Source organism: Triticum urartu, chromosome 7, assembly GCF_003073215.2.
Source record: "Triticum urartu cultivar G1812 chromosome 7, Tu2.1, whole genome shotgun sequence".
Taxonomy (NCBI): Eukaryota; Viridiplantae; Streptophyta; class Magnoliopsida; order Poales; family Poaceae; genus Triticum; species Triticum urartu.
In genome coordinates this window covers 5,484,645-5,556,733 of record NC_053028.1, presented here as the reverse complement: position 1 = coordinate 5,556,733, position 72,089 = coordinate 5,484,645, and the positions used below count along the sequence as shown (strand labels likewise).

General features: G+C 45.7%; 3 protein-coding genes across 3 annotated transcripts; 2 read left to right on the top strand and 1 right to left on the bottom strand.

Annotated features, from left to right (window-relative positions):
• The first annotated feature begins 17,907 nt into the window (after window positions 1-17,907).
• On the top strand, window positions 17,908-19,976 carry LOC125525604 (leucine-rich repeat receptor-like serine/threonine-protein kinase At1g17230). Its single transcript, XM_048690618.1, has 3 exons — window positions 17,908-18,331; window positions 18,703-19,423; window positions 19,513-19,976. Exons 2-3 carry the CDS (start codon window positions 18,760-18,762, stop codon window positions 19,875-19,877), a joined length of 1,029 nt encoding a protein of 342 aa, XP_048546575.1. The 5' UTR covers window positions 17,908-18,331; window positions 18,703-18,759; the 3' UTR covers window positions 19,878-19,976.
• A 1,289-nt stretch (window positions 19,977-21,265) lies between these two features.
• Window positions 21,266-24,704, bottom strand: LOC125525603 (receptor-like protein kinase HAIKU2). Its single transcript, XM_048690617.1, has 3 exons — window positions 22,623-24,704; window positions 22,191-22,542; window positions 21,266-21,478 (listed from the first exon to the last, which is right to left on the bottom strand). The coding sequence occupies exons 1-3, from the start codon at window positions 23,293-23,295 to the stop codon at window positions 21,280-21,282; spliced, it is 1,224 nt and encodes a 407-aa protein (XP_048546574.1). The 5' UTR covers window positions 23,296-24,704; the 3' UTR covers window positions 21,266-21,279.
• A 6,963-nt stretch (window positions 24,705-31,667) lies between these two features.
• Window positions 31,668-34,739, top strand: LOC125522551 (receptor-like protein EIX2). Its single transcript, XM_048687598.1, has one exon. The coding sequence runs from the start codon at window positions 31,668-31,670 to the stop codon at window positions 34,584-34,586; it is 2,919 nt and encodes a 972-aa protein (XP_048543555.1). The 3' UTR covers window positions 34,587-34,739.
• Window positions 34,740-72,089: the final 37,350 nt, after the last annotated feature.

Below are 72,089 nucleotides of genomic sequence, written 5' to 3'. Positions count from 1 at the left end.
TGCTAATGTTAGGGCGGTCAGTGTAGCTATTGTGGTGGAGCGAAAGGAGGTAGGTAAGGAGCATCCGGTTCAACGTCTGGTCTATTACATCAGCGAGGTGCTCATTGAGTCCAAGCAAAGGTATCCGCATTGGCAGAAGCTGGTGTATGGAGTTTTTGTGGTAAGCCGAAAGCTTAAACAATATTTCCAAGGGCACTCAATTACGGTGGTCAGTTCTGCTCCTTTGGGAGATATCATCCAGAACCGGGAAGCAACTGGCCGGATTGCAAAGTGGGCCATAGAGCTGGGGCCGTACGGTTTGAAGTATGTGCCTCGGACAGCGGTTAAGTCTCAAGCACTTGTTGATTTCATCAATGATTGGACGGAAATGCAAGCACCTAAAGAAAAGCCGGATCATACATATTGGACCATCCATTTTGATGGGTCCGGGCAGTTGGAAGGCTCGGGGGCTGGAGTCGTGTTAACTTCCCCACGAGGTGATAAGTTTTGTTATGTTCTCCGTTTAATGTTCCCTTGTACTAACAATGCAGCTGAGTATGAAGCCTTGCTCCATGGTCTCCGGATGGCTAAGGAGATGAATCTAAGTCGAGTTAAGTGCTTCGGTGACTCGGACCTTGTGGCCCAGCAAGTGTCTGGCACTTGGGACTCCAAAGACCCACTCATGGCAGCATATCATCGTGAGGTGGATACTGTCGCAGGCTATTTCAAAGGCTATCAGGTGGATCACGTGGACCGATGGAAAAATGAAGCGGCAGATGCTTTAAGCCGGCTGGGCTCTCAGCGCAAACCGGTCCCACCCAATGTTTTTTTGGATGTGCTGCACAACCCGTCGGTCAAGATCCCTGGTGAAGAGGATTTGGCTATTCCTGATCCGGAGGCTCGATTGGTGGCGGCTCTTCATGTTATTCCGGATTGGGTGCTTCCTTACCTGGCATACAAGAACCGGGGTGAGTTGCCAGAGGATGAAATTCTAGCAAGGTAGATAATCCGGTGATCCAAATCCATGGCTATCATCAACGGCGAGTTGCATCATTGCAGTATATCAGGGGCTTTTCAACGCTGTGTGTCTCCTAAAGAAGGCCGTGAAATCTTGCGTGAGATCCATGAAGGAGATTGTGGTCACCACGCCGGTTCAAAGTTTCTGGTGGCTAAAGCGTTTCGCCAAGGTTTTTATTGGTTAACTGCTCATGCTTGAAGGAAATATGCCCTAGAGGCAATAATAAGTTATTATTTATTTCCTTATATCATGATAAATGTTTATTATTCATGCTAGAATTATATTAACCGGAAACATAATACATGTGTGAATACATAGACAAACAGAGTGTCACTAGTATGCCTCTACTTGACTAGCTCGTTAATCAAAGATGGTTATGTTTCCTAACCATGAACAAAGAGTTGTTATTTGATTAACGAGGTCACATCATTGGTTGAATGATCTGATTGACATGACCCATTCCATTAGCTTAGCACCCGATCGTTTAGTATGTTGCTATTGCTTTCTTCATGACTTATACATGTTCCTATGACTATGAGATTATGCAACTCCCGTTTGCCGGAGGAACACTTTGGGTGCTACCAAATGTCACAACGTAACTGGGTGATTATAAAGGAGCATTACAGGTGTCTCCAAAGGTACATGTTGGGTTGGCGTATTTCAAGATTAGGATTTGTCACTCCGATTGTCGGAGAGGTATCTCTGGGCCCTCTCAGTAATGCACATCACATAAGCCTTGCAAGCATTACAACTAATATGTTAGTTGTGAGATGATGAATTACGGAACGAGTAAAGAGACTTGCCGGTAACGAGATTGAACTAGGTATTGGATACCGACGATCGAATCTCGGGCAAGTAACATACCGATGACAAAAGGAACAACGTATGTTGTTATGCGGTCTGACCGATAAAGATCTTCGTAGAATATGTAGGAGCCAATATGGGCATCCAGGTCCCGCTATTGGTTATTGACCGGAGACGTGTCTCGATCATGTCTACATTGTTCTCGAACCGTAGGGTCCGCACGCTTAAAGTTACGATGACAGTTATTATGAGTTTATTCATTTTGATGTACCGAAGTTACTTCGGAGTCCCGGATATGATCACGGACATGACGAGGAGTCTCGGAATGGTCGAGACATAAAGATTGATATATTGGATGACTATATTTGGACACCGGAAGGGTTCCGGAGAAGTTTCGGATAAAACCGGAGTGCCGTAGGGGTTACCGGAACCCCCCGGGGGGTTAATGGGCCTTATGGGCCTAATGTGGAGAAGAGGAAGGGGCTGCCAGGGCAGGCCGCGCGCCCCCTCTCCCCCTAGTCCGAATTGGACAAGGAGGAAGGGGCGGCGCCCCCTTTCCTATTCTCCCTCCATCTCTCCTAGTTGGACAAGGAACGGGGAGGGGAGTCCTACTCCCGGTAGGAGTAGGACTCCTCCTGCGCCCTCCTCTAGGCCGGCGCACCACCCCCCCTTGGATACTTTATATACGGAGGCAGGGGCACCCTAGAACACACAAGTTGATCCTCGTGATCGTTCCTTAGCCGTGTGCGGTGCCCCCTGCCACCATATTCCACCTCGGTCATATCGTTGTAGTGCTTAGGCGAAGCCCTGCGTCGGTGGAACATCATCATCGTCACCACGCCGTTGTGCTGACGGAACTCATTCCCGAAGCTTTGCTGGATCGGAGCCCGGGGAGCATCATCGAGCTGTACGTCTGCTAAGAACTCGGAGGTGCCGGAGTAACGGTGCTTGGATCGGTCGGATCGGGAAGAAGACGTACGACTACTTCCTCTATGTTGTGTCAACGCTTCCGTTGCGATCTACAAGGGTACGTAGATCATACTCTCCCCTCTCGTTGCTATGCATCACCATGATCTTGCGTGTGCGTAGGAATTTTTTTGAAATTACTGCGTTACCCAACAGTGGCATCCGAGCCTAGGTTTTATGGTTTGATGTTATATGCACGAGTAGAACACAAGTGAGTTGTGGGCGATATAAGTCATACTGCCTACCAGCATGTCATACTTTGGTTCGGCGGTATTGTTGGACGAGACAACCCGGACCAACATTACGCGTACGCTTACGCGAGACCGGTTCTCCCGACGTGCTTTGCACATAGGTGGCTTGCGGGCGACAGTCTCTCCAACTTTAGTTGAAACAAGTGTGGCTACGCCCGGTCCTTGCGAAGGTTAAAACGGCATCAACTTGACAAACTATCGTTGTGGTTTTGATGCGTAGGTGAGATTGGTTCTTGCTTAAGCCCGTAGCAGCTACGTAAAACTTGCAACAACAAAGTAGAGGACGTCTAACTTGTTTTTGTAGGGCATGTTGTGATGTGATATGGTCAAGACATGATGCTAAATTTTATTGTATGAGATGATCATGTTTTGTAACCGAGTTATCGGCAACTGGCAGGAGCCATATGGTTGTCGCTTTATTGTATGCAATGCAATCGCGATGTAATGCTTTACTTTATCACTAAACGGTAGCGATAGTCGTGGAAGCATAAGATTGGCGAGACGACAACGATGCTACGATGGAGATCAAGGTGTCGCGCCGGTGACGATGGTGATCATGACGGTGCTTCGGAGATGGAGATCACAGGCACAAGATGATGATGGCCATATCATATCACTTATATTGATTGCATGTGATGTTTATCTTTTATGCATCTTATCTTGCTTTGATTGACGGTAGCATTATAAGATGATCTCTCACTAAATTATCAAGAAGTGTTCTCCCTGAGTATGCACCGTTGCCAAAGTTCATCGTGCCCAGACACCACGTGATGATCGGGTGTGATAAGCTCTATGTCCATCTACAACGGGTGCAAGCCAGTTTTGCACACGCAGAATACTCGGGTTATACATGACGAGCCTAGCATATGAAGATATGGCCTCAGAACACGGAGGCCGAAAGGTCGAGCGTGAATCATATAGTAGATATGATCAACATAATGATGTTCACCATTGAAGACTAATCCATTTCACGTGATGATCGGTTATGGTTTAGTTGATTTGGATCACGTGATCACTTAGAAGATTAGAGGGATGTCTATCTAAGTGGGAGTTCTTAAGTAATATGATTAATTGAACTTAAATTTATCATGAACTTAGTCCCTGATAGTATCTTGCTTGTTTATGTTGATTGTAGATAGATGGCTCGTGCTGCTGTTCCGTTGAATTTTAATGCGTTCCTTGAGAAAGCAAAGTTGAAAGATGATGGTAGCAATTACACGGACTGGGTCCGTAACTTGAGGATTATCCTCATTGCTGCATAGAAGAATTACGTCCTGGAAGCACCGCTGGGTGCCAGGCCTGCTGCTGGAGCAACACCAGATGTTATGAACATCTGGCAGAGCAAAGCTGATGACTACTCGATAGTTCAGTGTGCCATGCTTTACGGCTTAGAATCGGGACTTCAACGACGTTTTGAACGTCATGGAGCATATGAGATGTTTCAGGAGTTGAAGTTAATATTTCAAGCAAATGCCCGGATTGAGAGATATGAAGTCTCCAATAAGTTATATAGCTGCAAGATGGAGGAGAACAGTTCTGTCAGTGAGCATATACTCAAAATGTCTGGGTATAATAATCACTTGATTCAATTGGGAGTTAATCTTCCGGATGATTGCGTCATTGACAGAATTCTCCAATCACTGCCACCAAGCTACAAGAGCTTCTTGATGAACTATAATATGCAAGGGATGAACAAGACTATTCCCGAGCTCTTCGCAATGCTGAAAGTTGCGGAGGTAGAAATCAAAAAGGAGCATCAAGTGTTGATGGTTAACAAAACCACTAGTTTCAAGAAAAAGGGCAAAGGGAAGAAGAAGGGAAACTTCAAGAAGAACGGCAAGCAAGTTGCTGCTCAAGAGAAGAAACCCAAGTCTGGACCTAAGCCTGAAACTGAGTGCTTCTACTGCAAGCAGACTGGTCACTGGAAGCGGAACTGCCCCAAGTATTTGGCAGATAAGAAGGATGGCAAGGTGAACAAAGGTATATGTGATATACATGTTATTGATGTGTACCTTACTAATGCTCGCAGTAGCACCTGGGTATTTGATACTGGTTCTGTTGCTAATATTTGCAACTCGAAACAGGGGCTACGGATTAAGCGAAGATTGGCTAAGGACGAGGTGACGATGCGCGTGGGAAACGGTTCCAAAGTCGATGTGATCGCGGTCGGCACACTACCTCTACATCTACCTTCGGGATTAATATTAGACCTAAATAATTGTTATTTGGTGCCAGCGTTGAGCATGAACATTATATCTGGATCTTGTTTAATGCAAGACGGTTATTCATTTAAATCAGAGAATAATGGTTGTTCTATTTATATGAGTAATATCTTTTATGGTCATGCACCCTTGAAGAGTGGTCTATTTTTATTGAATCTCGATAGTAGTAATACACATATTCATAATGTTGAAGCCAAAAGATGCAGAGTTGATAATGATAGTGCAACTTATTTGTGGCACTGCCGTTTAGGTCATATCGGTGTAAAGCGCATGAAGAAACTCCATACTGATGGGCTTTTGGAACCACTTGATTATGAATCACTTGGTACTTGCGAACCGTGCCTCATGGGCAAGATGACTAAAACACCATTCTCCGGTACTATGGAGAGAGCAACAGATTTGTTAGAAATCATACATACAGATGTATGTGGTCCGATGAATATTGAGGCTCGTGGCAGATATCGTTATTTTCTCACCTTCACAGATGATTTAAGCAGATATGGGTATATCTACTTAATGAAACATAAGTCTGAAACATTTGAAAAGTTCAAAGAATTTCAGAGTGAAGTTGAAAATCATCGTAACAAGAAAATAAAGTTTCTATGATCTGATCGTGGAGGAGAATATTTGAGTTACGAGTTTGGTGTACATTTGAAAAATTGTGGAATAGTTTCGCAACTCACGCCACCCGGAACACCACAGCGTAATGGTGTGTCCGAACGTCGTAATCGTACTTTATTAGATATGGTGCGATCTATGATGTCTCTTACAGATTTACCGCTATCGTTTTGGGGTTATGCTTTAGAGACGGCCGCATTCACGTTAAATAGGGCACCATCAAAATCCGTTGAGACGACGCCTTATGAACTATGGTTTGGCAAGAAACCAAAGTTGTCGTTTCTTAAAGTTTGGGGCTGTGATGCTTATGTGAAAAAGCTTCACCTGATAAGCTCGAACCCAAATCGGAGAAATGTGTCTTCATAGGATACCCAAAGGAGACTGTTGGGTACACCTTCTATCACAGATCCGAAGGCAAGACATTCGTTGCTAAGAATGGATCCTTTCTAGAGAAGGAGTTTCTCTCGAAAGAAGTGAGTGGGAGGAAAGTAGAACTTGACGACGTAACTGTACCTGCTCCCTTATTGGAAAGTAGTACATCACAGAAAACTGTTTCAGTGACACCTACACCAATTAGTGAGGAAGCTAATGATGATGATCATGAAACTTTAGATCAAGATACTACTGAACCTCGTAGATCAACCAGAGTGAGATCCGCACCAGAGTGGTACGGTAATCCTGTTCTGGAAGTCATGCTACTAGATCATGATGAACCTACGAACTATGAAGAAGCGATGGTGAGCCCAGATTCCGCAAAATGGCTTGAAGCCATGAAATCTGAGATGGGATCCATGTATGAGAACAAAGTATGGACTTTGGTTGACTTGCCCGCTGATCGGCAAGCAATTGAGAATAAATGGATCTTCAAGAAGAAGACTGACGCTGACGGTAATATTACTGTCTACAAAGCTCGACTTGTCGCAAAAGGTTTTTGGCAAGTTCAAGGGATTGAATACGATGAGACCTTCTCACCCGTAGCGATGCTTAAGTCTGTCCGAATCATGTTAGCAATTGCCGCATTTTATGATTATGAAATTTGGCAGATGGATGTCAAAACTGCATTCCTGAATGGATTTCTGGAAGAAGAGTTGTATATGATGCAGCCAGAAGGTTTTGTCGATCCAAAGGGAGCTAACAAAGTGTGCAAGCTCCAGCGATCCATTTATGGACTAGTGCAAGCCTCTCGGAGTTGGAATAAACGCTTTGATAGTGTGATCAAAGCATTTGGTTTTATACAGACTTTTGGAGAAGCCTGTATTTACAAGAAAGTGAGTGGGAGCTCTGTAGCATTTCTGATATTATATGTGGATGACATATTACTGATTGGAAATGATATAGAATTTCTGGATAGCATAAAGGGATACTTGAATAAGAGTTTTTCAATGAAAGACCTCGGTGAAGCTGCTTACATATTAGGCATAAAGATTTATAGAGATAGATCAAGACGCCTAATTGGACTTTCACAAAGCACATACCTTGACAAGATTTTGAAAAAGTTCAAAATGGATCAAGCAAAGAAAGGGTTCTTGCCTGTGTTACAAGGTGTGAAGTTGAGTAAGACTCAATTGTTGGGTTTCGTAGTAATTTCAAAAAATTTCCTACGCACACGCAAGATCATGTGATGCATAGCAACGAGAGGGGAGAGTGTTGTCTACGTACCCACGCAGACCAACTGCGGAAGCGATGACACAACGTAGAGGAAGTAGTCGTACGTCTTCACGATCCAACCGATCAAGCACCGAAACTACGGCACCTCCGAGTTCGAGCACACGTTCAGCTCGATGACGATCCCCGGACTCCGATCCAGCAAAGTGTCGGGGAAGAGTTCCGTCAGCACGACGGCGTGGTGACGATCTTGATGCACTACAGCAGCAGGGCTTCGCCTAAACTCCGCTACAGTATTATCGAGGACTATGGTGGCAGGGGGCACCGCACACGGCTAAGGAATAGATCACGTGGATCAACTTGTGTGTTTCTGGGGTGCCTCTGCCTCAGTATATAAAGGACTAGAGGGGGGAGGCTGGCCGGCCATAGGAGGCATGCCAGGAGAGTCCTACTCCCTCTGGGAGTAGGATTCCCCCCAATCCTAGTTGGAATAGGATTCGCGGAGGGTGAAAAGAGAGAGAGGGGGCTGGCCACCTCTCCTAGTCCTAATAGGACTAGGGGAAGGGGGGAGGCGCGCGGCCACCTTGGGCTGCCCCTTTCTCCTTTCCACTAAGGCCCATCAAGGCCCATATGGTTCCCGGGGGGTTCCGGTAACCTCCCGGTACTCCGGTAAAATCCCGATTTCACCCGGAACACTTCCGATATCCAAACATAGGCTTCCAATATATCAATCTTTATGTCTCGACCATTTCGAGACTCCTCGTCATGTCCGTGATCACATCCGGGACTCCGAACAACCTTCGGTACATCAAAATGCATAAACTCATAATATAACTGTCATCGTAACCTTAAGCGTGCGGACCCTACGGGTTCGAGAACAATGTAGACATGACCGAGACACGTCTCCGGTCAATAACCAATAGCGGGACCTGGATGCCCATATTGGCTCCTACATATTCTACGAAGATCTTTATCGGTCAGACCGCATAACAACATACGTTGTTCCCTTTGTCATCGGTATGTTACTTGCCCGAGATTCGATCGTCGGTATTCCAATACCTAGTTCAATCTCGTTACTGGCAAGTCTCTTTACTCGTTCTGTAATACATCATCCCGCAACTAACTCATTTAGTTGTAATGCTTGCAAGGCTTAAGTGATGTGCATTACCGAGAGGGCCCAGAGATACCTCTCCGACAATCGGAGTGACAAATCCTAATCTTGAAATACGCCAACCCAACATCTACCTTTGGAGACACCTGTAATGCTCCTTTATAATCACCCAGTTACATTGTAATGTTTGGTAGCACCCAAAGTGTTCCTCCGGCAAACGGGAGTTGCATAATCTCATAGTCATAGGAACATGTATAAGTCATGAAGAAAGCAATAGCAACATACTAAACGATCGGGTGCTAAGCTAATGGAATGGGTCATGTCAATCAGATCATTCAACTAATGATGTGACCTTGTTAATCAAATAACAACTCTTTGTTCATGGTTAGGAAACATAACCATCTTTGATTAACGAGCTAGTCAAGTAGAGGCATACTAGTGACACTCTGTTTGTCGATGTATTCACACATGTATTATGTTTCCGGTTAATACAATTCTAGCATGAATAATAAACATTTATCATGATATAAGGAAATACATAATAACTTTATTATTGCCTCTAGGGCATATTTCCTTCATCAATTTCCGACCACTGCAGAAGATAGAGAGAAAATGAAAGATGTTCCCTATGCTTCAGCCATAGGCTCTATCATGTATGCAATGCTGTGTACCAGACCTGATGTGTGCCTTGCTATAAGTTTAGCAGGGAGGTACCAAAGTAATTCAGGAGTGGATCACTGGACGGCGGTCAAGAACATCCTGAAATACCTGAAAAGGACTAAGGATATGTTTCTCGTATATGGAGGTGACAAAGAGCTCATCGTAAACGGTTACGTTGATGCAAGCTTTGACACTGATCCGGACGATTCTAAATCGCAAACCGGATACGTGTTTACATTAAACGGTGGAGCTGTCAGTTGGTACAGTTCTAAACAAAGCGTCGTAGCGGGATCTACATGTGAAGCGGAGTACATAGCTGCTTCGGAAGCAGCAAATGAAGGAGTCTGGATGAAGGAGTTCATATCCGATCTAGTTGTCATACCTGGTGCATCGGGTCCAATGAAAATCTTTTGTGACAATACTGGTGCAATTGCCTTGGCAAAGGAATCCAGATTTCACAAGAGAACCAAGCACATCAAGAGACGCTTCAATTCCATCCGGGATCTAGTCCTGGTGGGAGACATAGAGATTTGCAAGATACATACGGATCTGAATGTGGCAGACCCGTTGACTAAGCCTCTTCCACGAGCAAAACATGATCAACACCAAAACTCCATGGGTGTTAGAATCATTACTGTGTAATCTAGATTATTGACTCTAGTGCAAGTGGGAGACTGAAGGAAATATGCCCTAGAGGCAATAATAAAGTTATTATTTATTTCCTTATATCATGATAAATGTTTATTATTCATGCTAGAATTATATTAACCGGAAACATAATACATGTGTGAATACATAGACAAACAGAGTGTCACTAGTATGCCTCTACTTGACTAGCTCGTTAATCAAAGATGGTTATGTTTCCTAACCATGAACAAAGAGTTGTTATTTGATTAACGAGGTCACATCATTAGTTGAATGATCTGATTGACATGACCCATTCCATTAGCTTAGCACCCGATCGTTTAGTATGTTGCTATTGCTTTCTTCATGACTTATACATGTTCCTATGACTATGAGATTATGCAACTCCCGTTTGCCGGAGGAACACTTTGGGTGCTACCAAATGTCACAACGTAACTGGGTGATTATAAAGGATCATTACAGGTGTCTCCAAAGGTACATGTTGGGTTGGCGTATTTCAAGATTAGGATTTGTCACTCCGATTGTCAGAGAGGTATCTCTGGGCCCTCTCGGTAATGCACATCACATAAGCCTTGCAAGCATTACAACTAATATGTTAGTTGTGAGATGATGAATTACGGAACGAGTAAAGAGACTTGCCGGTAACGAGATTGAACTAGGTATTGGATACCGACGATCGAATCTCGGGCAAGTAACATACCGATGACAAAAGGAACAACGTATGTTGTTATGCGGTCTGACCGATAAAGATCTTCGTAGAATATGTAGGAGCCAATATGGGCATCCAGGTCCCGCTATTGGTTACTGACCAGAGACGTGTCTCGATCATGTCTACATTGTTCTCGAACCGTAGGGTCCGCACGCTTAAAGTTACGATGACAGTTATTATGAGTTTATGCATTTGATGTACAGAAGTTAGTTCGGAGTCCCGGATATGATCACAGACATGACAAGGAGTCCCGGAATGGTCGAGACATAAAGATTGATATATTGGATGACTATATTCGGACACCAGAAGGGTTCCGGAGAAGTTTCGGATAAAACCGGAGTGCCGTAGGGGTTACCGGAACTCGCCGGGGGGTTAATTGGCCTTATGGGCCTAATGTGGAGAAGAGGAAGGGGCTGCCAGGGCAGGCCGCGCGCCCCCTCTCCCCCTAGTCCGAATTGGACAAGGAGGGAGGGGCTGCGCCCCCCCTTTCCTATTCTCCCTCCATCTCTCCTAGTTGGACAAGGAATGGGGAGGGGAGTCCTACTCCCGGTAGGAGTAGGACTCCTCCTGCGCCCTCCTCTAGGCCGGCGCACCCCCCCCCTTGGATCCTTTATATACGGAGGCAGGGGGCACCCTAGAACACACAAGTTGATCCTCGTAATCGTTCCTTAGCCGTGTGCGGTGCCCCCTGCCACCATATTCCACCTCGGTCATATCGTTGTAGTGCTTAGGCGAAGCCCTGCGTCGGTGGAACATCATCATCGTCACCACGCCGTTGTGTTGACGGAACTCATCCCCGAAGCTTTGCTGGATCGGAGCCCGGGGAGCGTCATCGAGCTGTACGTGTGCTAAGAACTCGGAGGTGCTGGAGTAACGGTGCTTGGATCGGTCGGATCGGGAAGAAGACGTACGACTACTTCCTCTATGTTGTGTCAACGCTTCCGTTGCGATCTACAAGGGTACGTAGATCATACTCTCCCCTCTCGTTGCTATGCATCACCATGATCTTGCATGTGCGTAGGAAATTTTTTGAAATTACTGCGTTACCCAACAATGCTGATGCGGAGGATCTGGTCAGACGGTGTGATGGTTGCCAAAGGTTTTCAAGGCGTGCTCATGTACTGGCTCAAGAATTGAGAATGATTCTGATTACTTGGTTGTTTGCGACTTGGGGGCTGGATATGGTTGGGCCTTTCAAAAGGTCCAAAGATAAGAAGACCCACCTCCTGGTGGCGGTTGACAAGTTTACAAAGTGGGTGGAGGCAGAACCTGTTATCAAGTGTGATGCGGCCACGGCGGTTCAGTTCATCAAAAAGGTGATTTTCCGGTTTGGCTTTCCGCACAGTATTATCACAGATAATGGTACCAATTTATCCAAAGGTGCTATGAAGGAGTTCTGCGAACGGGAGCACATCCGGCTCGACGTTTCATCAGTGGCACATCCACAGTCCAGTGGTCAAGCAGAAAGAGCTAATCAAGAGATCTTGAGAGGTATCAAGCCCCGGCTCGTGGTTCCCTTGCAGAGAACGCCGGGTTGTTGGGTAGAAGAGTTACCATCTGTGCTATGGAGCATCAATACAACACCCAACAGATCAACAGGATACACACTGTTCTTCATGGTTTATGGAGCGGAGGCGGTTCTCCCCAGTGATATCCACCATGATTCACCTCGTGTCACGGCTTATGTTGAAGCGGACAACGAGACAACACGGTAAGATGCTTTGGACCGGTTGGATGAAGAGCGTGACATCGCAGCCGCCCGATCAGCGATTTACCAGCAGGATCTTCGTCGTTACCACAGTCGCCGGGTCAGAACCGGAACCTTTCAGGAAGGATATTTGGTGCTTCGGCTCATCCAAGATCAGACTAATATGCATAAGCTATCCCCACCTTGGGAGGGGCCTTTCGTGGTCAGCAAGAATCTGCACAACGGGTCGTACTATCTGATCGATATTCGAGAGCATAAGGACTCACGTACATCAGAGGAGGAGACTAACAGGCCGTGGAATATAGCTCATCTTCGGCCTTACTACACCTAAGCCATTGGCTATACTTATGTACATATTACGACAATGTATATATTATGATTAAATATAATAAACCGGAACCTCAGCTAAAGCGGGGTGTCTGCTCTTTTACATCAAGTGAGGTTACATGGAGTTGCTCTATAGCGGCCTCCGGTTTACCCCTTGAGTTCGCTTTGCTAAAAGCATCGTGTTATATCACTTGGAGGATTGGTCGTGTCCGAACCAATACCATGCCTCTTGATAGGCGAAAGCCACCAGATCACTTGGGGACTTGGTCATGTCTGAACCAGTCATGCCTCTTGGTCAGCCTAAGGCCACAGAATCACTTGGGGGCTTGGTCGAACCTGAACCATGACCACGCCATTTGGTCGGCATAAATGCCACGATTTCATCTGGGGACCTGGCTGACTAGAACCATAGTTACACCTAACGGAAACTTGGTCGTGTTTAGCCATGGTAACGCCATTTGACTAGCTTAAATAAAACTTTTCTTTTGCTTCACACTTTTCTTTGAAGGGTTTTTTTTTGCTTTTCATTGTGTTTCTTAAACCGACAATTTTTTTTTCAATTGACGGAACACAGTTCACGTCAATCCGGAGGCTATTTGACCGGTTTGATCCGTGTTGTTAACATCCTCTTATGGAGTAACACGGTGTTTCTTATAACCCGGCACGGTTTACATGGTAAACCAGCGTCATATATATATATATATATATATATATATATATATATATATATATATATATATAGGAGCTGTTATCTCCTCCAACAGTATGGGTTTGCAAAACTCCGCTTCAAGATTGGCCAAGCCAACTTCACGCTCAATGATGGTAGGTATTATCTATCTCAAAATTTGGTCATACTTAAAATTTTGTTTTGATTTCATATATGCAGACATCATATTCCGCCTGATAGTACAACCGCGGTGGCACTTGACGAATTTTTCATTTCAGAAAGTGTTTTGGAAAGTTCATTACCACAGGAAGAATAAATTATGCACGAAGGCATATCAACATCAAAGGTATCAGCTAGCCTATTACAAGGCAACATGGTGCCCATAATAATATAATTGTTTTTCGTGAAGAAGAGGCAGTTTTAAAACCGGTGTCCGGTTCAAGCTTGGTCACCAGCCTGGCCTGATGGTTGTGGGTCGTCCTGCGCCGCTTCAGCCTCCGTGTCCCTACCCAGTGGCTGGAAATCTACAGTTGTCCAGTCGATTACCATTAATGCTTGAAAAACAGCTTCATCGTGGATCAGCAAGGACGGGTCAATATCGGGAGCGTAAGTATGCTTATGGATTGGAGGAATCAGATTTTCCGATTCATGGATAGGCGCAGCTATTCGCTTGTTCTGACTGTCATATTGCGCTTGATAACGAGACAAGTCTGCTTCCTCAGCCAACTGACAAGCTAGTGGATGCACTTCCCGGTTTATCGCTCGCAGATCCGCTTCACCAAATTCTGATCCGTCTTCCTTCAAGTTGGGGTAGCCCTGAGCCGCTTCAACAGGATCAAAATCCGGCACCCAGGCTTTTGCCCGGATTAAAGCATTGATTGCGCCGGTTCGAGCAGCAGATTTCTTCAGCTCTTCAACCCGGGCAGGAAGCACCGACAGTTTCATCAGAGTATCTTGAATCAAAGTAGGCGCCGGTTTGTTATGAGAGGCGGTACAGATGATTCGCTGGGCACCAATATACAATTGTTCAACCAATGTATAGACATCTTTTAGTTTCTTCCGCACATCTGACCCCAAGTGACCAATGCGTGTCCCTGAAATACCATAAAAGGGTTAATAAACCGGCGACTCTATCAGAAGGCAGAGCCAATTCAGAAGGCAAACTGGCTTACCAAAGATAGCAGCAGTCATGGCATGCACGTGTCGCTTTATGCTGGTCAGTTCATCTGCCACTGGTTTTAGCGCAGCCTCAGCATCCTCTGCTCGTTTGATCAAAGCGGATTTTTCAGTGGCCCAGTCCGCCCGTTTCTTCTTGAAGTTCTCCTTAAGTTGTTTCATGGCGCTTAAAGCACTGGCCAAATCCTCTTTTGCTTTGGAGGTTTCAGCCTGTTGGGTTTTCAGGTTTTCTTGAAGATCGATGACTTGGTTTTCTTTCATCTTCAGCTCCGCCTGCATGCATACAGATATATGTTTCAACAAATCGGTTGAAGGATTCAAGTACCAACCACATAACAGGTTATGCGCTTAGCACTTGGGGGCTAATGCACATTTGATCTTCATCTTTCAATTGTTTACAAAGTCCCAAGATCAATACAAGTATTCAACTTGGCACTTAGGGGCTAATGGCTATTGGATCATATATATTCTGATGCGGCAGTTTCAATTACTTAAAGTACCGGTTTAACTACGCTAAAGTTGAACCGGCCCTTGGGGGCTACATCAGCAAATTTCAAAGCAACAGGATTTATATTATTTAAGTCCCGGTTTGAAAGAATATTCCAAACCGGCCCTTGGGGGCTAGGAGAGTCAGAAATGGAAGCATACAGGCAGGAAGGAGCATATGGAAATTACCTCATATTTGTCTTTCATCATGTTGACCAGACCAGCTTCATAGTCACGGCTGGTATACAGCCGGTTCAGATAGCCGGAATGGATATCTGGGGCGTTAAGAGCAGCGTAGGTCGTCAGATCAGCGTTCCACTTGCCTTTACCAAAGGCAGCAAGTTCTTCCTTGGCAGAATGTTTGGATAAAGCGACAGGATTGTTTGGCTCAGTATGGCCAGTACCAGTAATGATAACCTCATCATCTTTGGTACCGTCGGTTTGCACTGGAGCCGTTGGCTTGTTAGTAGGCTTGGCTGGACCGGTGGAGCTTTCAATCCGGATGGAACCTGTAGGCTGATGGGTAGGACCTGAGGTGTCAGTAGGTCTCTCTTCTGCAATAAGATCATCATCTTGCTGCAGTGGATCGTTGGGAATATCCTCAGGAATAGCCGCTTCAGCATTGGGTGTCTTGTCCGCTTTAAGAACGACATCTTCTTCGGCCGCTTTGTCCAGGCGGGCCTTCTTGCTTGGCCTAGGTTTGGCCCTGAGAAGAATAACAAAATCAAATACAGAATATGTTCTAAGGCAATGTAATGCAAACATCACAATAAGTATAGTTTACCCAAGCACCGTTTTGAGCGGTGGGAGCTGAGTAGCCGATGACTCGCCAGAAGATGAGTGGGAAGTAACCTGATAATCGGAGTCAGACGGAGTAAGAGGTTGACGAAAGCAGCCCGCTTTAGGACAAGCACTGACAAGCAAATTAGAGACCTCGGAATGGCGTTTCCGAACCGGACTGTTCGGTAAACCGGCGGAGGACCGAACGGTGCGGCGAGCTTCGTGTTGTTGGGTCTTCATAAGAAGTTTAGGATCCAAATAAGCAAGTGGATGAGAAAATTTAACTTTCCGGTTTTCCTGACGGATTTTTTGTGAAGGCAAAGCTTCTGAATTGGAAGAGAGAACAATTACCTCGGCAACATCCGCGTGGCTGGCTTCGACATCATCCTGACAAATATCATCATCAATAAGACGCATGAAAAATAAACCAAGTGAGTCAAGCTCTACCTCAAAGTCCGAATTATCCACCTCATCGTCAGGAGCCGGATTAGAAGAGGCAGTGGTTCTTTTCTTATGGGCAGTCTAAAGATGCACTGCTACCTCTTGAGCTTGCGTTGGATTTCCCCGAAAAGGAAAGGATGATGCAACAGAGTAGCGTAAGTATTTTCCTCAGTTTTTGAGAACCAATGTATCAATCCAGTAGGAGGCCACGCTCAAGTCCCTCGTACCTGCACAAAACGATAGCTACTCGCAACCAACGCGATTAGGGGTTGTCAATCCCTTCACGGTCACTTACGAGAGTGAGATCTGATAGATATAATATTTTTGGTATTTTTGGTATAGAGATGCAAAGTAAAAAGTAAAAGGCAAAGTAAAAAGCAAAACAAGATTAAAGTGATGTAGATTGATATGATGAGAATAGACCCGGGGGCCATAGGTTTCACTAGTGGCTTCTCTCAAGAGCATAAGTATTCTACGGTGGATGAACAAGTTACTGTTAAGCAATTGACAGAATTGAGCATAGTTATGAGAATATCTAGGCATGATCATGTATATAGGCATCACGTCCGTGACAAGTAGACCGAAACGATTCTGCATCTACTACTATTACTCCACTCATCGACCGCTATCCAGCATGCATCTAGAGTATTAAGTTAAAAATAGAGTAACGCTTTAAGCAAGATGACATGATGTAGAGAGATAAATTCATGCAATATGAAATAAACCCCATCTTGTTATCCTCGATGGCAACCATGCAATACGTGCCTTGCTGCCCCTTCTGTCACTGGGAAAGGACACCGCAAGATCGAACCCAAAGCTAAGCACTTCTCCTATGGCAAGAACTACCAATCTAGTTGGCCAAACCAAATGGATAATTCAAAGAGACTTGCAAAGATAACTAATTATACATAAAAGACTTCAGAGAAGATTCAAATATTATTCATAGATAGACTTGATCATAAACCCACAATTCATCGGTCTCAACAAACACACCGCAAAAAGAAGATTACATCGAATAGATCTCCACAAGAGAGGGGGAGAACTTTGTATTGAGATCCAAAAAAAAGAGAAGAAGCCATCTAGCTACTAACTATGGACCCAAAGGTCTGAGGTAAACTACTCACACTTCATCGGAGAGGCTATGATGATGTAGAAGCCCTCCGTGATGACGGCCCTCTCCGGCGGAGCTCCGGAACAGGCCCCAAGATGGGATCTCGTGGATACAGAAAGTTACGGCGGTGGAATTAGGTTTTTGGCTCCTATTCTGATCGTTTGGGGGTAAGTAGATATATATAGGAGGAAGGAGTACGTCGGTAGAGCACCGAGGGGCCCACGAGGCAGGGAGGCGCCCCCGCCCCCCACCCTCATGACCGCCTCTTTGACTCCTTGGAGTAGGGTCCAAGTCTCCTGAATCACGTTCGGTGAGAAAATCACGTTCCCGAAGGTTTTATTCCGTTTGGACTCCGTTTGATATTCTATTTCTCCGAAATACTGAAATAGAAAAAAAAACAGCAATTCTGGGTTGGGTCTCCGGTTAATAGGTTAGTCCCAAAAATAATATAAAAGTGGAAAATAAAGCCCAATATAGTCCAAAACAGTAGATAATATAGCATGGAGCAATCGAAAATTATAGATACATTGAAGACGTATGAGGCATCCCAAGGTTAATTCCTGCTTGTACTCGAGTAGGTAAATGATAAAAAGAGATACGTTCCCCTCACCGTCCTTCCCAATCTCCACCCATCCATCCATGTACTGCCCGCGTTGGTGTCGGCGGGAAGGCCGCACGCCGTCGATGTGGTTGGGGCGGCGAGAGAAGGGTGGCCGTGCCGTCGTGGCGTCGTGGGAGGCGACCGCAGGAGACGGCGCGGTGTGCACCTGCCTGTACGGCCCGATGAGGCAGCGGCGGCGGCCGGGACGCACTACGACTGCCGCGGGTCGGCCTTCCGAAGCCGACTCCCTCACCGCTTGGAGCTCCCCTGCCCCGTACTGCCACTTCGGCCTTCTTCTCCAACTCCGACGGCCTTCATCTTCAACGCCGGTGACCCACTGTCAGATTCCTCCTCTACGTTTCCCCTCAGCTAATTTGGTGCCTCCTCTCTGCTATCTCTGTCTCTCCGAAGCCCTGAATTGAAGACCCCCTACAATAGAGCAGCAGGTGAGATACAGCTACATTCTGAATGCTATCATGTGTCTGCACCAGATCCCAGTGGAGCATCGTCTTGTTGCAACCATAAGACCCTGTTTGGAATGGGTGTAAAATTTTTGTGTGCACCACACAAATTTTGGTGCAGGCTACAGCCAGTTTAGCATCATTTCACTAGTTTTATCCTTGTATCGTCTATGAAGAACCATGCCTGTCTCGTTGTCTCTCACTCAAAGTTTGAAGGAAGATACTCAACTATTTCAAAAGGCCCAAACATTCTTCACATTCACTCATCTTTGTCATGGCTGTCAACATTTGGCTTTCAAACTAATTACCAACATGCATCCCTCTCTATCTCTCATAGTTAAATAATTCGTGTGCAGATTGACTGGTTGAGCACCTTTGGCGCCAGCTTCTTCCCTGCTTCGTGGGTTCTGAAAATGGCCGGATCACGGCTGTTCCGGCGCAGCAGGTGTCCTGTGGCAACACTGCTGCCGATTGTGCTCAATGATCAAGGCATAGTCGATAGCCTTACTGAAAATAATCAGAGAAGCATGTGGGCTAGCAGAAGGATAGGGGAGGACAAACAACTCTACTTAGTCCATGTTCAGGGCACTGCTGGCATCGGTCACCCAACCACGCTGGTTGTCAAGAAGTTCCAGAACTCGGACGGAATAGTGGATGGTAATCTGGAGAACTGCTGCAAGTCGGAGATGTTCCTGTTAGCCAGCATCCGTCACGACAACATCGTCAACATCCTACACTTCATCCAGAGGGAAAATGCAATCATGCTTTTTTACACGTACCAGGTGAACGGCAGCCTTGACCAGTGGTTGCAGCGGCGGGAGGAGGGCGACCTGCCGCTGAGCTGGCCGCAGAGGAAGGCCATCGCCATTGGAGTGGCCCAAGGGCTCTGCCACTTGCACCATGGATGCAATAGACCGATTGTCCACCACAACATCACCTCTATCAACATCCTGCTCGATCAGAATTTCAAGGCCGTGATAGCCAGTTTTGGTGCTGCCCAGATGAACATGGCCGGGCTGAACCAACCATTGCCTATCGTGGGGACTTTGTTTGGTAACTTTGGGTATGCAGCTCCAGGTAGCGGTTCATGTACTGAGTTTTTTTTAATTCCATCTTATAACTAGTGTGGTCATTTACTAACTAGTCATATAAATGATTAATGTCAGAATATGGGAGGGCTGCAAGCCAGCTGACGTTGAAGGTAGACACATACAGCTTTGGTGTGGTGCTGCTGGAGCTCATCACAGGGCGGGTGGCCAATGGGGTGGATGGTCAGTTGGCCATATGGGCTCGTGACAACTGCAGTGAGCTGATGGCAAAGAAGCTGGAATGGTTCAAGATTGCTGTGGACAAGGGCATCCCAGATCAAGCACGGTACATGGAGGAGATGGCGACCGTATTCAGACTGGGTGTGGATTGCACTGTCGATGATCCGCAGCAAAGGCCGTCCATGCAGATGGCTCTCAAACGACTCCGCCACGGCTGTGGGCGTGGACGATTCGGTGGCCTTCTCACCTGCTATAACCTGTAAGGCCGCTGGCTAAGCCAAGTTCCTTAGTTACTTTTAAAAAAGGAAAAAGTAAAGGCCTTCCCTACTGTTCATGTGAAATGAAACACCCCTGATTGCAATGAGAACCTTTATATCAAAATGTTGCCTTCTCTCGTAATAGTGTTTGTTCTTGCTTTTATCCGTGCATGATGTGGTTGCATATTTTGAGAACAGGAAGATTTTCACAATGCTACAGAAACACTGTTTATTGTGTTCCTGACTGCTTCACACTTGCGAAGTAACACCTTAAGTTGGCAGCGGAACATTTGATGTTTCTGGAAACAAAATCTTCAATTCTTAGTAAGTATTGTCACTGTAAATATTTGCAGTAGAACCAATTTATGATCTTCTTGGGCACCTGATGGAAAAGAACAAATGCAGAACACGACTATTTAACAAATGCAGAACAGCTGATAGGCTGTAGTACTGAATGTAACCACCCCCCATGAGTAGATGTATATATACGGATTGCGGATTGCGGTTTAGTCTGTATGGTGAGTCTATGAAAGATTTTGTTGTTTGTGTTTGCTTGAATATAAATAATTTAGCGGTTGTGTCAATCTCCATTTTTTCATGAATTGTATCGGGTGCATACTTTACTTTTTTCAGATACATCACTAGTGAGGATGTTATCTAAGTGAAAAAAGGTAAAGTGGCATGTGAGGTCTGCTCAGCTGATGAACTGATATTGACAGAGCTTATGTTCTGTGGTACTTTGAAAAGTTTGAAGTGTATGCTACTCCAGATCAGATGGTGGCTCTGCTTTCTTTTTGCTTGGCAAGAAAAGCTTCAGGATGCCCCAAAGCCAAGGGAGGAGCTTGACCTGCTCTTCTACCGGTTGCAAGGGACAGGGAAAATGGTTGCGAACTTCCCGCTTGAATGCAAGGTACCTAACATACTAGCACTCACCATCTTAAATTCGATGCTATAACGATAATACTATATCTTCAAAAGTCTAACGCCGAATTTCTAAAACTTGTTGATCTTCCATTGGCGACAACAAATCTGGATCCATGTGGAGTCATTCTTTTTAGGAGAAAAACCATTAAAGAAGACAGAACCTTAGCTAACAACAGTCAGAGCACATGTTCTCCTAGCTAAAAATAGCAGATACTACATGGAGCCTCTTGTGATGTCCCCAGGTAGCACTACAAGATTAACCTGGAACTCATTCCACACAAATAATAAGATACTATCACCTGACACCTGGTATCCCCAGGTACTGAACTCATTCCAACACAAAGATACTATCACCTTTACTTCCTCGAGCCACAAAATATTTCTAGCCTGTAAATTGTTTATCAATCTAGAAAAGGACTTACCTACATAGCAAGAAATTCAAACTGTCTTTTGCTAAAGTTGACATCCCTCTTGATCATATTGATCACGTCCTTTTGACCCCCACGGTTTTGGGGCACCCTGAAGCTTTTGTTGCCAAAAAAAGCAAGAAAGCAGAGCCACCATCTTTTTCTACTATAGCATCCTTCAAAGTATCACTGAACATAAGCTCTGTCAATGCCAGTTCATCCGCTGAGCTGATCTCACATGCCACTTTGTCCTTCACTTGGACTACATCCATGTATCTGAAACAAAAATGACGCCGATAAGAATTCATGAAAAGAAATGGATATTGACACAACAGATAAATTCTTTAAATTCAAGCAGACAAGAACAACAAATTCTTTCACAGAATCACCATACAAACTAAACTGCAATTTACAAATTACAATCACTCAGATGGGGAGGTTACATTCAGTACTACAGCCTACCAGTTAGTGATCATCCAATTTAGTAAGATAGTTGTGTTCTGCAATTGTGGTTTTCCATCAGGTGCCCAACAAGATTATAAATTTACTCGCCTGAAAATGTTACAATGGGAATTCTTACTAAATTTCGCGACATCAGAAACATGAGAATGCTGTGCTTCCTACTTAACTCGGTTTTCTGTAACAAGAAAGTTCATTTGGCAAGTTCCAAATCAGCAATCACTCCAAAGATTAACATATTAAAGATCCAACAGAAGTGTGACTTTGTATATGCATGTGTAGAGCAGCCAGGAACACAACAGACTCTGTTTCCATAGCATTATGAACATCGTGCACAGGTAAAAGCAGGTAAAGGACATTATTGTGGGAGGAAGCAACATTTTGATATATAAAGGTGCCTACTGCAATCAGGGATATTCCTTTTTATTTCATTTTTCATGTGAACAGTAGGAAGGGGCCTTGATTATTTCTTTTCTTTTATTTTATTTTTAAAGTAACCAAGTCACTTGCTTTTAGCCTGTGGCCTTACAGGTTGAGGAGGCCAAGGAATGGACCACGCCCACGGCTGCGACGGAGTCGTTTGAGAGCCATCTGCATGAACGGCCTTTGCTTCGGATCCCCAACGGTACAATCCACACCTAGCCTGAACACCGTCGCCATCTCTTCCATGTACCGTGCTTGATCAGGGATGCTCTTGTCCACGACAATCTTGAACATTTTCAGATGGTTTGCCATCAATTCATTGCAGTTGTCCCGAGCCCAAATCGCCAATAGACCATCTGCTCCATTTGCCAACTTCCCTGTGACTAGCTCTAGCAGCACCACGCCGAAGCTGTAAATGTCTGCCTTCTCTGTCAGCTGGCTTGCTGCGACACCATACTCTGCAATTAATCAGTAGTAGTTAGAAGGCCAAGTTACTTAACAGTAGAATTCCATTGCGTGGATCGATCGCCTGCCATACCTGGAGCTACATACCCAAAGTTACCAACAGGAATCTCCGTGATCGGCAATGTTTGGTTAAGCCCGGCGATGTTCATCTGCGCAGCGCCAAAGCTGGCTATCACGGCCTTGAAATTCTGATCAAGCAAGATATTGTTAGAGTTGATGTTGTGGTGGACAGTCGGTCTGTTGCATTTGTGGTGCAAGTGGCAGAGCCCTTGGGCCACACCAATGGCAATGCCCATCCTTTGTGGCCAACTCAGCGGCTGCTCGCCCCCCTCCCGCCGGTGTAGCCAATAGTCAACGTTGCCGTTCACCGGGTACTCGTAGACGAGCATGATGGATTCCTCCCTTTGGATGAAGTGTATGACATTGATGACGTTGTCATGACAGATGCTGGCTAATAGGACCATCTCCGACTTGCAGCGGTTCCTGACATTGTCATCCACCAGTAGTGCTGGGTTCAGGTTCTGGAACTTCTTGACAAGCACCGTAGTTGGGAGACCGATGCCAGCAGTGCCCTGAACATGGACTCCATACAATTGGCCGTCCTCCCCTATCCTTCTGCTAGCCCACATACTTGTCAGATTATTTTCGGTAAGGCTGTCGACTATGCCTTGATCGTTGTACTTGATAGGCCGTTGTGTCGCCGCAGGATGGCTGCTGCGCTGGAACCACAGCGATGATCCGGGCATTGAGAGAGAGAGAGAGAGAGAGATGCAATGTTAGTGATTAGTTTGTCAGCACCACAAAGACGAGGGAATCTGAAGAATTGGTGTGCCTTTTGAAATAGTTGAGGATCTTGTGAATAATTCTCTGCAAGTGAGGATGGATAACTGGCGCAAATCAGATGGTTGATAGTAACATTCAGAACCCAGCCGCTGGATCTCACTCACCTGCCGCTGTAGTGGAGTATAGGAGCTGTTCAATTCAGTTAGCGTTGCTTACTATACTACTACCAGTTAGTAGAAGAGAGGAGAGCAGAAGGATGAAGGTGTGCGCGAAAGGGGTCTGAAGGCGGGTCACCGGCGGTGGAGATGGAGGTGGTCGGAGCCGGAGAAGACGGGAGCGCCAAGCGGTGAGAAATTCGGCTTCGGAATTGACACGGGACGGCGTATAACGGCCAGCCGTGGTGCCGTCCGACCATCTATTCGTGGGCGCAGCAGCCGGCGGCGCCGTCTCGGGCTCGCGGTTGGCCGCCACACACGACGGCACGGCCGCACTCGTGTCCCCGTCCCACCTCGCGTGCCAAACAACCACAGCGAGCGTCGACGACGTCTCCATCGTCTCCTCCAGATCCACAGCGGGCGGCCTTCCCGCCGAAGCCAACGCCGAGGGAGAGGGACCGTGGATGGGTGTGGATTAGGGTGGGGGAGAAGAAGCAACGACCATGACTAGGAGGGAGTTTTTTTGGACTAGCCATAGTGAGGTGACGCAGGCAGGCAGCAAGACTCTCCTTCCCTTCCCACCACCAATTGATTTTGTCTGCCTATGATCCATTGCTGACTCAAATTTGGGACATGTTTGCGTCGGCGCGGACACGGGTGACGACTGTCCTTCTTCCCCCGGTCCGTCAGTCGGTGTCATATTGGCCATTCCTCCTCTTCCATCGACAGCCAACACATTCCGTCCTCGCCGCCGTCGCCCAGGTTGTATGCTACCCAGGCCACTACCCGTACCCACATACCTCATCTACCAGCACACTGCACCCGACGACCATTCTTGTCGGCGTTGGTGGACTGTTTTCGCGCCGTCGTAACACCCCCACGTCCACGCCACCACCCTCGCCTCTGTTGCTGCTAGCAACGCTCCAAGCTCAGCTACCTTGCTTGCCGGTTCCCACCACAGCCGTGTCCACGTCGACAGGCCTGCTGCCTGGTCTGGAAGAGACATGTGCTCTTCACCGTCCGACTTCTTCCACCGCGCCCGCAAGGAGTTCGACGTTCCGCCTGCAAGGTACAAATGGATAGTGGTGATGAGTGCTTTTTCAGCAACTTCATTGCGATTCGGATGATTCTCGTCCGACGATGAGAAGATTATGGTTGCTACTTCCGGTTTTTTTGTTTATTTCGTTGCACCCTCAGATGGGCCGGCCCAGGAGTGCGGAGGCTACATTTTTTTTGGTTTTCTTTCTGTTCTTGTTTTTTGCTTTATTTTTTACTTGTTTTCACTTTAATATATCGTACATATATGTACAAAAAACACTCTCCGAAAAAAACATTTGGAAAATGTTGAACAAGTATTCGAAAAATGTTGAATAAGTATTACAAAATGTTGAACAAGTATTTGAAAATTTTCAATAAGTATTCCAAATGTTGAACATGCATTTGACAAATATTGAATAAGTATTAAAAATTATTGAACAAGTATTTAAAAAATGTTGAATAAGTATTACAAAATGTTGAACAATTACTTAAAAATGTTGAATAAGTATTTGAAAATGTTCAATAAGTATTCCAAATGTTGAACAAGTATTTGACAAATATTGAATAAGTATTAAAAATTGTTGAACAAGTATTTGTAAAATATTAAACAAGTATTTGGAAATGTTGAATCAGTATTAAAAATGTTGAAAAAATAATTGGAAATATTGAATAAGTATTAAAAAAATGTTGAATGTGTATTTGAAAAATGTTAAAATTTTATTATAAACTGTTTAATAAGTATTAAAAATTCTGCAAAAAATTAAAATGTTGAATAAGTATTTGAAAAATGTTGAACATATATTTTAAAAACTGTTGAATAAATATTAAAATGTTGAACAGGTATTTAAAAAAAATGACGAATATGCGTTTGGACAATGTTGAACGTGTATATAAAAAACGCTGATCCCTTAATAAAAAATGTTTTTGACATATACGAAAATGTAGAGTGAAAACGAGAACAAACTAAGAAAAAACAAAAAATGAAGAAGAAATGTTAGACGTGTATTTGAAAAACATTGTTGACATATAAAAATGTAGAGTAATAACCAAAAGAACAAACAAAACCGAAAAAGGAGCAAAAAGAACAAAGAACAAAGAAACAAAATGCAAAAAAGAATGAAAAAATGGAGAAAAAAAGAAAAAGAATCAAAATAAAAGAAAAAAGTAGAATAAAGAAAACCAATGAAAATGCAAAAGGAATAAAAAATCTGTGAAGACTTCGAAAGAAATGTAAAAAATCTGTGAAGACTTAGAAAGAAAAACAACATTGGCTGCAACTTTTCTGAAGAATCAACATTCTGTAATTAGGCATCCATTATATGTGTAATGTGTTGTTACAAGTTAACAAAATACTACGTACGTACAACAGATGCTTAGCCCGCTACATGAGATTAAATGGTGCTGCTAAGTAAGGTTGATATCCTGCTTGTTTGCAAGTCAGCAAGGTTGTGGACTGAATTTGTGCCTGTCCAGTGTACAGTTAGCGATGAACCTGGGTCAGAAAAATAAGAAACAAAACGGCTGGAATGCTGGGCGATCGGCCCGCCGTCGACCCCCTTTCTGCTTGTGCCGCGGCGTCCACCCGGTGGTGCATCCGCTCCCTGCCCGGTCAGGTATCGCCCTCTGCTCATCGTTGCAGTTACTTTTTGTGACGGACAGAGAAAGTTCAGAGCTGGTTTACTGTTCATTGGGAACTTTAAAAGAGGAGTTTCTTGTTACAGATAATAATTGGGGCAAGTAAGAAGCACAACATTCTCATGTTCCTGGCAACAAAATCTTGAATCCTTAGAGAGTATTCGCACCGTAAATATTTGCAGGAGGACCAATTTGTTTCTATCTTCGTCCGCACCTGATGGAAAAGAACAAGTGCAGCCCGGTCCTCAATGGCCTGCTTCTCCGGGACAACCACAGCAACATGGAACCAAAAAAAGCTCTTCCCATATATCCAAACCTGATCCAAACATGAGTGATGAGTCTCTAGGTAGGTGAAATATAATCAACTATATATATGTGTGTCCAAACACTTGAAATTATCTTCACTTACATACCGATCAGTGAGCTGAGGAATGGAGAGAAAAGACTGCACCTCTGCTAAACCAAGTGGTGCTGTTCGCATGCACGTAGGGCAAATTCACTGACTGGGGATGTGTGTCACACGTAGAAATTCTCCATTCCTGACGTGAACTTGGCAAAAAGGAAAACATGTGTATATGCTTGCTCACAGGGTTGCTGTCAGGTTGCCAGTCACTCAGGAAACATGGACTGAAATTGCTAACAGTTGCCTGCTGGTAGCGGCACAGAGACGGATCCATCATCTTCCTCGCCATGCGTACCACCAGTGCCAAGCTCCTGCTAACAGAATTTCACATGTAACTAATACACTAATAAACAACTATCTGAACCGTCATGCTAACAGCATTTCACATGTACTTCAACCACAATTATTTAAGTGTTTTGAATATGTTCAACAAAAATTCATCTCATCTGCTGAGCATGTAAGGTCGACTGGGAATGGTATCGTGTTCGTCTGCAGACTTCCACTTTCTAGTGAAGCGTCCAATTGATGGTGTTTCAACAAGTCAGGTTAAACAAAGCCATGAAAGAGCCAAGTCAGGTTAATCAAGTCCTCCCTAATTGGTACTCCCTCCATCCCACAATATAAGATGTTTTTACAAGCCATGTTATCTTGTGAAAACGTCTTATATTATGGGACGGAGGGAGTACTTCTGACCAAAGTGTGATTGTAACTGCTGCTATTTCCTTCATGAGTTTTACTTGAGTTAAAAGATGACTTAGAAACATGTAAAATCCTGTATATTATGTGGCATGCTCGCGTACTAAAGAAACTAATGTGGGACGGGTGGACACGGTCCGGGCCGGTCCGAGTTGTCGATTGGACCGGCCGCCGGCGGTCCGGTCCGGACCGGACCGAGCAGGGCAGCGGTCCAGATTCAGGGACCGGACCGGCGGACGAGAAGCTCGGTGCGGACCGGCGGACGAGAAGCTCGGTGCGGACCGGCGGTCCTCATGGTCCCGGTGACGTCCAGTCGCTGCATGTGGGTCCAGGATGTTGGAGAGGTTGTCGGAGAAGCAGCACGGTGGCCGTAGCCAGAGAAGACGCACATGTTGACGGCGCGGCGGCGTGAGGGAGAGGCACAAGAGAGAGAGAGGGAGCGGCGCGGCCGCACGGGGGAGAGGGGGAACAGCCATGCGAGGGAGCGGCGGTGCTGGGGAGAGGAAGGCGAGGGAGAGGGGGCGGCGCGACGGTTAGGGCATCTCCAGCCGTTGGCCCCCCAGGGGGCGCCTAAAATCGCCGCCTGGGGTGAGCCGGCGCAAAAATTGGGCCTGGGGGCGAGTTGGTCCCCAGCCGCCGGCCCCAGGGCTGCCCCCAGGCACGTTTTAAAATAAAAGAAGTTCGGCGAAGTTCGGCTTAAACACGATAAATTTCGGCCAAACACGATAAATTTCGGCATATTTCGGCGAAGTTCGCGGATTTTCATTACATAGCACATATACATAAACTAATCTAAAGGAAAAACTTGCTGAAGTCGCCGGCGTCGCCGCCATCGTCGTCGTCGGCCTTCTCCTCCTTGACGCGGGCGCCCCTGCTGGACCCCTGCCCGGCGTCGCCATGGCGGACTGGTGGCGGCGCATCATCGTCGTCGTCGTCGCTGTCGCAGATGACGACGACTCCGCCTTCGTCGCGGCCGCGTCGACGCTCCGCGAAGCGAAGCAGGGCGGCGCGCTGGCGCTCCTTCGCCTTCTCCAGACGCTCCTTCTCCATCGCTATGGAGTCCCTGCGCGCCCATTCCAGGGCCGCGTCGTCGTCGTCGAGCTCCGTCGTCACCGGCGCGGCCGGCTCCTTCTTCACCGGCGCGAGCCCCGGCTCCGTCTTTGGCTTGACGAAGCGCGGAGGAGGAGCCGACGAGTAGGCGCGCCGGCCGCCCTCGTTGATGACGATGCCGGCGCTCCGAGTGCGCCGGCCGAGCGGCGTCTCCGCCGCGGGCTCGGCCTTGACGCCGAGCAGGGCCGGAGTGCAGGAGGAGTGCGATGAAGATCGGGAGGAAGAAGAAAAGGAGGAGGACCCGAACCTCCTTGGCGCCCATGGCCCGGCGCGTCGGTGCTGCGCCGGGGCGGCCGCCCTCACCGGGTACGCCAACGGCGGGTCGTTGCCGCCCTCGAGGTACGTCAGCACGCCCTCGAGTGTGCGGCCGGGGACGCCCCACCACAGGTGGCGCCCCTCGCTGTTCTGCCGGCCGCCAACCACCGGCGCGCCGTTGATGAACGCCAAGCGCTGCTGCTGGCGGTGCTCGAAATATGCTGCCCAAGCCGCGTGGTTGTCGGCGGCGTACTGGGGGAAGGAGAGTTGGGCGTCGGTGAGGGAGGCGCGCACGACCTCGACTTCCTCGGCGAAGTACTTCGGCTTCGCCACGGCGTCGGGCAACGGGGGAATGGGCACTCCCCCGGCGCTGAGCCTCCACCCCGTCGGCCCGGCGCGCATGTCCGGCGGCGCCGGGATGTTCGCCTGGAACAGGAGCCAGGACTCCTGTTCGCGGAGCAAACGGCGGCCGAAGCCATTGGCTGCCGCCTCGTCTCCGGGGTAGCGTTCCGCCATGGTGACAGGCTCGGGAGAGGTAGAGAGATAGAGGGAGGGGCTGGGCGGCGGCGCTCGGGAGAGGTAGGGAGAGGGAGGAGCTGGGCGGCGGCGAGGGGCGGGGCTGGTGTGGGCGCAGACGAGTGCAGGCCACCGGCTATATAGCCGCGCCGCACCCGTGTGTACGCGTGCGAGGGAGGGGAGGCGTCGGCGCGCCGTCCCGTGACGCGTCGCCCGTGAGGAATCAATGGCAAGACTGACCGGCGGCAGCCTTGGCATTGATTCCCCGCGGGAACCGAGGCCGTTGGGGGAAGACGAGGCGCCGTGTCGCTGACGCGGCGGACCCGCGGCTGTTTCGCGCCAAAACAGTTCGCGCGCTCCCCAGCGCGCCGGGTTCGGTCTGGGTCCGCCGACACTGTTTTCGGCCCAGGCCGGCGAAAATCGTACTCCTGGGGGCGCGACTGGGCCCTTTTTTTAGGCGAAAAAATCGTGTGGGGAGGCCTTCCTGGGGCGCGGCTGGAGATGCCCTTAGCCTCGAGCGTCCGCAAGTATATTTTTAGCAGTTTTTTTTTTGCATGCAAGTATATTATCCGATCAAACTTATTTCTCTCATTTTTTTTAGCATCAGTATAGACACAAACGCTCATATACACGCACATACACTCACCCCTATGAACGCATACACGCACACCTTACTCGCCTCGTCGTCGACGGGAACGTCTTGAACCCTGGTGGGTTGGGGATACCACTGTTCACCTAACCATCTCAACCACAGATTGGTTCGCTATTTCTCTCATTACTAGCAAATAAAAGGAACAACAGCGAGGAGTTGTCGCGGGAAGCGTCTAAATTATCGGATCGAATCATGTTTATCTTATTCTCTCTATATATTTCCTGTCGACTGATTAAAAGGAAAAACCAAACGGTAGGGCGTGACTGCCTCTTGCCCCTGTGTGACTCTCAGATAATCACGGGTGTGATGGCGTGTTCTTTCTATTTTCTGTTCTCTTCTACCTCACGCACGACTTGAGTTTTCTTCTTTGTTCGACTCAATAAACGGAAACAAATCAAGAAGGGGCGCGCCCATGCAGGAGAGAGACGGCGGGGCGTGGTCGTCGATCACCCAGCGCGCGGATCTCGCCGGCCAGAGCGTGTGGTGGCCATGATGACGAGGAACGGCCTGCAGCGCGCTTCGGTCCGCTCGGTTGGCTCGGTCAAAGACCGGACTGGACCGACAAAATATCGGGCCCAAATTCTGTAACCGGACTGGCTAATTTCTTCAACGGGCCAGGACCGAACGGTCCGGTCCCAAACGGGCCACGAGCGGGCCGAAAAGCCCGCTCGCTCCGTCCAGCCTGAGCCGTAATCCTGGGTCTGAAGTTTGCTGTGCTTTGCCTCTTTGTGCAGGGGATTGTTTCGGCTGTCAGATCTCTCAATAGTAGGCCTGATGCCATGAAAAACTGGCAGTATGTTTACTTGTTACACAACTAGTAGAATGCACAACTCTTTCAGTATTCTCCTTACTCTATTTCTCTTTGCTCAATGACCAGAGCTGCACAACCAACTAACACAAGACCCTTGATGATTGATGAACCAAACGCCACTAAGAAAATGGAAGGCCCTAGATTAACCACACCCATTTAGGTGGTAGATGAACCTTTATTTCCTACAAATTTCAGTTGTCAGATAATTAATTATACATTCCCCTCGTACGGCCATTGAAGCAAAAGTTCTCTTGATGGAATCAAAATGCAAACTGAACCTATTAAATTTTAAAACCTCAAGAGTACATGCTAAGATATTTTGTGACCAGGATCTTGCGATAACATACTTGTCCTTTTTACATTACAAAGCTGGTCAGTTCTGGCCTTCCGAAATCTTGAAATGTCCAGTACTCTAATGCTTGTACAGTAGAACACTGACTATTAACATGCTTTCAGCATCTCAAATCCTGCAACTATGTGTGACAATGCTGATAAACTTTTAGAATTATTAATGTTGCTTTGATAATTGAAGTTTCCTTTTTCTCATCCTCAGCAAGGAGCTTTTTTTTTTTTGCGGGACTCAGCAAGGAGCTTGAAAACACTTACGAATGCCACCATACATACCCTGAGCTCCTGGCCTTTCAATCATTGTACAATCCTGCAGAAATTTTCATTAGCCTACTTCTAAGGGACAGCTGCAGCAACAAGGACTAAAAGAAACAGTAAAACTACACTGAAATTATCTTCACTTACATATCGTTCAGTGAGCTGAGAAATGGAAGGAAAAGCCTGCACCTGTACTAAACCACGTGGTGATGTTCGCTTGCCTAACATGCACGTCAGTCAAATTCACTGGACGAATTCAGGCCTTGGATGTGTAGAAATTCTCAGTTCCTGACGACCTTGGCCAGAAAACATGTGTACGTCCTTGCTCACAGGGTTGCCGTCAGATTGCCAACAAGGGAACATGGACTCAGTCAGAAAGATGGATTTTTTTTTTGCTTACAATTGCCATGAAACTCCGTTCGTAGCGGCATAGAGATGGATCCATCATCTTCCTCACCATGCGTCCCACCACTGCCAAGCTCGTGCTCATATGCGTCCTAGCTGCCGCCGACTTGCTGGCCTCCGATGCACTTCAGCTCGGGCCAGCCGGCGGTTCCGCTGGCGCAAGCTGCATACCACGAGAGCGGGATGCCCTGCTATCCTTCAAGCGCGGCATCACCAGCGACCCCATGGGCATCCTTGATTCTTGGCACAAGGAAGACTCCTGTCAGTGGAGAGGCGTGAAGTGCAGCAACCGGACCGACCGTGTCCTTAGGCTTCATCTTCGTAATGTGCTCCTTGATGGGTTTTACGGAGACACGGCTTTGGTTGGCGAGATAAGTAATTCTTTGCTCTCCATGGATCGTCTAGTGCACCTTGATCTTAGCATGAATTGCCTCGAGGGCCCAAGCGGCCACATTCCGGAGTTCTTGGCCTCTTTGACGGGATTGAGATATCTCAACCTCTCCGGCATACCATTTTTTGGCAGAGTGCCCCCTCATCTCGGAAACCTCTCAAACTTGCGGCATCTTGACCTCTCATGCCAATTTCAAAGTATGTACTCAAGAGACATTTCATGGATAGCGCGCATACCTAATTTGCAGTATCTTAGACTGAATTCGGTAAACCTCAGCACAATAGCTGATTGGCCTTATGTTGTCAACATGATTCCTTCTTTGAAGGCCCTCGATCTTGGGTTTTGCTATCTTCCGACCGCAAATCATTCACTCCCACATATTAACCTCACCAAACTCGAGAGGCTTGATCTCTCCGGCAACACCTTTGCCCACCTAATGGCAAGGGGATGGTTTTGGAATTTGACAAGCCTCCAAGATCTCTACCTTTCTGAAACTCAACTGTACGGTCAACCTCCTGATGCACTGGCACATATGACGTCCCTCCGAGTCCTTGATTTTTCATCTAATCATAACATGGGGACGATGACTACAAGCTTCAGAAAACTATGCAATTTGAGAATTCTGGACCTTTCCTTTTGTCAAATTGTTGGAAATATAAAGGATATTGTTGGGAGGATGCCCCAGTGTCCCTTGAACAAACTGCACGAGCTGTATTTGGGCTCCAACAATATTACCAGAATCATGCCGGATCAGATACCACACTTGACCAGCTTAGTCATTCTTGACATCGCTCGGAACAACCTAATTGGAGGCATACCACGAGGGGTGGGGCTGCTCTCTAGATTAAGAAGACTTGATCTCTCTTCCAACAATCTCAGTGGATCTGTGCCATCTGAGATCGGTATGCTCAGCAATTTGACCATGATGGATCTCACACTCAACAACTTGAACGGTGACTTCACTGAAGAACATTTAACAAGTCTAACGAGGTTGAGAAGGTTGCATTTAAGATGGAATTATTTGAGGATTACAGTTGGTCCCGATTGGATACCACCCTTCAGTTTAGAAGAAATAACTCTTGGCTCTTGCCAACTGGGCCCTTTGTTTCCTGCATGGCTTCAATTCCAAGTGGACATTCGATTGATGGATATATCATCCACAGGTATAGTTGATAGGATTCCTCACTGGTTCAGCACTACATTTGCAAAGGTCACAGATCTGGACATCTCCAACAATGAAATCAGCGGCAGGTTGCCAATAAACATGGAATTCATGTCACTGCAATATTTCTCAATCAATTCAAATAACCTAACTGGTGAACTCCCTAACTTACCAACAAATATTACCTCCCTGGACATGTCTAGAAACTCTTTATCTGGAACTTTGCCATCAAACATTGGGACTCCACATTTGATTTCATTAGCTCTGGTTTCCAATCAAATAACCGGTTCTATTCCCGAATCTCTCTGCAAAGCGGAATTCTTGGAATCATTGGACTTAAGGAACAATCTTCTCGAGGGACAACTTCCTTGGTGTTTTGGGGTGAAGGACATTTCCTTTCTCATGTTGAGTAACAATAGTTTCTCTGGCAACTTCCCACCGTTTGTAAAAGACTGTAGACGATTGGAGGCTCTAGATCTATCACGTAATAGTTTTTCTGGAAGGTTGCCATTGTGGATTGGAGATTTGGTTGAATTACGATTTTTGCGTCTAAATCAGAATATGTTTTCCGGAGAAATCCCAGCTACCATCTCAAATCTTAGTCACCTTCACCACCTGAACCTAGCAGGCAATGGCTTATCAGGTCCCATAACGTGGCATCTGTCAAATGTGACGGGCATGACAGGAAAATATGTAAAGGATTATATGTTCGACTCAATACCTTATGGCAGTTACTCGCATAAGTTGCGTACATATAGTTTTTCCTCTGTGGTCGTCAAGGGACGTGAACTTGATTATGATATTCACATTATGGATTTGGTGAGCATTGATTTATCTTTCAACCAATTAACTGGGAGAATACCAGAAGAAATAGTAGCTCTTGATGCGTTGATAATCTTGAATCTATCGTGGAACCAATTGAGTGGGAAAATACCAAATAAGCTTGGGGCCTTGCATGCTCTGGAATCACTTGACCTCTCAAGGAACATGCTTTCTGGCAGAATCCCTCCGAGCCTGTCAGATATAACCTATTTGAGCTACTTGAACTTGTCTGATAACAATCTAACAGGGAGAATACCATCAGGACATCAGCTCGACACCCTCTACACACAGCAACCTTCCATGTACAGTGGCAACAGTGGTCTATGTGGGCCTCCTCTTCCGAACAGTTGCCCCGGAAAGAATGTTACAAGGCAAGATGATCAAAAAAGGAATGAACATTCCTTTGAACCAATGACCTTTTATTTTGGACTCGCTCTGGGATTTGTTTTGGGTCTCTGGGTGGTGTTTTGTGTCTTGTTGTTTAAGAGAGAATGGAGGACTGCTTATTTCTGCATGGTTGACAAGACATATGATCAGATGTATGTGTTTGCCGTTCTTACATGGAAAAGCTGGACAAGAAAGAGGACTACAAATTGAGTAACAAGAGCTCAGAATAAGCATGAAGAAGCATAGTAGGCTGAGATTTTTATTTGCTTGAAGTTAATGTAAAGGATATTGATGATTTGTAATTGTCTATGTGTGTATGATAATACTTTTGAACTCCTGTATTTGCTACTGCTCAGATGTTGTGCTGATTGTTAGTTCTATAGCTTCATGGTTTAGAGATTCACAGTTGGCATAGCTTGTATGGGACTCCTGTATTTCTTTGCTTGAAGTTATTATAATGTATATTGATTATTCCTTCAAGTTAATGTAAAGGATGATTCCTAATTGTTGTACTCCCTCCGTCCGAAAATACTTGTCATCAAAATGGATAAAAAGAGATGTATCTAGAACTAAAATACATCTAGATACACCCCCTTTTATCCATTTTAATGACAAGTATTTTTGGACGGAGGGAGTATATGCTTGTATGACAATACTTTTGAACTCTTGTATTTGCTATTGTTCAGATGTTTGTGTTGACTGGTTTGTTCCATAGCTTCATCGTTTCACAGTTGGCATAGCCTGTATGGGACTCTGTTTTTCTGTTGTCTAGTAGAGTACTGGATGTGAGTAAGAGGAAAGTTAATGGTGTCATTGGCGGACATCATCTCCTCATGTTGAAGAAATCTGTGGCATATTTAGACAGCAGCGACACCATGGCCTGGAGCCATTTTCCTCTCTGTAATCTGGAGCAATCTGAAAAAATACTGGAGTCACAGGCGTAAACATGATTAAACATTTAAACCTAGCCATATTGCTGACTTTATAGAATACTGCAGTCTGCAGCTGAACCCACAGGGACGAAGGTGGGGATGCAGATGCCGTCGGTCTCGATGAAGATCCTGAGTAGGGGCGCCGGGTGGAGCGCGCAGAAGGCACGACGGAAGGACGGCGCCGAGCCAGGTGCGGCAGGTGAGCGCGGCGCGGACGAGGGCCGGCAGGTTCGGCAGGCGGAGGAAGATGTCGAGGAGCAGGTCTTTGCCGAGGGAGAAAATGGTGGTGGACTGGTGGTGGTGATGGACTCGGGTTCCGCCGCACGGGGCGCCGACGGCAGCGAGTCACTCGCCATTGCCGCAGGGGAGTCAAGGTCGGGACGGCCGGCGCTGGGTACGGCGGCGGTGCTGGATGCTGGGGGCGAGGGCGACGGCCAGAGGGTGGGGAATTTTAGCAGGCCGGTAGGAGGCGCGTTGTTTGGGCCGAAATAATTTCCCACAGGCCGAAAACAGAGTCCTTGATACTAAACGGCCCAATCAGAGTAGAGCAGATTCAGTGATGAACTTGTTAAGTTTTACCATTTTTTTTTGAAAAAAGTCCATTTTACTACCCTGAATAAAGTGGGTGGTTCACTTTACCCGCTGATCTATTTTTCCGCTTCTTTTACCCCCAAACAAACCCAAACCGGACAAAACACCCCCTCAGCTGGTAGGAGTGGCGAGCGGGGCGGGGCGGGGGGGGGGGGGGGGGGGGGGGGGGGGGGGGGGGGTGGCTGGGCGAAGCAGGCAAGGCCAGGCAGTGGCGGGCGCGGGCCGACGCAGTTAGGCACGAGCAGGGACTGGGGTGAGCGCGAGCAGAAGGGGAGGCTCAGCGGGCGCAGCAGGGCTGCCGGAGCGGGGCCACGAGGACGGGTGCCGGAGCAGGGCTGCGCGGGCGGGGCGCTGCGGCAGCAGAGCAACGCAGGCGGCGCGAGGAATAGTAGCAGGAGGCACGGGCACATGTGAGGGAAGAGGAGTGCTGGCCAAGTTCCCGAGCGCCGGCGAGCTCCGAGCAGCAGCCGGCGCGGGCGAACAATGGTGGGAGAGTAGCGGCATGGGGAGGCGAGGCCATGGAAGGGCGCGAGCAGGTCGCGGTTTGCAATGGCGAGCGGCCGCAGCAGGAGTCAACAGCAGCGGCTAGAGCAGAGGCGGCAGCGGCGCGGCAAGCGGTCAGTGATAGTAGCGGCAGCAGCGGGCACGCACGAGCGACAGCAGGCGGGCGCGGTGACACGCACGCGAGGGCGGCAGAGGGGCAGGACCAGGGTGGGGTGCGGAGCCGAGCTCCCTGTCACCGCATGCGTCAGGAGGAGGACCCATGCCCAGGCCGCGGCGGCCGCGGGGTCGCCGGAGGCGTGGTGCAGCCAAGAATGGCGCGAGGCGGTGGAGTTCCACGCCGAGGTGCTCGGGCGGCACCTCGCCGACGGCCTCCTCGGGCCGTCCTCCTACGCCGTCTACCTCGGCAGGGCCCAGCAAGCGCTCGCACTGCGGGAGCTCGGTGTAGTTGGGGCTGTCGCCGTCGCGACGATGCGCTCCCCGCCGCTCGTCGTCACCTTCGATTGGTGCGAGAGAGAGAGAGAGAAAGAGACCTGACAAGGGGGCCCCACCCAGGTCAAAACCGCCGTTGACTAGTGCCACATCAGTAGCGGGTGGAGAAAAACCAGCCGGGGGGTGTTTTGTCCGGTTTGGGTTTGTTTGGGAGGGGGGGGGGGGGTAAAAGAAGCAGAAAAATAGATCAGGGGTAAAGTGAACCACCCACTTTATTGAAGGTAGTAAAATGGACTTTTTTCTTCAGAGAAAATTTCATAATTTGTGGTAGGAAGTGCAGGACGAACGATTGCTTCCCTGTGAATCCATGAAAGAAGAGCTTCGATGCGAATCCAATCGTGGAACCATCAATGTGGCGATAATCACTCAAGCTTTGGCACGTCGATTACCACTCTCCCTCAAGTAACACTACATGGTCGTCTGGACTACAGCAAGTGAGAGCGGAAGATATGCCGCGGCGCTGTTCGCTATATCTATCAAACCGGAAAATGAGATACGCCGGAAAGGGAACAACACAGGTAGGCGTGCTGTTGGCTATCTTTATCGATGTTGTTCTTGGCGCCTGGGATCAATAAAAAAGACAATGGGAAAAAGGCTGATTCGGTGATGAACTCGCAACTTTCACCCTGCTGAATCATTAGGGTTAAATTACATGGACTTGTTTCATTAATTAACGCTCTCCATTTTAGTTGACTTAGCTCAATTCATTCGTACTAGAGTCTTTTCCCAGGTCTTGATCCTCATAACTCTAAAGTCATTCCTCCGAGGGGGTCATTCTACTTGATGGAATGATGCACAAGAGGAACCCTACTATGAGAGGATGCTAGTAAAGTGTGCAAACTTGACAAATCGTATAATGGATAGAAACAAGCATAATGAAGTTGGAATCTTCATTTTGATAAGATAGTCAAAGAGTATGAATTCATCAAATATAGCAAAGATGCTTGTGTTCACAAGAAATTACGTGCGAGCATAATAATATTTCTAAAACTTTATATGCATGACACATTGTTATTTGGAAACAATATAAATTTCTTTACACGAATGAGGACTTCATTGAAAATAATTTTTGGATGAAGTACTAGGGCTAGGTAACCTCGGTATTAGGCACAATTATGTATGGAGATAGAGTTGCCCAATAGGGCTAAGCCAAAATATATACTAGCAAGATATTGTTATGTCACACCCTGATTTTCATGGCACAACACTTAAGCTAATAAGTCATGAAAAATGTGGTTTGACAAAAACTTTTGAGTGTTTTGGACTTTGCTTGATTGGATGTTTGTCTGTTGTTTGCTAGTGCTCTAAAAATCAAATTATCCAACTCTTATACTCCTTCTCCTTGATCCAAAACTTTTCCCAATGATCATGCCGTGTGTATAGGACACAATAGTATTTTCTTACAAAAAGAATTTGGCCAAAAAGAATTTTCTAAATTAGGTTTTCCAAAACCCCCTGAATTGAGGCTTGCACTGCAAGTACTTAATTAAGGGCAGTAAAAATCTTTCAAAAGATATATTTGACTCCTATTAGATATAGTACTCCCATAAACCACAAAATTATTATTTTAGAAGTTATTTTGCTATTTATATAAATGATTTTTCTTAAGGCCAGAAATGGTCTTTAATAGATTAAAATTATTTTAATGTTTCAAAAATATTTGAGAAAATTTAGGGAAACTCAGTGGACATGTATTTCCCATATATATGAGTTTCAACAAATGATCATGTTCAAAATATTGGACAAAACCCTCCAAAACCATTTCTGTTCATTTCAAGTATTTGAAATGTTTCTATGAGAAATATTTTCAAATAAATTCAGGAAAATTCTAGAAAGCCACACATGACTAATGTGATGATATTGCCAAGTTTCATTCCCATCCAAATAGTTTTGGTACACAAAAGTGCCCCAAAACCCTCTCTGACCAGATCCAAGTTTGAACAACTTTACATTGCCAACTGCCTCCTTTTGATCCCAATTTTTGTGGACATATTCAGATACTCAAATTATGAGACTACACCAAGTGGTGCATCAAGGATAAAAGATTCACATGACTAAAGCTTGGAAAATCCATTTTTGTTGATTTCTAGGGTTTGCCAAAGTTACATTGGCAACTTTCTTCAAATGCGCTCAAACTTGGTGAACAACCTCATTGCTATATTCCATTTGACCCTGTTAAATATCATGTCAATTGGAATTCATTTGCTTGCCCAAAACAACATCAAACACCATCTGCCACATTTTTATGATCAATGTTTGAAGCCCCTAATGAATTCCCCTCTGCCTCGAATTTTTACCAGAGGTGTGCCTAGTCATCACCTACCTCCAGCAACTCCTTCTCATCCTCAATTCAACGATTGAGGGGGTAAAACTCCATTTTTACTCCTCTGGATAACACCGATCTCTCTCTCCCTCAACCTCTCTCCCCTCCTAGTGGCTCTCCAGGGCATCCAATGATGCCATCCCTTTGTTTACTCCTCCTCTGACCCCCTAGACACTATAGGCCATGCCCTGGACGCCAAAAATATGCCAATGCCAGCCATATGCGTGCTCTGGAGCATGCTACAGTGCGCCCTTGCACTGTAGCCGCATCCTGCCCAAGGCTCCCGACCACCTTGAGCTCCTCCCGCACGCCAGCAGGACCACCTCGACGTCCGCAACACGGAAAGCTGTCAGCCCCTCCCTCCTCCCTCTCCCATGCCCGTCCCACGCGTGGACAGAGCGCCGCCCGAGCTCGCCAGTCACTGCACTCGCGCGGGAACGCCTCGAGCTCGCCCTACTCCCCTTCCTTTCCCTCGACCTATTCCACGCCCACGAACGCCCCAGACATGGCCTAGGGTCAAGATGGGAATGGGCCGGGTCGGCCCGCCGGGTCACTGACCCGGCCCAAAAAGTCGAGGCCAATGGGTCAGATGGGTTGGCCTTGAATCATATATGGGTCAGTGGAGCTGGCATTGTGCGACCTGATGGGTCAGACGGGTCGACCCATATGAACCAATGACTCAACAACGCACATGCATACACATAGCCTGAATGGGTCAGTGAGGCCATTTCGTGTCCTCGTGCTACAACATCTAAACCAGTGAAGCACGAACAGCGTGCTGCGTACATGCATACATATAGACATATCGCCTGGCTGCCTGGGCGAGTGCGTTGTGCCTAATTATTTCGCATAATAAGGCAGCTAATGGCGTCTACATCAGCACATCTATTTCCTGTGGGCATGAGATGAGCAGTACACAAGGATACCAAACTTGTGTAAAAAATTACTGAATTTTGGGTCGGCGAGGCCACAAAATTCTGATAAAATGGGCCGGCCCATGGCCTCGCATGTTGACCCTGAGGCCACCGGGCCGGGTCCAAGGCCAGGTCCGGGTCGGCCCGTTCCCATCGTGAGCCTAGGGTGCCAATTTGGCCCCTGGTGTCACCTAGGCCGCGGCCGTGGACGCCGCCCATGGTGCGCCATGGCCTCGCCTTGTACAACCACCCCAGGTTCCTCTCCCCTCTCGGTTCACTCCCTCTCCCCCCAGCGACCTCCTCGAGTAGCCTGCTCCACCTCCCGCGCCTTCCTTCTCCTCCTACCACCGCACGGCCGCTGCTTCGACTCGCTCGAATTCGAGCAACACTGAGCTCACCTCCCTCCCTTTCCTCCATCCAATGACTCCCCGTGGTTCGGTGACCCTCCCCACCTCCTCTAACCGTCACCGAGAGCCACAGATGGCCGACAACCTCCCCCGCCACCGTCAAAGCTGCGGTCACCTAGGCCCCCTCCGGTGGCCGTGACCTGCACCAGCGGATGCATCGCTCCGAGTTGAGCTCGCCCATAGGCGGAGCGCCGCGGGAGACGACCGGAGGCGCCGGCTATCGCCGAACGGGCGCCGGCGTGCGCTTTGCCTCCCCTGCTCTGCCTCGAGCAAGAGGTAGAGGACGACCGCCCCGCCAGCTGGCAGGGGGGCTGCCCGTCAGTGGCAGAGGCGACCGAGCCAGCCCACCAGTCGGGTTAAGTGGAAACGGCTTCGGGCCGATCCTCTTGCCCCGCTGGGTGGCGCCCTCCAGCAGTGCGCCTTCGGTGTCATCTCCTCCCTCGCGCAGCTGAGCCACTGGGCCGAGCCCAGTAGGCGCTGTTTAGCTGGGCTTCGCCCAGTGCGCTTTATAAGGTTGACTTCTTTTCTTCCTTTTCTTTTTCCTAAATATTGTAAAATCCCTAAATAATTCAAATTGACTCCAAATTTGATGATTCAAATTTCTAGAAGTTCGTAAATTCATGGTCTATCACATGGTGCAACTTGCACATTTTTCCAGAAAGATTTGCTTCACAAACATTTGTCAAATCATGTTTTTCCATCTCTATGATGAACTTTAGAAAATCAGAGGGAGCCCATTTTTTAATAAAAATTCAATTATTCAAACTACTAGATACTACTAAGTTCATAACGTAGTTTTTTAAACATTTTTCTCAATACTTTATATGCCACATGAAATATTGGTCCATTTCTCCATATAGTGCCAACTTTGCAAATTCATAGAAAAATCATTGGAGCTCCAAATCTAGTGAAACCAACTCCTAGGTGCTTCTAAAATCATTCCTTGTTAAATGGGTGTCTTTGCTCATTTTTCAAAATAATATTTTTGTACACTTCTTGCAAATCCACAAATCCCTTGATTCCCCCATATTAAAATATTCAGAGAATCCATTGATCAAATCCCAATGAAACCACTTTGGTCATTCCTCATATGACCAAAGGTATCCTAGAAAAATCCAACTCACATTTTTAGAGCACTTCTATTTTTGCCTTGTTGTGTTTCTTTATTATGATTGCTTTCAACGTTAGTTGACGAAGTAGATGGAATACTCGGAGATGGACCAGAAGGATTGAAGACCTTACGGATCCAGGCAAGCAGCCCTTTGACCATGTTTAAGAAACCTTTTTTATGCATGTCATATAGCACCTTATTATCAATGCATCGGGATCGTGTTGAGGTGGTGACCACTTTGGTTGGTTGCCTTTGTTACTTTCCTATTGGAACTTGCATCAAGCATGACCCTACCTTCCTATGAGGGTTATGCGGGTGGGACTAGATAGGATGCTAAAGTAGTGGCTACGCAAATGGGTCGGGTATATGCATGGTTATGAAAACAAAGTATTTTCAAAAGACTTTTCGAAAACCCCGTCGGGTGCCACTTATGCCCGAGGGAGATGTTGAGTTGAGTAACCACTTGATGACGAAGTGGTGTACCGAGGCAAGTGAGTGTGTTGTTTATGAAAACGGATTGGTTTAAGTTGCGACCGTTACTCCAACCTTACATGTACAACCACTCTACCCCTTATGGGCGGGGCATTATTGATTACCTAGGCCGATACTAGCATGGTGCCCACATTACTAGTGACGGGGGTGACATGAGGTCACTCTCGGGACGGGGTCGTGCTTGGATAGGCGGCCATGACTGTTTTCACAGGGCACCGGACATATCGTGCGTGTATGTGTGATAATGAAAAGGGAAGAGTCCCAAATCTTGATGCTTATACACAAAGGCCGTGTACCAACGAGTGGACCCTATGTTAGTGTCTCCTAGGGAAAGATAGTGTTCGGGTGCTTCCCCCGAGTACTTGAGGTACTGCGGGATCGTGGGTGACACGAAAGCTTCCCGGATCTTGTGGGTAAAGTGTGCAAACTCTGCAGAGTGTAAAAACTATTCGAATAGCCGTGTCCACGGTCAAGGATAGTTGGGTAACCGCTCTTGGGCTACGGCCAAAAGTTTACGAAACCTGGTGTGTGTGTGTGTGTATGGATGAGTGGAAAGAACTACTTGGGTCAAGTCAAACTACTTGACTTGTTGATTAAGATGGAGTTGATCCAAACTCTGTTTATGTTGATATCTGTAACCCGTCCTCATGGCTACTTAAATTCTTATGATGCATGCTTTACAAGTTGTTGAACATGTCATAGCACTCAAAACTAGCTTTCTGCAAAAAAATTACCTACATCATGCATTGTTGTACCTTGATCCAAAACATGGGTTGCTTGCGAGTACATTCAAAGTACTCATTGGCTTGCCACTGGTTATTTTATTGGCTAGGCATGAAAGAACAGGATATGATGGAGAATACTTTGGTGACGAACATGCGAGCTAGGACGCTTCCCAGTCAGAATGCCTATAGGGTTAAGGCAGATGGCATGGGTTCATGCTATCATTGAAGATTTTCCGCTGCGAGTTTATGAAGACTTGACCATAATGGTCCTAATTTGTGTAAGATGGTATGTATGGATGTAAGACTCTTGTTATTCAGGTTATGTGTGTTCAGTGAGCATTGATCTCTAGGATCACTGTACACGTGCATTCGGTTATCACGACTTATGACTCGGGGTCCCCACAGAGCTGGTATCAGATCCATCCTGACTCTAGGAAGCCTTAGTTAGCATGGTCGTTAGTTAGGGTAAAACTATTTTCAAAACTACCTATACTTCTCTTCCCTTCTGAGTTTTTCCAAAAACTAAGGTATATTTTCCTTATTGATCTCTTCCCCTTCAAAACTTTTGTAAATGGTCGCTAGAATCCTCATGCCCCTGACCACGAGATTCCTCGTAATCCTTATGGATAGCCTAGAAGGAAGACGCCTTGCCAAACATTCATCTGCATCTTTTGAACACAAGTTTGGCGACACCATGACAAGACAGAAGACACCTTCTCAAGGGATGAGGAAACCAATACTCAGAAGATGGTGACACCCTTGACACTGCCCCAGGATGATGCAACCTTGTCCTACGACGATCGGGGTATAAGATATGAAAGATCATGATATACATCACTAATAGAGCGACCCTGTCCTTCCCGTTGTTGTATCGGCAACCACCGGTGGATGAGAACCCCTAGGGTAGGATGAGTCATGTACCCCCTATGCGAAGTCGAGTCCATGCGATGGTTCAAATAGAACCATGTTCTGTGTTGTTGCTTGTTTTTATTTGTTTGTATTTTGATGTAAGTCGCCCTTTTGCCCTAAGCAACAAGTAGGCGACTATATCACTTGCCCTATCTTAATGTTTGTGTTTGCTTCTTTTGGCACTTGTTTATTGCACTTGCACTATAGAGCCCCCTTTAGGCACCTCCTCTATGCTACTTTTCTCTCTCATCTCTCTCATCAACTGAAAACCAGCAAGACAAGATGCGCCAAGGATTCTACCTCGACGATCAAACTAGCACTGAAGACTTTTGCTACAGCGTCCACGACCAAGTGCAACCCCGTAGAGTTATGTTTACCCCTCAAGATTAGAAACCCACCGCTAGACCCTTCGAGACTTCACGAGATACCCAAGCTCAAATCCTTAACCATGTGCTTAACTACGGAATTGCAAGAGAACCAGTTAAGGTTTAGTAATCTTTGCTCATCACTAGGTTTATTGTGGAACTAGTGGGAATAGTGAACGAGCACATTATCATCCTAAGATAGCACTAGAATTGACGATGCCATAGGGAGGACCAATTTGAGGACAAATGAGTTGATGAAGCTATACTAGTGATCTTGAGGAAATACCTGAGACTCTTTGGTGGATTTTGAGGCTTTCGTGTTGATAGATGGACTTGGTGGGATCATGTTAATAGAGTAGCATAACTTTCATCACCTTGGAGTAAATTGGACTTAGCAAGTCAATTATAATCGCAAGATGAAGTTCTTAGAGGTGTAAGGATTTGACTTAACCATGGGTTATTGATAGGAAACAAGTAATGTTACGAAAATGACTTGGAGGAACAAGTAGTAGTTCTCGTTGGACATGAGATTTTGATTTAAATAGGTAATCCTAATAAGACGTTGATAAGTGGGACTACATGGTTTGGAGTAGATTGGATTTAGTCTAATGATCTCAATCATGATACCATGTTTCTCGGTGGACAATAAACTAGGAGATTGGATTAATTGTCGGAGTTTATTTAGGGATTTGTACGAGCTTGATCTTGGAGTTTACTTGACCCCAATAATGGAAATTGGTGGACTAGCTATAGTAAGGATAGCCCTTTTCAAGGATTTGGGAGTTATAGGGACATTAGTAGATCATGTGGAACACCATAGACATTGGATTTGTAGAATTAATGGATTATGTAGTGATTGATGAAAGTTAATGGGCTGTTGGGGTTGATTCATAAGAACGAAACAAGAGCTTGGAATGGTATACGATGTGTTTCCTTAGGATAGAGATGCACTATCTTGGACCTTGGAAGAATCGGCTGAGCACTTGGATTTTAGTGTTTAATTCAAGCTTAGCAGCTTGTATGTTCTTGAAGGAAATATGCCGTAGAGGCAATAATAAAGTTATTATTTATTTCCTTATATCATGATAAATGTTTATTATTCATGCTAGAATTGTATTAACCAGAAACATAATACATGTGTGAATACATAGACAAACAGAGTGTCACTAGTATGCCTCTACTAGACTAGCTCGTTAATCAAAGATGGTTATGTTTCCTAACCATGGACAAAGAGTTGTTATTTGATTAACGGGATCACATCATTAGGTGAATGATCTGATTGACATGACCCATTCCATTATCTTAGCACCCGATCGTTTAGTATGTTGCTATTGCTTTCTTCATGACTTATACATGTTCCTATGACTATGAGATTATGCAACTCCCGTTTACCGGAGGAACACTTTGTGTGCTACCAAACGTCACAACGTAACTGGGTGATTATAAAGGTGCTCTACAGGTGTCTCCAAAGGTACATGTTGGGTTGGCGTATTTCGAGATTAGGATTTGTCACTCCGATTGTCAGAGAGGTATCTCTGGGCCCTCTCGGTAATACACATCACATAAGCCTTGCAAGCATTGCAACTAATGAGTTAGTTGTGAGATGATGTATTACGGAACGAGTGAAGAGACTTGCCGGTAACGAGATTGAACTAGGTATTGAGGTACCGACGATCGAATCTCGGGCAAGTAACATACCGATGACAAAGGGAACAACGTATGTTGTTATGCGGTCTGACCGATAAAAGATCCTTCGTAGAATATGTAGGAGCCAATATGAGCATCCAGGTTCCGCTATTGGTTATTGACCGGAGACATGTCTCGGTCATGTCTACATTGTTCTCGAACCCGTAGGGTCCGCACGCTTAAGGTTTCGATGACAGTTATATTATGAGTTTATGAGTTTTGATGTACCGAAGGAGTTTGGAGTCCCGGATGGGATCGGGGACATGACGAGGAGTCTCGAAATGGTCGAGACATAAAGATTTACATATTGGAAGCCTATATTTGGATATCGGAAGTGTTCCGGGTGAAATCGGGATTTTACCGGAGTACCGGGAGGTTACCGGAACCCCCCGGGAGGTATATGGGCCTTAGTGGAAGAGAGGAGAGGTGGCCAGGGCTGGGCCGCGTGCCCCTCCCCCCTAGTCCGAATAGGACAAGGAGAGGGGGGCGGCCCCCCCCTTCCTTCTCTCTCTCCTCTTTCCCCCCTCCCGTATCCTATTCCAACTAGGAAAGGGGGGGAATCCTACTCCCGGAGGGAGTAGGACTCCTCCTGGTGCGCCCTCTCCTGGCCGGCCACCCCCCCTTGATCCTTTATATACGGAAGCAAGGGACACCCCTAGAGACACAAGTTGATCCACGTGATCATATTCTTAGCCGTGTGCGGTGCCCCCTTCCACCATAGTCCTCGATAATATTGTAGCTGTGCTTAGGCGAAGCCCTGCGACGGTAGTACATCAAGATCGTCACCTCGCCGTCGTGCTGACGGAACTCTTCCCTGACACTTTGCTGGATCGGAGTCCGGGGATCGTCATCGAGCTGAACGTGTGCTAGAACTCGGAGGTGCCGTAGTTTCGGTGCTTGATCGGTCGGGCCATGAAGACGTACGACTACATCAACCACGTTGTGCTAACGCTTCCGTTGTCGATCTACAAGGGTACGTAGATTACACTCTCCCTTCTCGTTGCTATGCATCACCATGATCTTGCGTGTGCGTAGGAATTTTTTTGAAATTACTACGTTACCCAACAGTGGCATCCGAGCCTAGGTTTTATGTGTTGATGTTATTTGCACGAGTAGAACACAAGTGAGTTGTGGGCGATATAAGTCATACTGCTTACTAGCATGTCATACTTTGGTTCGGCGGTATTGTTGGACGAAGCGGCCCGGACCGACATTACGCGTACGCTTACCCGAGACCGGTTCTCCCATCGTGCTTTGCACAAAGGTGGCTAGCGGGTGACAGTTTCTCCAACTTTAGTTGAACCGAGTGTGGCTGCGCCCGGTCCTTGCGAAGATTAAAACAGCACCAACTTGACAAACTATCGTTGTGGTTTTGATGCGTAGGTAAGATTGGTTCTTGCTTAAGCCCGTAGCAGCCACGTAAAACTTGCAACAACAAAGTAGAGGACGTCTAACTTGTTTTTGCAGGGCATGTTGTGATGTGATATGGTCAAGACATGATGCTAAATTTTATTGTATGAGATGATCATGTTTTGTAACCGAGTTATCGGCAACTGGCAGGAGCCATATGGTTGTCACTTTATTGTATGCAATGCAATCGCGCTGTAATGCTTTACTTTATCACTAAGCGGTAGCGATAGTCGTGGAAGCATAAGATTGGCGAGACGACAATGATGCTACGATGGAGATCAAGGTGTCACGCCGGTAACAATGGTGATCATGACGGTGCTTCGAAGATGGAGATCACAAGCACAAGATGATGATGGCCATATCATATCACTTATATTGATTGCATGTGATGTTTATCTTTTATGCATCTTATCTTGCTTTGATTGACGGTAGCATTATAAGATGATCTCTCACTAATTATCAAGAAGTGTTCTCCCTGAGTATGCACCGTTGCGAAAGTTCTTCGTGCTGAGACACCACGTGATGATCGGGTGTGATAGGCTCTACATTCAAATATAACGGGTGCAAAACAGTTACACACGTGGAATACTCAGGTTATACTTGACGAGCCAAGCATATACAGATATGGCCTCGGAACACGGAGACCGAAAGGTCGAGCGTGAATCATATAGTAGATATGATCAACATAGTGATGTTCACCAATGAAGCTACTCCATCTCACGTGATGATCGGACATGGTTTAGATGATTTGGATCACGTAATCACTTAGAGGATTAGAGGGATGTCTATCTAAGTGGGAGTTCTTTAAGTAATATGATTAATTGAACCTAAATTTATCATGAACTTAGTACCTGATAGTATCTTGCTTATTCATGTTTGATTGTAGATAGATGGCCCGTGCTGTTGTTCCGTTGAATTTTAATGCGTTCCTTGAGAAAGCAAAGTTGAAAGATGATGGTAGCAATTACTCGGACTGGGTCCGTAACTTGAGGATTATCCTCATTGCTGCACAGAAGAATTATGTCCTGGAAGCACCGCTGGGTGCCAGGCCTACTGCTGGAGCAACACCAGATGTTATGAACGTCTGGCAGAGCAAAGCTGATGACTACTCGATAGTTCAGTGTGCCATGCTTTACGGCTTAGAATCGGGACTTCAACGACGTTTTGAACGTCATGGAGCATATGAGATGTTCCAGGAGTTGAAGTTAATATTTCAAGCAAATGCCTGGATTAAGAGATATGAAATATCCAATAAGTTCTATAGCTGCAAGATGGAGGAGAACAGTTCTGTCAGTGAGCATATACTCAAAATTTCTGGGTATAATAATCACTTGATTCAATTGGGAGTTAATCTTCCAGATGATCGCGTCATTGACAGAATTCTCCAATCACTGCCACCAAGCTACAAGAGCTTCGTGATGAACTATAATATGCAAGGGATGAATAAGACTATTCCCGAGCTCTTCGCAATGCTGAAAGCTGCGGAGGTAGAAATCAAGAAGGAGCATCAAGTATTGATGGTCAACAAGACCACTAGTTTCAAGAAAAAGGGCAAAGGGAAGAAGAAGGGGAACTTCAAAAAGAACAGCAAGCAAGTTGCTGCTCAAGAGAAGAAACACAAACCTGGACCTAAGCCTGAAACTAAGTGCTTCTACTGCAAGCAGACTGGTCACTGGAAGCGGAACTGCCTCAAGTATTTGGCGGATAAGAAGGATGGCAAGGTGAACAAAGGTATATGTGATATACATGTTATTGATGTGTACCTTACTAATGCTCGCAGTAGCACCTGGGTATTTGATACTGGTTCTGTTGCTAATATTTGCAACTCGAAACAGGGACTACGGATTAAGCGAAGATTGGCTAAGGACGAGGTGACGATGCGCGTGGGAAACGGTTCCAAAGTCGATGTGATTGCAGTCGGCACGCTACCTCTACATCTACCTTCGGGATTAATATTAGACCTAAATAATTGTTATTTGGTGCCAGCGTTAAGCATGAACATTATATCTGGATCTTGTTTGATGCGAGACGGTTATTCATTTAAATCAGAGAATAATGGTTGTTCTATTTACATGAGTAATATCTTTTATGGTCATGCACCCTTAAAGAGTGGTCTATTCTTATTAAATCTCGATAGTAGTGACACACATATTCATAGTGTTGAAACCAAAAGATGCAGAGTTGATAATGATAGTCCAACTTATTTGTGGCACTGCCGTTTAGGTCATATTGGTATAAAGCGCATGAAGAAACTCCATACTGATGGGCTTTTGGAACCACTTGATTATGAATCACTTGGTACTTGCGAACCGTGCCTTATGGGTAAGATGACAAAAACACCGTTCTCCGGTACTATGGAGAGAGCAACAGATTTGTTAGAAATCATACATACAGATGTATGTGGTCCGATGAATGTTGAGGCTCGTGGCGGATATCGTTATTTTCTCACCTTCACAGATGACTTAAGCAGATATGGGTATATCTACTTAATGAAACACAAGTATGAAACGTTTGAAAAGTTCAAAGAATTTCAGAGTGAAGTTGAAAATCATCGTAACAAGAAAATAAAATTCCTACGATCTGATCGTGGAGGAGAATATTTGAGTTACGAGTTTGGTGTACATTTGAAACAATGTGGAATAGTTTCACAACTCACGCCACCCGGAACACCACAGCGTAATGGTGTGACCAAACGTCGTAATCGTACTTTACTAGATATGATACGATCTATGATGTCTTTTACTGATTTACCGCTATCGTTTTGGGGATACGCTCTAGAGACGGCTGCAAGAAACCAAAGTTGTTGTTTCTGAAAGTTTGGGGCTGCGATGCTTATGTGAAAAAGCTTCAACCTGATAAGCTTGAACCCAAATCGGAGAAATGTGTCTTCATAGGATATCCAAAGGAAACTATTGGATACACCTTCTATCACAGATCCGAAGGCAAGGCTTTTGTTGCTAAATTCGGAAACTTTCTGGAGAAGGAGTTTCTCTCGAAAGAAGTGAGTGGGAGGAAAGTAGAACTTGACGAGGTAACTGTACCTAACCCCTTATTGGAAAGTAGTGTTGGAAATATGCCCTAGAGGCAATAATAAATTAGTTATTATTATGTTTCCTTGTTCATGATAATCGTTTATTATCCATGCTAGAATTGTATTGATAGGAAACTCAGCTACATGTGTGGATATATAGAGAACACCATGTCCCTAGTAAGCCTCTAGTTGACTAGCTCGTTGATCAATAGATGGTTACGGTTTCCTGACCATGGACATTGGATGTCATTGATAACGGGATCACATCATTAGGAGAATGATGTGATGGACAAAGACCCAATCCTAAGCCTAGCACAAGATCATGTAGTTCGTATGCTAAAGCTTTTCTAATGTCAAGTATCATTTCCTTAGACCATGAGATTGTGCAACTCCCGGATACCGTAGGAGTGCTTTGGGTGTGCCAAACGTCACAACGTAACTGGGTGGCTATAAAGGTACACTACAGGTATCTCCGAAAGTGTCTGTTGGGTTGGCACGAATCGAGACTGGGATTTGTCACTCCATGTAAACGGAGAGGTATCTCTGGGCCCACTCGGTAGGACATCATCATAATGTGCACAATGTGATCAAGGAGTTTATCATGGGATGATGTGTTACGAAACGAGTAAAGAGACTTGCCGGTAACGAGATTGAACAAGGTATCGGGATACCGACGATCGAATCTCGGGCAAGTATCGTACCGCTAGACAAAGGGAATTGTATACGGGATTGATTAAGTCCTTGACATCGAGGTTCATCCGATGAGATCATCGTGGAACATGTGGGAGCCAACATGGGTATCCAGATCCCGCTGTTGGTTAATGACCGGAGAGTCATCTTGGTCATGTCTGCATGTCTCCCGAACCCGTAGGGTCTACACACTTAAGGTTCGGTGACGCTAGGGTTATAGAGATATTAGTATGCGGTAACCCGAAAGTTGTTCGGAGTCCCGGATGAGATCCCGAACGTCACGAGGAGTTCCGGAATGGTCCGGAGGTAAAGAATTATATATAGGAAGTGCTATTTCGGCCACCGGGACAAGTTTCGGGGTCACCGGTATTGTACCGGGACCACCGGAAGGGTCCCGGGGGTCCACCGGGTGGGGACACCTACCCCGGGGGGCCACATGGGCTGTAGGGGTGTGCGCCTTGGCCTGTATGGGCCAAGGGCACCAGCCCCAAGAGGCCCATGCGCCAAGAGATAAGGAAAGGAAGAGTCCTAAAGGGGGAAGGCACCTCCGAGGTGCCTTGGGGAGGATGGACTCCTCCCTGGCCGCACCCTTCCTTGGAGGAAGGGCCAAGGCTGCGCCCCCCCTCTCCCTTGGCTCTATATATAGTGGGGGGAAGGGAGGGAAACGATACCTAAGCCCTGGCGCCTCCCTCTCCCTCCCATGACACATCTCCCTCCTCCCGCAGCGCTTGGCGAAGCCCTGTTGGAATCCCGCTACTTCCACCACCACGCCGTCGTGCTGTTGGATCTCCATCAACCTCTCCTTCCCCCTTGCTGGATCAAGAAGGAGGAGACGTCACTGCTCCGTACGTGTGTTGAACGCGGAGGTGCCGTCCGTTCGGCGCTAGGATCATCGGTGATTTGGATCACGACGAGTACGACTCCATCAACCCCGTTCTCTTGAACGCTTCCGCGCGCGATCTACAAGGGTATGTAGATCCACTCCTCCCTCGTTGCTAGATGACTCCATAGATAGATCTTGGTGACACGTAGGAAAATTTTGAATTTATGCTACGTTCCCCAACAAGTAGTACATCACAGAAATCTGTTTCTATGACACCTACACCAATTAGTGAGGAAGCTAATGATAATGATCATGAAACTTCAGAACAAGATACTACTGAACCTCGTAGATTAACCAGAGTGAGATCCGCGCCAGAGTGGTATGGTAATCCTGTTCTGGAAGTCATGCTACTAGATCATGATGAACCTACGAACTATGAAGAAGCGATGGTGAGCCCAGATTCCGCAAAATGGCTTGAAGCCATGAAATCTGAGATGGGATCCATGTATGAGAACAAAGTATGGACTTTGGTTGACTTGCCCAATGATCGGCAAGCAATAGAGAATAAATGGATCTTCAAGAAGAAGACGGACGCTGATGGTAATATTACTGTCTACAAAGCTCGACTTGTCGCAAAAGGTTTTCGGCAAGTTCAAGGGATTGACTACGATGAGACCTTCTCACCCGTAGCGATGCTTAAGTCTGTCCGAATCATGTTAGCGATTGCCGCATTTTACGATTATGAAATTTGGGAGATGGATGTCAAAACTGCATTCCTGAATGGATTTCTGGAAGAAGAGTTGTATATGATACAACCAGAAGGTTTTGTCGATCCAAAGGGAGCTAACAAAGTGTGCAAGCTCCAGCGATCCATTTATGGACTGGTGCAAGCCTCTCGGAGTTGGAATAAACGCTTTGATAGTGTGATCAAAGCATTTGGTTTTATACAGACTTTTGGAGAAGCCTGTATTTACAAGAAAGTGAGTGGGAGCTCTGTAGCATTTCTGATATTATATGTGGATGACATATTACTAATTGGAAATGATATAGAATTTCTGGATAGCATAAAGGGATACTTGAATAAGAGTTTTTCAATGAAAGACCTCGGTGAAGCTGCTTACATATTAGTAAGATCTATAGAGATAGATCAAGACGCTTAATTGGACTTTCACAAAGCACATACCTTGACAAAGTTTTGAAGAAGTTCAAAATGGATCAAGCAAAGAAAGGGTTCTTGCCTGTGTTACAAGGTGTGAAGTTGAGTCAGACTCAATGCCCGACCACTGCAGAAGATAGAGAGAAAATGAAAGATGTTCCCTATGCTTCAGCCATAGGCTCTATCATGTATGCAATGTTGTGTACCAAACCTGATGTGTGCCTTGCTATAAGTCTAGCAGGGAGGTACCAAAGTAATCCAGGAGTGGATCACTGGACAGCGGTCAAGAACATCCTGAAATACCTGAAAAGGACTAAGGATATGTTTCTCATTTATGGAGGTGACAAAGTGCTAATCATAAATGGTTACGTCGATGCGAGCTTTGACACTGATCCGGACAATTCTAAATCGCAAACTGGATACGTATTTACATTAAATGGTGGAGCTATCAGTTGGTGCAGTTCTAAACAAAGCGTCGTGGCGGGATCTACGTGTGAAGCAGAATACATAGCTGCTTCGGAAGCAGCAAATGAAGGAGTTCATATCCGATCTAGGTGTCATACCTAGTGCATCGGGTCCAATGAAAATCTTTTGTGACAATACTGGTGCAATTGCCTTGGCAAAGGAATCCAGATTCCACAAGAGAACCAAGCACATCAAGAGACGCTTCAATTCCATCCGGGATCTAGTCCAGGTGGGAGACATAGAGATTTGCAAGATACATACGGATCTGAATGTAGCAGACCCGTTGACTAAGCCTGTTCCACGAGCAAAACATGATCAGCACCAAGGCTCCATGGATGTTAGAATCATTACTGTATAATCTACATTATTGACTCTAGTGCAAGTGGGAGACTGAAGGAAATATGCCCTAGAGGCAATAATAAAGTTATTATTTATTTCCTTACATCATGATAAATGTTTATTATTCATGCTAGAATTGTATTAACCGGAAACATAATACATGTGTGAATACATAGACAAGCAGAGTGTCACTAGTATGCCTCTACTTGACTAGCTCGTTAATCAAAGATGGTTATGTTTCCTAACCATGGACAAAGAGTTGTTATTTGATTAACAGGATCACATCATTAGGTGAATGATCTGATTGACATGACCCATTCCACTAGCTTAGCACCCGGTCGTTTAGTATGTTGCTATTGCTTTCTTCATGACTTATACATGTTCCTATGACTATGAGATTATGCAACTCCCGTTTACCGGAGGAACACTTTGTGTGCTACCAAACGTCACAACGTAACTGGGTGATTATAAAGGTGCTCTACAGGTGTCTCCAAAGGTACATGTTGGGTTGGCGTATTTCGAGATTAGGATTTGTCACTCCGATTGTCAGAGAGGTATCTCTGGGCCCTCTCGGTAATACACATCACATAAGCCTTGCAAGCATTGCAACTAATGAGTTAGTTGTGAGATGATGTATTACGGAACGAGTGAAGAGACTTGCCGGTAACGAGATTGAACTAGGTATTGAGGTACCGACGATCGAATCTCGGGCAAGTAACATACCGATGACAAAGGGAACAACGTATGTTGTTATGCGGTCTGACCGATAAAAGATCTTCGTAGAATATGTAGGAGCCAATATGAGCATCCAGGTTCCGCTATTGGTTATTGACCGGAGACATGTCTCGGTCATGTCTACATTGTTCTCGAACCCGTAGGGTCCGCACGCTTAAGGTTTCGATGACAGTTATATTATGAGTTTATGAGTTTTGATGTACCGAAGGAGTTTGGAGTCCCGGATGGGATCGGGGACATGACGAGGAGTCTCGAAATGGTCGAGACATAAAGATTTACATATTGGAAGCCTATATTTGGATATCGGAAGTGTTCCGGGTGAAATCGGGATTTTACCGGAGTACCGGGAGGTTACCGGAACCCCCCGGGAGGTATATGGGCCTTAGTGGGAAGAGAGGAGAGGTGGCAGGGCTGGCCGCGCGCCTCCCCCCCTAGTCTTAATAGGACAAGGAGAGGGGGGCGGCCCCCCTTCCTCTCTCTCTCCTCTTTTCCCCCTCCCGAATCCTATTCCAACTAGGAAAGGGGGGGAATCCTACTCCCGGAGGGAGTAGGACTCCTCCTGGCGCGCCTCTCTCCTGGCCGGCCCACCCCCCCTTTGATCCTTTATATACGGAGGCAAGGGCACCCCTAGAGACACAAGTTGATCCACGTGATCATATTCTTAGCCGTGTGCGGTGCCCCCTTCCACCATAGTCCTCGATAATATTGTAGCGTGCTTAGGCGAAGCCCTGCGACGGTAGTACATCAAGATCGTCACCACGCCGTCGTGCTGACGGAACTCTTCCCCGACACTTTGCTGGATCGGAGTCCGGGGATCGTCATCGAGCTGAACGTGTGCTAGAACTCGGAGGTGCCGTAGTTTCGGTGCTTGATCGGTCGGGCCGTGAAGACGTACGACTACATCAACCACGTTGTGCTAACGCTTCCGTTGTCGATCTACAAGGGTACGTAGATTACACTCTCCCCTCTCGTTGCTATGCATCACCATGATCTTGCGTGTGCGTAGGAATTTTTTTGAAATTACTACGTTACCCAACAGTTCTACCCAGGGATTTGTGCATAGATATGAGTTTGGGGGATAGTTGACACGTGTGATTTTGTTAGACCTCCCCTCAGGAGTCATGAGGGTATGAATAACATGAGTGATGATTGGAGTTGACTTATACGAGATGACACTTTTGGTGGTATAAGGTGATTTGTTTAGGGGACTAGATAGAACAATTGGCATCTGAAAAACCATGCTTAATGATAAGATGATAAACGTTCACCCGCACACTAGAATCCCTGAAACCCTTAAGCCATACCAAGCTACAACATAGTCGGATGATGACCTTGGGCCTTGACTCTAGATCGAGAAGACCTTGGCCAACACTCAACCATGACCACCACCAATTCCCCAGCCTACTTTATGTACCCCATGGGCAAGTCTTCACAGAGTACTTGGACAAGCTGGCTGTCATCATTATTTGGTGATATACTTGTCATCCGAAGGCGGAAGAAGAGTCGTTCAGCTGGTTAAGAATAGTTGAAGACCTCCATGTCAAGGATGAAGGACTATACCAACCACCATCACCAAGAAGTAAACCTCTGCATCGAAGACCATGTGTATCTGCGAGCCACTCCTCCCAGAAGAACCAAGCAGCTCCATGTCAAAGGGGAGCTCACACCAAGATTTATCAACCCCCTTCGAGATCACTACAAGACAAAGAGTAAATGGCCACCAGCTAGAGTTGCCACCCGAGTTATCCAATGTGCACAATTTTTCCACACACCACAACTCCAGAAGTGTTTCCAAACTTCCTGACAAGCACGATCCCTAAGGACATCGATCACTGAACCATTGACCTTTAGCCTGATCTGACCTACCACGAGCTACCCATTTGCAACATGGATCAAGCAGAACGTCATACACGAAGCCGCACCATCAAGTACTTCAAGTTAATTGGAGCACCACACGGAAGCAGAAGCAGTATGAGGACGTGGAGACTACCCCACATCTAAGTTTCCGTATTCCTTTTCGCGCCTAGTTTGGGAATCTCAGGGACAAGATTCTTGTAAGTGGGGTAGGTCTGTCACACCCTGATTTTCATGCCACAACACTTAAACTAATAAGTCATGAAAAATGTGGTTTGACAAAAACTTTTGAGTGTTTTTGACTTGGCTTGATTGGATTTTTGTCTGCTGTTTGCTAGTGCTCTAAAAATCAAATAATTACTCCAACTCTTATACTCCTTCTCCTTGATCCAAAACTTTTATCAACGATCATGCCATGTGTATAGGACACAATAGTATTTTCTTACAAAAAGAATTTGGCCAAAAATAATTTTCTAAATTAGGTTTTCCAAAAATCCCTGAATTGAGGCTTGCACTGCAAGTACTTAATCAATGGCAGTAAAAATCTTTCAAAAGATATATTTGTCTCCTATTAGATATAGGACTCCCATAAACCACAAAAGTATTATTTTAGAAGTTATTTTTATATTTTATATAAATGATTTTTCTTACGGCCAGAAATGGTCTTTAATAGGTTAAAATTATTTTAATGTTTCAAAAATATTTCCGAAAATTTAGGGAAACTCAGTGGACATGTATTTCCCATATATATGAGTTTCAACACATGTTCATGTTCACAATATTGGACAAAACCCTCCAAAACCATTTATGCTCATTTTAAGTATTTGAAATATTTCTATAAGAAATATTTTCAAATAAATCCAGGAAAATACTAGCAAGTCACATATGACTAATGTGATGATATTGCCAACTTTAATTCCCATCGAAATAGTTTTGGTACACAAAAGTGCCCCAAAACCCTCTCTGGCCAGATCCAAGTTTGATCAACTTTACGTTGCCAACTGCCTCCTTTTGATCCCAATTTTCGTGGACATGTTCAAATACTCAAATTATGAGACTACACCAAGTGGTGCATCAAGGAGAAAAGATTTGCATGATTAAATCTTGGAAAATCCATTTCTATTGATTTCTATGGTTTGCCAAAGTTACATTGGCAACTTTCTTCAAATGAGCTCAAACTTGGTGAATAACCTCATTACTATATTCCATTTGACCCTGTTAAATCTCATGTCAAGTGGAATTCATTTACTTGCCCAAAACAACATCAAACACCTTCTGCCACATTTTTATGATCAATGTTTGAAGCCCCTAATGAATTCTCCTCTACCTCGAATTTTTACCAGAGGTGTGCCTAGTCATCACCTACCTCCAGCGACTCCTTCTCATCCTCAGTTCAATGATTGAGGAGGGTAAAACCCCATTTTTACTCCTCTGGTCAGCACTGATCTCTCTCTCCCTCAACCCCTCTCCCCTCCTAGTGGCTCTCCAGGGCATCCAGTGATCCCACCCCTATGTTTACTCCTCCCCTGACCCCCTAGACACTAGAGGCCACGCCCTGGACGCCAAAAAATATGCAAATGCCAGCCATATGCGTGCTCTGGAGCGCGCTACAGTGCACCCTTGCACTGTAGCATTGTCCTGCCCAAGGCTCCCGACCACCTCAAGCTCCTCCCACACGCCAGCAGGACCACCTCAACGTCCGCAACACGTCAAGCTGTCGGCTCCGTCCTTCCTCTCTCTCCCCTACACGTCACGCATGTGGACAGAGCGCCGCCCGAGCTCGCCAGTCACTACACTCGCGCGGGGCCGCCTCGAGCTCGCCCTGCTCCCCCTCTTCCTTTCCCTCGACCTAGTCCACGCCCACGAACGCCCCAGACATGGCCTAGGGTGCCAATTTGGCCCCTGGCATCACCTAGGCTGCGGCCGTGGACGCCGCCCACGGTGCGCCATGGCCTCGCCTTATACAGCTACCCCAGGTCCCTCTCCCCTCTCGGTTCACTCCCTCTCCCCCCAGCGACCTCCTCGAGCAGCTTGCTCCTCCTCCCGCGCCTTCCTTCTCCTCATACCACCGCACAGTTGCCGCTTCAGCTCGCTCGAATTCGAGGAACACCAAGCTTACCTCCCTCCCTTTCCTCCACCAAAAGACTCCTCGTGGTCCGGCGACCCTCCCCACCTCCTCAAACCGTCACCGGGATGCACGAACGCCGAGAGCCATGGATGGCCGACAACCTCCCCCGCCACTTTCAAAGCTACGGTCACCTCGGCCCCCTCCGGCGGCTGTGACCTGCACCTGCTAGCAGATGCGCCACTCCGCGTTGAGCACGCCCATAGGCGGAGCGCCGCGGGAGACGACCGAAGGCACAGGCAATCACCGGACGAGTGCCGGCGCGCGCTCTGCCTCGAGCGGGAGGTAGAGGATGACCGCCCCACCAGCTGGCAGGGGGCCACCCGTTAGCGGTAGAGGCGACCAAGCCGGCCCACCAGTCGGGTTAAGTGGAAACGGCTTCAGGCCGATGCGCTTGCCCCGCTAGGTGGCGCCCTCCCGAAGTGCGCCTTCTGCGTCATCTCCTCCCTCGCGCTGCTGAGCCACTGGGCCGAGCCTAGTAGGCGTTGTCTCGCTGGGCTTCACCCAGTGCGCTTTATAAGGTTGACTTATTTTCTTGCTTTTCTTTTTCAAAAATATTGTAAAATCCGTACATAATTCATATTGACTCCAAATTTGATAATTCAAATTTCTAGAAGTTCATAAATTCATGATCTATCACATGGTGCAATTTGCACATTTTTCTAAAAAGATTTTCTTCACAAACATTTATGAAATCTTGTTTTTCCATTTCTATGATGAACTTTAGAAAATCAGAGGGAGCCATTTTTTATCCAAATTCCATGATTCAAATTCCTAGATACTACTAAGTTCATAACGTAGTTTTCAAACATTTTTCCCAATACTTTATATGCCACATGAAATATTGGTCCATTTCTCCATATATTGCAACTTTGCAAATTCATAGAAAAATCACTAGAGCTCCAAATCCCGTTAAACCAACTCCTAGGTGCTTCTAAAATCATTCCTTGTTAAATGGGTGTCTTTGCTCATTTTTCAAAATAATATTTTTGTACACTTATTGCAAATCCACAAATCCCTTGATTCCCCCATATTAAAATATTCAGAGATATCCATTGATGAAATCCCAATGAAACCACTCTGGTCATTCCTCATATGACCAAAGGTATCCTAGAAAAATCCAACTCACATTTTTAGAGCACTTCTATTTTTTACCTTGTTGTGTTTCTTATTATGATTGCTTTCAACGTTAGTTGACGAAGTAGATGGAATACTCGGAGATGGACCAGAAGGATTGAAGACCTTACAGAGCCAGGCAAGCATCCCTTTGACCATGTAAGCAGCCCTTTGACCATGTTTAAGAAACCCTTTTTATGCATGTCATTTAGCACCTTATTATCAATGCATCGGGATCGTGTTGAGGTGGTGACCACTTTGGTTGGTTACCTTTGTTACTTTCCTATTGAAACTTGCAGCAAGCATGACCCTACCTTCCTATGAGGGTTGTGCAGGTGGGAGTAGATAGGATGCTAAAGTCGTGGCTACGCAAATGAGTCGGGTATATGCATGGTGATGAAAACAAAGTATTTTCAAAAGACTTTTCGAAAACCCCGTCAGGTGCCACTTATGCCCGAGGTAGATGTTGAGTTGAGTAACCACTTGATGACGAAGTGGTGTACCGAGGCAAGTGAGTGTGTTGTTTTCGAAAACGGATTGGTTTAAGTTGCAACCGTTACTCCAACCTTACATGTACAACCACTCTACCCCTTATGGGACGGGGCATTATTGATTACCTAGGCCGATACTAGAATGGTGCCCACATTACTAGTGACGGGGGTGACATGAGGTCACTCTTAGGACGGGGTCGTGCTTGGATAGGCGGCCATGACTGTTTTTACAGGGCACCGGACATATCGTGCGTGTATGTGTGATAATGAAAAGGGCAGGGTCCCAAGATCTTGATGCTTATACACAAAGGCCGTGTACCAATGAGTGGGCCCTATGTTAGTGTCGCCTAGGGAAAGAGAGTGATCGGGTGCTTCCCCTGAGTACTTGAGGTACTGCGGGATCGTGGGTGAGACGAAAGCTTCCCGGATCTTGTGGGTAAAGTGTGCAACCTCTGCAGAGTGTAAAAACTATTGGAATAGTCGTGTCCATGGTCAAGGACAGTTGGGTAACCGCTCTTGGGCTACGCCCAAAATTTTACGAAACCTGGTGTGTGTGTGTGTGTGGATGAGTGGAAAGAACTACCTGTGTCAAGTCAAAATACTTGACTTGTTGATTAAGCTGGAGTTGATCCAAACTCTTTTTATGTTGATATCTATAACCCGTCCTCATGGTTACTTAAATTCTTATGATGCATGCTTTACAAGTTGTTGAACATGTCGTAGCACTCAAAACTAGCTTTCTACAAAAAAATTACCTACATCATGCATTGTTGTACCTTGATCCAAAACCTGGGTTGCTGATACGTCCATTTTGCATCATGCTTTTATATTGATATTTATCACATTATGGACTGTTATTTCACTTTATGTCACAATACTTATGGCTATTCTCTCTTATTTTACAAGGTTTACATAAGGAGGGAGAATGCCGGCAGCTGGAATTCTGCTCTGGAAAAGGAGCAAATATTAGAGACCTATTCTGCACAACTCCAAAAGTCCTGAAACTCCACGGAACGTCTTAAAAGAAATAAAGAAAAATCCACGCCAAAGATGAAGGCCAGGGGGCCCACACCCTGCTCACGAGGGTGGGGTGCGCCCCCCCTACCTGGTTGGCCCCCTGGTGGCTCACCGATGCCCATCTTCTCCTATATGAGGTCTTTCGATGAGAAAAAATAAGAAGGAACTTTTCGGGACGAGACTCCGCCGCCACGAAGCGGAACCTTGGCGGATCCAATCTAGAGCTCCGGCAGAGCTGTTCTGCCGGGGATACTTCCCTCCGGGAGGGGGAAATCATCACCATCGTCATCACCAACGCTCCTCTCATCAGGAGAGGGCAATCTCCATCAACATCTTCACCAGCACCATCTCATCTCCAAACCCTAGTTCATCTCTTGTATCCAATTCTTGTCTCAAAGTCCGGGTTTGGTGCTAGTAGGTTGCTAGTAGTGTTGATTACTCCTTGTAGTTGATGCTAGTTGGTTTAATTGGTGGAAGATCATATGTTCAGATCCTATATGCATATTATTACCCCTCTGATTTTGAACATGAATATGCTTTGTGAGTAATTACGTTCGTTCCTGAGGACAAGGGAGAAGTCTTGCTATGAGTAGTCATGTGAATTTGGTATTCGTTTGATATTTTGATAAGATGTATGTTGTCTAGCCTCTAGTGGTGTTATGTGAACGTCGACTACATAACACTTCACCATTATTTGGGCCTAGAGGAAGGCATTGGGAAGTAATAAGTAGATGATGGGTTGCTAGAGTGACAGAAGCTTAAACCCTAGATTATGCGTTGCTTCGTAAGGGGCTGATTTGGATCCATATGTTTCATGCTATGGTTAGGTTTACCTTAATACTTTTGTTGTAGTTGCGGATGCTTGCAATAGAGGTTAATCATAAGTGGGATGCTTGTTCAAGTAAGAACAGCACCCAAGCACCGGTCCACCCACATATCAAATTATCAAAGTATCAAACACGAATCATATGAACGTGATGAAAACTAGCTTGACGATATTCCCATGTGTCCTCAAGAGCGCTTTTCCTATTGTAAGAGTTTGTTCCGGCTTTTCCTTTGCTACAAAAGGATTGGGCCACCTTGCTGCACTTTATTTACTTTTGTTACTTGTTGCTCGTTACAACCTATCTTATCACAAAACTATCTGTTACCACTTATTTCAGTACTTGCAGAGAATACCTTGCTGAAAACCACTTATCATTTCATTCTGCTCCTCGTTGGGTTCGACACTCTTACTTATCGAAAGAACTACGATAGGTCCCCTATACTTGTGGGTCATCAGTTGCTTGCGAGTACATTCAAAGTACTCATTGGCTTGCCACTTGTTATTTTATTGGCCAGGCATGAAAGAACATGATATGATGGAGAATACTTTGGTGACGAACATGCAAGGTAGGACGCTTCCCAGTCAGAATGCTTGTAGGGTTAAGGCAGATGGCATGGGTTCATGCTATCATTGAAGATTTTCTGCTGCGAATTTATGAAGACTTGACCATAATGGTCCTAATTTGTGTAAGACGGTATGCATGGATGTAAGACTCTTGTTATTCAGCTTCTGTGTGTTCAGTGAGCATTGATCTCTGGGATCACTGTACACATGCATTCGGAGATCACGACTTATGAGTCGGGGTCCCCACATGATATGTCTCAAACGTATTTATAAGTTTTTATTGTTCCATGTTATCATATTAACACCTTTATATACTTTTTATGGCATTTTTCAAATAACCTACTAATTTGGTGCCAAGTGTCAGTTCCTGTTTTCTGCATGTTTTTGGTTTCGCAAAAATCAATACCTAGGAAGGTCCAAATTCGATGCCAATTTTTGATGATTTTTTCTCGACGATGAAGGACCCTAGAAGTTTTGGAGGGGGGACCAGACGAGCTACCACGGGCCCACAAGGCCAGGTGGCGCACCGTGAGCCTACCAGGGTGTATGGGGCCCACGGGAGTAGCCTGACCTCCATTCCACCACCATAAGTCCCTATAAATATCAAAACCATTGTTAGGACCGAGAGTATATCGACCAGAGCGGGGGTGAACAGGATATTCAAAATTTCTTTTGAAGGTTTTGAATTGATCCCAAACACTGTAGAGGAAATAAGGCTCGGTAGATATGACCTCAAACAACAGTACTATTGCAGGACAAACACTTTGAGGTAGGATGCAATAATGGATCGAGCTAAATAATGACAGACTTGATAATAATGATGGTAAAGCAATATGCCAACATGTATACTAACACGACAAAGAGCAAGAACTGAGCAGGAAGAAAAACTGTAATAATCAGCTATGAAGAGATACACGATCACACTTCAGATGAAGAGAACTAAGATAGTATAATAGACTAAAAATGGTACAACACTGAAAACGTCGAACAATGACTGGTGGAGATGACATATGAAATGAAAGTGAATGATATGCAACAGTGAATGACATAACAGATAAACTATCTTCACAGGGCTCGAATGAATGACTGCTGAAAGAATTTCAGTAGAGAAGAATAAACCGGTGGTGCTCGATGGCGATGGAGAGATTTCGTAGACTAGTTTGCCCTTCTACCAAAGGATTACATCTGGTTGGAGGGGCTGTGACTTAACACGGAAGATATACTCTCTTCACCCTATTCTCCTTCAACGCAGAGCTGATCAGACTCAGGTTGATTTCACTCGTGGTAGATCCTTGTCGGCGATCTCCAAACCATCAGTCGATCAACGCCAACCACAATACTCTTGGTTGCTAAACATCTGGTTCGGTGAAGCCAATGACTCTTCAACACTCGAACCAAAACCTATCCGTCTAGATAGTGCTCAGCTCTCAAGAGTAATAGGTACAAGATCTCACTCTGAACTACTATGATGCTAAACCACTGTCTTGGTCTCTTGATTTTTCTCTCGGCGGATCTTAAACTCAAATCACTCGGAGAGGGGTTGCTCAATCAATCTTCTCAGAATCTCAAGCGGAGTAGCCACCGGACAAAGCCAGCGCGGGGTGGCTATTTATAGACGCAGCCTTCCCAAAAGGGAAATGACCTTTTTGGACATGGGGTCCAGCCAATGGCCAAACGACACGTTCACAACGGTCGGATTTTGGCGCAATGGTAACATTACTTGAGGAACAAGTAATGCTAACTCCTCGGTCCGAGACAAATCTCTCGCAGCGAAGAATATCACAGTCTCTTGCTGGCAAGTATTTGCTCGGAGCACAAAGAGATTTCTCTCGCATCTTTCATAGGTTTTGGGTTAAGCATCACAACGGATCTAAGCTTCGAGAACCTATACCCCTCTTAATAGTACGGAGGTCCTATGACTCAAAAGAAATGAAGAAGGACGAAAAGAATACTACATCTTCAGTTGATCCTCGACTTCAATCCGCTGCAGCCAATTTCTTCGGACGACAGTACCACATCGAATGCTTTGCTTCGGCAGTAAAATTTTGAGGGGCTAATTCCTTCACATCAATCTTCTCGTCATCATGACATCAAAAGATATAACTCGTTCTTCTCTACAACATAGATATTCCTCGGAGAAGTTCCTCGAACTTGATACCGAAGACAACATTCTCTTCGGTTCTGCATGGACCATTTCTCTCTGTGTGCACTAGCAAACAAATCATTGTTAAGATATTAGTTCGGCATTATTCTTTAGAAACCTCTAACATGATGTTTAATGAAAGTAAACTATAGATAAGCATATGCATATACATACAAATATGTATGTGTGCACTATATAATTTGTGGTGTGCAAAAATAACTCATATTCCATCACTTAATTAAAATTTAGTATAAATAAAGTGAACAATGATGTGTGTTACAACTGATAAGTGATAATAAAGAACATTGTCTAATTATACCAACTAAATTATGTGGTTAACTATACCAACGAATAAAATTTATACTACTCACTATTGTAATAAGATAAAATTAAACTAAATAGGTATAAAATTTTGGTATAAAACTCTTTATTATATTTCTCCCCAGGACCCATATTTGCTTGAACCGTTCCTGTCTAAATCAATTAATATTTTTGTATGAAAACTAAATCAATTTACTAACCCATTAGAATGAATATGGGCTACATGCCCTATAAGCAAACAAAGAAAACAGAAAATCTAATATATATATATATATAAGTTTTTTAAACATGTATATCAATTAATAGCATATTAAAATCTACATGGGTTGTATATGTGATACATGTCTTGTATGAAAAGGAGTCACAAAAATAACTAATCTTATTATTTTTCTAGGATATCCAAATTTATCTATTTATGCATAATATATATTTTTTTCTTTTGGATTACAAACATGTATTCAACATGAACATGTGTGAACATAAAGGTTTTTTTGCCACGACTGTAACCATTTTTGTATAAGAACATATTTGATTAGATGTTTTTTTGGGATTAGATAGGGTTTAAGGCCAGATGTTTACTCCGTAGTGGCTGCTTGGTGAGGCCAGGCAGGATCTTCCTCCTCACCCGCTAGGTGATCCATCACATGTATCAACAGAGACTTGGGCGCCTTGGCCTCCTTGCCCTGACTTGTGTGCTTGTGACTTGTGAGGAATAGACAAGAGAATGAGGGGATGTGAATGGGGGAAGGGTGGTGTACTGGATGTTAAAGCCACCATGATCCTATAAAATGAAGGAATAGAAGTTTGATCGCTAAAGTATTAAGTTGGTGTGCTCACTAGTCAGTGTAAATTTGAGCTATGAACTAACAAACCATCAGTGCAAATGAGTTGCACCTATTTTTAGAGATGGTTCCCCTAAATTTGTAGTTTTTTAAATTCATTTCATATAAAGTTGCTCCTCACCATACCTCGCCGATCACCGAGGTCACACTGGTGAATCTGAGCTCCCTGAGAGGAACCATCGTGCGAGCATGACCCCGTCGATGAGGAGGATCCATTATGACAAACGGCTGAACAAACTACATGCCGTAAATGATCAATTTAGCCATCCAATATTTTTATAATGCATAGTCATGCGATGGACATTTTATTAAATATACGATTAACATTTTTGTAATATTTGATGAACTTTTTATATAACACACAAGAAATAGAAGAAAATAACATATATGAAAATAACCAAAAAGAAAGAAAAAGGAACCATAACAAAACCACTTAAAATCGGATAAAAATAAAACATTGAAAAAACATGAAAAAACCAAAAAGAAAAAAGCAGGAAATAGCAAAGGAAAAAATAGCAAACGAAAAACACCTGAATCCCGTACGTGGGCCGACCCAAGTGGAGGCGTGCCTCAGCGAAGCCACGCTATTTTGACGGTCGCAAGCGTCAAATCACAATCACTAATTAAGGAGTACTCTTTTCAAACGTTGCCACTTGTCGCAACCTGAAAGATTTCCCTTTTTTCTAGATTCATTTATTCAAAATATTTTATCTCTTAAACTGTACATCCAAATCCTGAACTGTTTTCCCCATTGGATTCCTCACGTCGAGATATTTGAAATTAGATCTCATCATGCTGATATGTTTCGACAAACATTTTTCTTACAAAAAAACCCGAGGTAGAAGCAAGATTCTTTTCCTTTTTTGAAGAGACACACATGTCTGTCTCGCAAAAGCAAATCCATGCCTCCCCCGGAAGAAAATAAACATGTTTTGTTTTTCCTTTTTAGAGAGGCACAATTGTGTCACTTGCGGAAACAAATTTGTGTCTCTCATAGAAGCAAAAAAAAATTCCTTTTCCAAGATAATTGTGCCTCTCGCATCTGTGTCTCCAGAAGAAGTAAATACGTGTCTTTTACGGAAGCAAAAAAAATTGTTTGTTTTTATTTTTGAGAGACATAGTTGTGCATCTCGCAGAAGCAAATATGTGCCTCCACGATAAGTAAATATGTGCCCCTCACGGAAGCAAAAAAATGCTCTCAGTCCACCAAAAATGATCATTGCTGGGCTCCCGCAAAGAGTAGTACTTAGTTGCTCCTGCGTCAAATAGGGTCTGCATCTGCTCTCAGGGGGGATTTTAGCAGGCCCGGTAGCGGCACCTAGTTTGGGCCGAAATAATGTCCCACAGCCCCAAGAAGAGAGACTTTTTGTTCAAAAGGACCCTCTGGCCAACAGAATTGCCAAAAAAGACCACATGTCAAAAACATTGTCAAAAAGGACCCCCTCACTAGTGGCGGCAGGCGCGGCAGGCGACACATGGAACCTACCGCCACGCCATGAGGCGGCGGGCCCTGCCGCCACAGAAGGAGGCGGCAACGCGGGTTGTAACGGGTTATGTACAGCGCAGCAGCCGCGACGTAACGGGCGAGGCCAGGTGGGCCATGCCGCCACCGTGTGAGGCGGCCACTGTTGCCGCTGTCGCTCCCGGACCGACAGGCCATGCTGCTCGCGGGCCCAGCGTGTGGGCCACGCCGCCACTGCAGCAGGCGGCGTCCTTGTTGCTGCACGCGTGACAGCGCTGATTCCCGTGCTGACGGCGTAGATTTTCACGGCGCTGATTCCACGGTTCCTTGTTTTGCTTTCTGCCACAAGTTTCGATGATCTAGAATCGGATTCCCGCCTAAACTTTGTAGTACTGATTGCTACATAGACGACACTGATTAAAGCAGTGTGTGATTCTCACTTCCGACTATTGCTCCAGCCGAAGCGACACTCGAGAGCGTTGTTGTTGCTACGTGTGATGAGACACCGCGTGCTGGAATCCGATGCCGCGGTAGGTGAGTTCTGGCTTGTTCTGCCGACAATACAGTGGTCCTCGTCTTTTTAAACGCACATCTGCGGCTCCGTGCGTATACACTCTCTCTCGCATATCTCTGGTTGCCTTCTCTGCCTCTCTGCTCTCTCTAAGTGTAGAAGAATACATAGACAAAGAAAAACTTGGTAGCCACTTTCACTCGTGATTTTGGCCGATTTAGAGTTGGATTTCGAAGATGACGAAGTTGAAGAAAAGATAGATTAAGATAAGATCTATCCATTTTTGTTGGTTTCGTTCGCATGCATGATGTTTTCGTTCTGTTTGATTAGTTCCTAAGTGTGTATTCTCTGTTGTTTTAGGCATAATTTTAGCACTTGGAGGAGTCATTTGGAGTCATTTAGAGCTTGAGGAGTAGGATTTGCGTAGCGAAGTGAACTACGAAGTTGAAGATCAAGGTATGAGCTTTGCAATACATGGAATTTTTTGTGCATGCACGATGGTAATTAGTTAGTCTTTTAGCTCGTCATTAGCTATGCGATGTTAGTGCTTAGAGGTTAGAAATAATTTCAGACGACGGATACAACATTTATAATATTTTTTTAGAAGAGTAGGTTGAAGATGTTGTATCTATGTTAGGTGCGTTCATTAGTATTGACATGCGAGAAATCTTAATACGGTAATTAAGAAAAAACTTGTACTGTAATTGTTCATTGCATGTGGTATGTTATTTCATGTGGTATGTTTATTAATAAGTCTATAGTTAGGAAGCCATAGGTGTACTTTGTTAAGATTATGTGCTAATGTACTTGATGATGTATGTAATTAGGTAAAATAATTCATCTTAGTAGCAAACAAGGAGGAGATGACGTGATTGAAGAAATTGTGTTTCCATCTTCGTTATCCCTTTTCAGGTGATGACCACATACATGCAAGTGCTATTTTCATACTTTTGATAGCAGAAAGAAAATCCGTGTGTAATATTGATGTTCATGTGATAATAGGTTGACTCCGTTCATATAGTACCGGTGACGGAAATTTATTCGAACTATTTGGACTCTTAATTGCATTCGCAAGCACATCCATATTGGAGCTAAGGTATAAAATGACACCGTAATTTTGTTAATATTTTTTATATTGATGTACTGTTGTGAATAATGTGCATGCCGCTGCAAATATTATTATTTGTAAATAAATGATTGCTATCGTATGATATGAAAAAATTATATAAAGCCGGAAGAAATTAAATGTTTTACTCATATGATATTAAAATGTTATTATCGTACTATTATGTTTAGTGGTTGTTTGGATAGCGAGTAATTACCATCGGTTTTGTCATAACCTGTTGTAAGAAAATTAGTTTTTACTAATAGTCGTTTTTACTCTTGTAGACGAGTTTGAGAAAAAGATCTTTAAATGCCCGTTAACCAAACAACCCCTTAAAGTCTAAGCAAATGATTCTAGAAACAAACCGAATATTTGTAACGAAAATACGGTTATTATTTTAGTCGTATGATATGTAAATGTTGTCATCGTTACTAAATGTTCAGTTACTAATTATTTGAAATGTAAACATGTATGTTGGTTAGGTACTATGGAAAATTTAGTAGTGTACTATGGGAACGTCTTACGCGACGGTCCTTTCGGGGTGGATGTGTCCTTGTGCGAGTCGACTACAGTTGTAGTGAGAGACATGGTCAACGTGGGTTACGCAGCAGTTAGAAGGTGCATCCGAGCGGTGTTTGGCCCAGGGATGCAGGAAAAATGACAATGGAGGCCTTCGTCGTTGACAGAGAAATGATGGGACAGTTGCCCGTTGGGGTTTGCGGCCTGTCACAGGTGATCGGTCATGGGGGTCGTACATGAGGTTTGCAAGCAATCCCAATAACTCAATGTATGGTCAGCCGATGGTGTATGTGGAGTTCATTTCAGTCACTATGTTGCCGGATGCAGTAGCAGGGGTGGTGAGGTCGAGTTGGCCATCACATCAGCCCCTAGCGATCGGCCCATCGGAACCGACGGGCGCCAGCCTGTGTATGACACAGGATATTGGTCTGCGGCCGTTGACATGAGCGAACACGTGGAGGGATTGCCGGAGGCGCTAGATGATGATGATCATTCTTCTGCGTCTTCGGAGTCAACCGAAGAAGAAGATGTTCCTCCTCAAAGGGCGGTCCCGGCGGCACTGCAACCTGGGTTTTTACAGGATATGAGCATCACCAACGAATTTCACTCTGCTTCTGGCCTAGGAGCGGGGAGCCTGGAGGTTGGGCAAGTTTTCCCAAACAAGAAGTCTGCTTACCAGGCAATGGGTAGCTATGCAATCGGCATCCACCGCCAGCATAGAGTGAAGCAGTCTGATAAAAAAGAGTTGAAGGTCATATGCATCCACGCCGCGAAAGGTTTTCGCGGAAGAGTTCTCGTTGGACTGAAGCCTGGGGTATGTCAGTCATGGCATATCACAAAAATAGTGGAGCATACGTGTGAGCAAACTGGGACTCTTTCAAATCACTGCAATGTGACAGCAAAATATGTGGCACGGACGATGGAAACGATTGTGCAGGGAAGTCTCAACATTATTGTTAGGGCTCTGCAAAAAGATGCAGAGGATCAAATTGGCTTCCCTGTTAGCTAAAGCCAGGCTAGGCGTGCGAAGGAAAATATATTCAAGAACTTGTATGGTACCTATGAGGAGGCATATTCTTATGCCCCTAGAATGCTTCATCAAATAGCAAGTGCTAATAGGGGGACTCAAGTTTGGCGGAGAGAACGTCCAAACCCAATGAACCCGGGTGAGCTAATCCTGGACCGCTTATTTTAGGCATTCGCCCATACTATACAAGCCTTTAGGCACTGTCGCCCGGTATTATCAGTTTATGGGACCTTGTACCTTTCTCACTGGAAAGTACAAGGGCACACTATTGGTGGCGATTGCAGCGGATGCAAATAATCAGCTTCTTCCTATTACATATGCATTGGTCGAGAGCGAGAGCAAAGATAGCTGGTTGTGGTTCCTGAGCTGCGTGAAGATGGGTGTCGTGAAAGAGCGTGATGGTGTTTGCATCATCTCTGATCGCAACACTATATTATTAAGCGCTCTTGAAATAATTAAGGCATCGGAAAAAGAGTGGGGCTGGCCCGATCTAGAGGGAAGGTGGTGCATGAGGCATTTGGCAGCAAACTTTTACTCCAAATTCAAAAACAAGGATTGGTTCAAGTTATTCAAGAGGATGTGCATGCAAGAAACTGAAGCCAAAATGAATGAGATATGGGCAGGTATCAATGGTGAGATCGACCGCGCGGCCTTGCCGTATAGAGAAGACCAGAGGGGTCGTAGGACGGCCATAAATTTGAGGCAGTGGATCACCGAGAATTGCCCTCATTTGGAGAAGTGGGCGCAGGCTCACGACACCGGGGCTCGGTATGGAATAATGACCAGCAACATGTCAGAGGTGTACAATGGTGTTCTTAAAGGGGTGCGAGCACTGCCTATCACAGCCCTAATTGAAGAAACTTGGAACCGGACCCTGTCATACTTTGCAGACAGGGTCACCGTCGCCAAAGCACAAGTTGAATTGAACAAGCCATGGTCCGAGAAGATGCAAAGACATCTGACGAGAAAGCAAAGAAGTCCCAAAGTCATGGCTGCAGGAAAGTGGACGCACTTAGGAATAAGTGGGAGGTCAATGTGCGAGCCAAGTACATTAAGGGTCACCAGAAAGGATCAAAAAAGCAAGCTATCACCCTTGGCTCAACCTCCTGTGAGTGCACTTGTAATAAGCCCAAGCTTAAGGGATACCCTTGCAGTCATGTGCTCCGGGCGGCTGCTGATCAAAAAATCAGCGTCGAGCCATACATATCGCCGTACTCAAACATGTACAGTACAATCTGTACAACACTTGGAATGGTGAGTTCTGGGCTTGGGGCATTGATATTAACTACAAAATGTTGTGGCCAGATGGGCCAAAATGGGTTCCGAACGCCGACTTGATGAGAACCGCAAAGGGACAACGTCAGTCTAGGCGTCATCGCAATGACATGGACCATAGCCAGATGGGAGAACCAAGGCGATGCCGCATTTGCAGGTGTCCTGGACATTCACGCAGAGAATGCCCGTATCGAGCCAACAACAACGCATGATGTTGATATATATGTACTCGCTATGTCTATTTATATTTCTACTCGTTATGTGTACTTATATTAAATTTAAATTGAATCTCTTTATATTATTGTACTCGTGTTAACTTCAAATAATTAATGTAAAATCGTATCTCTTTGTATTTTTTAAGTTAATTTTGATTTGCATTTGTATTTGTGTCTTCCTCGTAATTTATATTTGTATGTTT

Excerpts from the sequence above, each read along its gene's own strand:
- LOC125522551 (XM_048687598.1), top strand. The coding sequence starts at position 31,668 with ATGCGTCCCACCACTGCCAAGCTCGTGCTCATATGCGTCCTAGCTGCC.
- LOC125525603 (XM_048690617.1), bottom strand. The coding sequence starts at position 23,295 with ATGCCCGGATCATCGCTGTGGTTCCAGCGCAGCAGCCATCCTGCGGCG. Across the intron at positions 22,543-22,622 it reads CTTTGGGTATGTAGCTCCAG|AGTATGGTGTCGCAGCAAGC; the intron begins GTATGGCAGGCG and ends GATTAATTGCAG. Across the intron at positions 21,479-22,190 it reads TTCCTTGGCCTCCTCAACCT|ATACATGGATGTAGTCCAAG; the intron begins GTAAGGCCACAG and ends TTTTTGTTTCAG.
- LOC125525604 (XM_048690618.1), top strand. The coding sequence starts at position 18,760 with ATGGCCGGATCACGGCTGTTCCGGCGCAGCAGGTGTCCTGTGGCAACA. Across the intron at positions 19,424-19,512 it reads CTTTGGGTATGCAGCTCCAG|AATATGGGAGGGCTGCAAGC; the intron begins GTAGCGGTTCAT and ends GATTAATGTCAG.